Raw genomic sequence first — 72,089 nt, 5'->3', positions numbered from 1 at the left:
CAAAGCGAATAAAAACTTTGTTTCAACTCTGAGCTTGACCTTGACATTTTTTATCAATGCCAAATATTGTTCAGATCAGGAGAGCGTTATCAATACTTACATCCCCGCAATGTCACAAATGTAGTTAACCTTGGTTTTATTGTTCCTCAAGGTTAATATTTCGAGGTTAATATCTTTCATTTCTAAATGTACATATTGTGAAGCTGTCGCACTTTCTGCCTGCATAGAGTTAGTACAAGTGTCTGTGTCAATAGGTATTTAGTACGAGATAGTATTGCATTACTAGACAGCATGATGGGATATTACATCATCTGCACGGCGAGGAATGCAGCTGAAACGTGACGACAAATGATGGTGCAGAGATCCTGTTTTCAATAAAGCGAGTTAAGGGAGCCTTCATTAATTACAGGGGGAAGGCCGTGAGAAATAAACCTCAGTCTCCCCTAGTCGGTTGTGCTAAAAAGTGACCCTCCCACTATTTCCTTTCTCTAAAATATGACACTCTCCCTGTTCAAATATTTCAATGAAAAAAAATCTTATTTAATGCCTCCCTGTGGCGTAGCTGTTAGAGCTCAAGATGATTTGTACTCAGGAAGTCCTGGGTTCAAATCTCACTATAGACAGGGCAGAAAAGATCCCACCATATTGATACCTTTTAATGTATATACATTTGCGGTTTCCCACGATTACCACCACTGTGACAGTGCAGTGGGTTTGTGTTTGTATAGATCTAATTGACTGAGCTGAAGGCGAGAACCCCAAAGACTAGATGAACACACCACTGACAACCTCAGGACTGAGGTCAACATCTCCACTCCACCACATTTGTCCCCAATATCATGCCATACTGTTCTCCCTTTGCTACTGTGAGACCCGCTTCTCTCCTCACACCACAACTAATTAATTCACTGTATTTCGCTATGTTTGATATTTACTTTACAATGGTGGAAGTGGTGGGATGTGGTAGCAGTAGGATTTGGAACTGATGGCAGTTGGTGAGATCGTACCAAAATCAAATATGCCCCCCCCCCCGCCCATTCCCCCGACCCACCCCGTGTAATTACTACAGGCTCCCTAAAGGTCCTGCCACTGGCCACTAGTTTATGGAAATTGCTATAGTACGTAGAACAACTTGAAACTTAATAATCTGAAAAAATAACTCTCCAAGCCTATTTCGGAGCAAAGCCACACACTACGCTATTACTTGCACTCCACAAGCGATTAGTATCTTACACCAAAGACAAGAGTGAAAACGTCAAACTTCGCCAATACACGAGTCTTATGTTTCGCAGAGTATTTTCATAAAACATTATTACTCAGACTCGCCCAAGTCACGAGCATCGTAATTTGATTTAATGTTATTGAATTTGATTTGATTTGATTTGATTTGATTTGTTTGACTATTTTAAATGTACCTGTAGGCTTGAAATGCTACAACGCTATTTCAGATTTTTTTAATTTTCGCTTGTCCCCCAAAATCATTTGAAATTATGATAACTGACACTGCATTGTAGTAGCATTGGTCCTTCAAGAAAAGAGGTATTATTTGATATGGGTGAAAGAACGGTCAAAATATGTATAAACTTGTGACATCACAGGGAGCAGTGAGCATGTGATGTTGAATTTGATTTTTCTGCTGTGTTGTTTCTTTCCCTCTTTATTGACTAACGACTGAATAAAGAGGGGAAAGAAGCAACAGCAGAAAAATCAGTCAAATTCAATATCACATGCTCACTGCTCCCTGCTCCCTGTGATGTCACACGTTCACTACTGAAATTGGGGTTTCCTGTCGAACACCGCCATTGCTGGCACCACCACTGCGACTGTACTCAACAAATCAACAAATTAACAATTATAATAGGCGGGGGGGGGAATAATTGTGTGTTTTTCGATAACATGGCATCACAAAATAGGGTACTTAGGTCGCGATCTTATTTTTATCTTTTTAATTTTGATGTAACAATATAGCTTCGACCCTAAATCATACAAAATGTCGATCAGAATATCCCTTCTGTGATAGTTTGAATAAATATGTACAGACATCATTGGGGGAAGAAAACAGACTTGCATGAAGGTTAAGAAGACAAAGAATTTATCTTTTTTTTGTTTTTTAATATTTAAAAAAAAATATGCGGTGAGAGGCTTAAACTATGGTAGGTCTGGTTATTGGAAACACACATTCTTTTTATTTGGCCTGATACAAGCATTTCGATTTGTTAAACATTTGTTAGAAAACAATTATTCAAAGTCACTTTCTGACCTTTTATATCGATTAAACGTTCAACTTCAAGGTTATCAGAAACATGTCTTTGTTATTACCTATATGTTTTCGCGAAAAACAACCAGAGCAACAACACCTTTATACTCATAAAGTGTCATGAAAGAATACCCAAATATTTGCCTTTATTAGGTGGCATTATTATATTTCGTATTTTCGTCACCAGCCAAGTTCATGAAATGACACAGTAAACGTTGGCATGGTTCTTCGTCTGCATACTACTTTGAGAACACAACAAGATATTTATCAACCAAATAGGCATGTTCTCTTTCTACTGAGATGGTGTTTAGAGTGAGGCTTTCAGTACTAATAGCCTGAAGGAATAAGAAGAATGAGATATAATCGATACCCTTGAAATCTTCAAAGCGTACAAGACTGCTCTATTAATGGTGATGAATATATACCGAGTCGCGGCCAACATAAAGATATATTCGACGGTTCGTTAACTTCATTTTTAAATTTAGAACAATTTAGGGTGGTGCCATGGCTGGCTGGGTGGTGGTGGTGGTGGTGGTGGTGGTGGTGGTGGTGATGGACGTAGTGGTTGGGTGGTGGTGGTGGTGGTGGTGGTGGTGGTGGTGGTGGTGGTGGTGGTGGACGTAGTGGCTGGGTGGTGGTGGTGGTGGTAGCAATGGGGACGGTGTATTCAGTCTATCAAATTGTAATTCATATTCTGTTCACACTTGTACTATGTTACACTTATGGGGTTAAATATCAACTCCTGGGGTCAAAGGTTATCATTTTTATCATCAATATTATTTATAAATCACCATAGATCACAGAATTGTTGATTTGTACATGGAAGCCTATGGTAGATATGATTATCTGACCTTTGACCTAGCCCTGTGTACCTCTATGCAGCTGTACTGTCGTTATTTACGAGTTGCTGGCTTTTAAAATACGCACTGGATTTTATTTCTCAAATGAATCTATCATTTTCCGTTACGATGATGGATAGCTATGTTTATTACATTCTGATCAAGGAGCCTCGGGGTTTAAATCAACAGAGCAATAAAAACTGACTATTTAAAGGCGTTTATTGTTTTAATGTGATAGTGTGCTAATTTTTTTTTATTCTCTGATCGACTCAACAAAAAACTCATGTAAAGTTGTACATTTAGATGTAGTATATAGAAACACGTGCGAACAGACAAACAAACTCCAAAGTACACACAACGCTATATACCAAAAAAAAAACATGGTACCAATGCAAGCAGCAGGGTAGCGACCCCTCGGTACCAATAGGAGACATTGTACATTTTATGGACCCGGGTGTCTGAATTTACTGACCTGGATGTTCAGTGCAAATAATCTGTCACTCCCCCACGCTACGTTTATTCAAGGGCCTCGTGCTAACATTGACTCAGGTAATTGTTTCATTAGTTTGCAATGTTACTGTGTTCTCTATATGTATTTCATTTATCAAAAGTTTAAATAGATTTGTTTATTCGTTCAACAAATATGCCTGCTCGGTTGTCTACTTGGAGCACGATGGTTTTATTTTCTTTTGACCAAGATACATCTTGTACTGGTACGTAATACGTGACGATTTTCTAAACGCGGCAATTGAGTGTAAAGAGATGTCATCCTACTGGAATCTCAATAATCCATTGTCGAGAACACTTTTAATTTCAATGCGGGCAACGCCCCGTTTACCTCGATTTTCTGCCGACTGGTGAAGAAGTCACGGTTGAGCTGATGCAAGCATCGGTGAATCCCATGTGTCCTATCCTAAAGAGGCGATAGAGAGTACAATTTATGTCCACCTTTTCAAAATGTATTGAAAAGAGAGAGAAAAAAAGAGCACTTTAACTCAGTGCATTTGACTACATTTTTCTTTAAAAATTGGTCATGAAATATTGCTGTACATATATCACAAATTGTAATTTCCTTTGTGTACTTTCAAGGCAGGTGTAATGTCAGAGAGAGAGAGAGTGTGTGTGTAATCCCAGCAAGGTAGACATAGGGGCGTGTATGGATAGATTAATCACCCAGTGAAATAACGTACAAGGTAATTTGCTGACAAGAGCATTGATTCTAAACAAGCATGCGCAATGGTGCGATGGTCATACCATTGATTCTCTTGGTAGTCCCATTGCATTCACGCGGACTAACGCATAAAGTCGTCGCCGTGTAACACTGGCAGGGTTATACTATTCAAAAAATAGTTAGTAATGCTAATGTGCCGTAATGGAAGTCGTCCTCATGGATTGACCTATTGTGGAATTACAGACATAATCCGGTAAGCGTTGTATTTTAAGATTTACTGATAACCATTACCATGTCGCTCTACAAGTGTTGGCCAGTTGCCTTTTGACTTTAGATCATTGAATGGAGTTAGTGTTCAATACCATATTACTTAACTTTGTTTTGAATATGACTGAAGCTCCCTTTGCAGCATTCCTCGTTAGATATTAGGAGACGAGAGCAACTTCTGTCAGGAATGCCACGCGTTGTGTAAAACTGGTGAAATGTCAGTGTTTGTGATCACCAAGTTGTAAATTGTGACAGGTGCATTCAAAAGTCAAAGATCATCGAATCACATCATGTGGCTGACACTGTAACAGTTATACAACAGTAATGGTGTTTAAAATCATCAACACCTTGATCTGTTTTAGAAAAGTATAAAAAAAAATAGCCATTTTTTTTGGAGAAGGGGGTGTCATGAGTACTGGTCGTACTTGTATAGTAAAGGACCATAGTTACATTCCAATAACATAGTGCGAGCATGTCAGCTGCACTCAAGGTCTTTTTAGCTCGATGTTGTATTTTTTATGGTCGCTTGCTGAATAGAACAACGTGATCTAAGAGTAATTGTACGCTACAAAACTTTGCAGGTAATTGCTAACTGCTCAAACAGTGGTTTGGAATTTTGTGACCCGTGTCACACTGTTTTCTCGTATATGAGAAGTAAATAACTTAAAGAGGTGTGTTTTGTGTAAAAACTTTTAACTGATATACTAGTCATTACCTTTCATACAGGACTATCAATACACCTCTTATCTGTCTGCGTTGGTCCAATTTATTTGGGTATTTTATGCGCCTTAAACATGAAAATTTAGGGCCCCTTCAAAGACACTTTACGTCGCTTTAACATACCTTAACCTAATCAGGTGAAAACACGATAAATGTAAACATGCCAACAAACAATATTGCATTTGTTGTCTGCCTGCCTGCCCAACACTTCTAGTCAGACGATCGTATGGAACTCCTCCAGTTTCGTTACCATAGCAGTTGAGCGCATTATTGGGCTATTCATGTCGACTTGTTTGTATCAAAATGTCGTGATTTTTTTTTGTAACACGACTAAAAAATGTCTACATTCTTTATATTTACCACATGCATACCTTTACTTTATATCCAATAATAAACCTCCGGTGCGAGAGAGGTCACGCAGTAACTACCACTTGTACATAACTACGCTCGGTTTATAACAGCAACCACACTTTGTATCGGCGAATACTTTGTTGAGGCTTAGCTTAGCTCTACACAGAGTCAACACTAGTGCATATAGCCAGGGTGTTTGTTGTTTTTTGGAGTGGGATTTGGTATTTAAGCATCCACAAGCTGACACAGACAGCTACTAACACAGCAAAAAAGCTAAAGGAAAACGATCTTAATCTCCCATAGCGAATAAATCGAGTTCAGACAACAATTTTCCGATCCCATTAATTTGTATGTTTATCCAGAACACATTAAGGTAAATGCCTGCGAACTGATATCGACTCAAGCTTTTTTTTTCACTCTATTATTTACTCTGTGTTTGTTCTCTTGTTCATTCAATACGTGTCGGTGAACAATCAGAGATACACGGTCCAATTCAATTGCAGTGTTTGTGTGATATTATGGCGGAGAGTGCAATGTTGTGTCAGAATGGAATAGAAAGGTGAGATAAGTATAAAGCAATGTTACTCTCGACTAATGTACTAAATGCAATGACAAGGAGAGTAGAACGACAGAGTGAAAAAAAAAATCGTAGAAATTCCTTCTCCATTGAAAGCGAACATATGTCTATATAAATGGCAAACTTAAATTGCTCCGGCGATGAATTCACCGGCGAATTCATTTACGCTACTGCATACTGGAAATGTCTATACACGAACTGAGTTGACCAATTCATATACAATGAAGCATGTAAAGCATGTTATGTCTAATATAAACGTCAGCGGACTGCTCGAGTTACACATTTGAATACATGGTCGCCCAGCCAAAAATGACTTTAAAAAAGAAGAAGAGAACAGGATTTGGAAGGTGGCGTTTAGTTGAGAAATTGATACAACATTGATATTAAAGCAGTGTGTATATCTAGTTCAAGTTCACCCAGTATCTGTAGCCCCTAAATATGATACTCGTATTCAATTCGGGTTTTTTAAATTATTTTATTTTATTTTATTTTATTTTAAATTTATGAATTTATTTATTTTTTTACATTATAGTCACCATTACTTCAACGAGTTATTGGATTATATTACTATCACAGTGATACACAGGACCAGGGTCATAAAACTAACATTAATTAGCGATAATGAGGTAAATTGCGTCATTGTTTAAATCCAGTTTCTATTAGTGGAAACTTGACAAATACAATGCTAATTTATCACTGTATGTTTTAAAGTCTCTTGACGATATGTGTGTCCGTGTACACACACACAACGAGACGCACTATCGCACAATCGATCAAATCGAACAGACTGCAAATATTAGAGTTGTGGGGTGGGTTTTTTTTTACTCGGGAGGAAATTGCCATGACATGGATGTTGCTCTGAATGAAGTTAATAATTAAACTTCTATATTCACTTAAAGACCCCCAGTATTTTGAATAATGGTTAAGTTGACAGTACACCGTCTATTTAAGCACGCAACAAATTACATATGAATTGTGAGGGATCTGTGTATGTTACCCATCCATATCAATTTTGTAAGCTGTAACTTTTGACAAATTTGTTTTTACTGATCATATTTTGTTCAATTTATACATGGTTCCGTAACTGAAAGTAAACGTCAAAGTGTCACGTCACATTATGCTACGTCTTAATATTGGTTTTTTAAAAATAGTAGAATAAATATGTTCATAACGGCCGAGATGATTGATTATCTAATAGTGTTAGCATTTCCCATGTAGATTACCTCCGAGATATGTTACAGCTCAACGTTACCGCTCGTTGCAAGTTAGTGTTCACTGTTTGATAAAACCACTTGAAAACAAAAACGATTTGATAAGACCATTGAATAAACCTGCATATTTTGATTGCAATTTCTTGCTACATTTTGACTCAATGAAATAAACCATTTAAAACGTACTGCAACTAGATGCAGACATACAGGCACCAGTGTTTTGATGGGCGCACTGTGGCATGTTATAGTTCATTTCATTTTGACCAAATGTTGCAAGAAACTGTATTCATTCAATCTTGTTGTCTTAAAGTGTGGCATGTGCAGCCTCTTATTGATGTCTGCATGGCTGTACCAAACAGAGCCACTGAATACTAATTTGCAACAGGCTGTATTAGAGTTCTCAGTGACAATTGTTTTGGAATAGCGTCTCGTTTTATAGTCGAAATTAGTATATGGCAATTTTTTAGAACGGTGCAGTGTAATCTAGGCAAAGCACAGTCTGGGAAGACGTGCCAACATACAACCCACATTGTGTGTCTCTTGGAATTGGCCAAACAATGCAATTACTAGGGCTAGGTGTATTATTACAGTACTCTGTATTGTCAGTATTGTTGCGGTCGATGTAATATCATAATGAAGAGAACTATTTTACAGGAGGGCGTGTGAATGTTGTTCCACCCACCATTCTTTGTTGACTATCTGTTAACATGCACTAAATGTCCTGTACTGTACTTTATCGACGGGTAAACTCAAAATAAACATCACTATAACTCTTCAATCGATTTAGAGTTTTGGAAATTCGTTTTATCAAAAGGTACCGCCTTGCCAGGCTATGATGTTATCGAGTAATAGTAGTCTGGAGTAGACTTATGTGTGATATTTTTTCCTATTAAGAAACAATTACGATGATATTTCACGTATTTTGTGAGAAAAAAAATCAATGCATTACTTCGTTTTGCCAAAACATTTACGTTGCCAATCTTTGCAATATAACTTTTTTGTTCCTAAAACGTTACATCCGCAAATGTTAACATCTCTTCTTTTTTTTCCTTTTTTCACATACCCTTTTAGGCTACATGTAATGAATTGTACAATAGGTATATATTGTGCATGTGAGTTCGCTGTACACATGTTTTTTGATGACAGAAGCAGGGATGAAGAATAATATTTAGTGCCCCATGTTTATGCCATTAATACATATGCACAGCTGCGTCCGCCTGCGTGCAAAGTTGACTCATATGGGAGATTCAATATGAAGTGTACTTAAGGATGTACAGTATTATTACAAAGTCACTGTGTGCTACAAAACCAACCAAAAACGTACCAATATAATGCAGCTGCTTTTCACCCTCAACCTAAAACATCACGTTTCCAAAAAAAGTTGTTTATTGGTAGAATGGTGGAATGCATTGAATTGTAACTTTGTGTTCAAACGTATGCATGTACGAAAGAAAGGTTGCGGTTGTGAAAACGTTACTGTGGTTTTTTTTACGTGATATATATGATGATTATTTTCATGAAAACATTATCCGATCTAATTCATGTTTGGCAAACATTTGTTTAAAACATTTGCCCGATGTCTATTTGACTTCGTCCAAATATTAACCCGATTTTCCCCGGCATGTCACGGAAGCGTTGGCCTCAACTGTATCATAATGTTAAAAAAAAAACCATCATCTACTCGTTACGTGCTGCGCAAACCTTCGCCTGGCTAACTGTGTTATTTCTGTGTTACATTTATTAACCACTTTCTTGTGTCTGTTTGTAGAGGCGAAGAATGGACCTGCAGTACGAAGACGACTATCCGAATCTATCATACACGGGTTTCAATACAACAAATACCACCACTCCAAGTGCAAAACCTCTCGGTGTCTTGGCGTCTATTTTCATATGCTCCATAGGCGGCCTTCTGTCATTTGTAACATGCGGTGGAAATATAATGGTATGGTTATCCTTCAAAATCGACAAACAGCTTCAGACTGTCACAAACTATTTCCTGCTGAGCTTGGCTGCAGCTGATATCATCATAGGACTAATATCCATGCCTCTATTCACTGTCTACATTGTACAGGGACAATGGACGTTAGGACCAGTCATCTGTAATATGTGGCTATGTGTCGACTACCTAGCGAGTAACGCCTCAGTTATGAATCTTTGTGTGATTTGCTTCGACCGATATTTTTCTATAACTCGGCCGTTATCTTACAGGACTAACAGAACTGGAAAGAAGGCCATCATAATGATCGCAGCAGCTTGGACGATTTCATTTGTAATATGGCCACCGTTGATTGTCAGTTGGCCGTACATTCGTGGGGAGAATAGCGTACCGGAGACTGACTGTTACGTTCAGTTTATTTACGACGAGGCATCCTTGACAATCATTACCATATGCATTGCTTTCTATTTACCTGTTATAATCATGATTGTACTGTACTACAGGATCTGGCGAGAAACAGAGAAACGCTCGCGAGACTTGAAGAAACTTCAAGGGGGAGGGAGCGAGGAGACAAAGACTAAACGCAAAAATAACAAGAAACCATCTATAGGGGTGGCCGATCGTCATGAAACCGAAAATTTGACTTCGGATTTTGCGGAAAGTACTGTTCCAGGATCGACGTTTAAGCGATTTGTGTGTTGCAGTTGTTGTAGGATCAGTGACTTAGGTGGCGAGTACGAATTTGAAGACAGTAGTGATGGGATGGGGACACCGATTCATTCAGCTTCGTCGTCCTTACGTCAGCAAAATCATGTGATATCGCCTACATGTACACCAAGACCCTACAGGAATGGATCTGCCGATATCATAGCCGAGTCTCCTCAAAACAGGAATGCCAATGGCACTTTCGCAGCATCTTTGTACACGATACTCATCAAGCTGCCCGACTCGGATGATAACTCTTCTGATGAAGAGTGCAGAGCAAAGATAACACTAATAGAGAACGCTCCACAGACACCCACTATTTTTACACAGGATAGCCGTGGTCGACATCACAAACTGCCCGTTGCAAATAATCGACGAAAACCTAGAATAAAATCACCTGTTGCACCCAAAGCTAAATCAAGACAGCAGCGTGTTGAATCAGTTAATCGCTTCGACCCACAAGTCAGCCGCGTGACTGCTGTAGACAAGGCTAAACGTCCCAGTGCCAGCTCTATGTCGAGTACATTCAGTGATACTGCGGACAGCCCTAGTAGAAACATAAGAAACACTCACGTTCAAAACAGCGGCATAAGTACCATTTCAGTTAATAAAGTCCTGACTCATAAGGCCAGGGAAAGCATTACTAAAAAGAAAAAATTGCAAATTGTAAGAGAGAAGAAAGCGGCAAGAACTTTGACAGCGATTTTACTAGCATTTATTTTAACATGGAGCCTTTACAGTGTCATTGTTATCGTTGGTGTTTTCTATAAGTCAATCTTCAATAACACGTTGTTATGGAACACTGCTTATTGGCTCTGTTATATTAATAGTACTATCAACCCATTTTGTTACGCCCTCTGTAATGTCAATTTTAGAACGTCATTTCAGAAGATTTTGACCTGTCAGTGGAGAAGAAAATCAAGGAGAGCAATCTATAGGCCACCTTTTCAGAAATCGATCAGTTCGTCGCCTAGACGTTCAGTCGTTACTAAACAATAATGATACTTAAGATATTGTGGTATGGTTACCGTCGTAAAACCAATCTCAACTCTTTGCGGCGTATATAAAACATGCATAGTCGTAAAAACATCAGGCCCTTTTGCGACATTGGTAACATGTTTGCGAGAATGTGTACAAGATTGGTATGACAATCGTATGTAATCCCACCGAGTTTTAAAAAAACAACGATGTAGGACCTACACTAGAGAGCTCTGCTTTACCAGAATATTGCTTATTCATCCGTCCGTCCCTCCGTTCGTTTTTTTTGTCTGTCACAATCCTTCTATGTCTATTTATCTTATTCTGTGTTTGCCGATCTCAGTGTCTGTCTGTCTGTCTGTCTGTCCCGTTATCTGCGCATGTCAGTAATGACAACTTGGCTATGAAGTAGACAAACTTGATACTGTACACTACAAACACCTTGACAGATTGTCATAGCTAAAAGGGTATTACGGATCAAAAGATGATTCTTGAACTTTTCAAGGATAACTTTTTTGAATACGCATTGCGGTGAACCGAGGTAATACTGTACTATTAAGAGCTTATCAACAAACTTGCTGACATAAGCTACGCTAAATCACATTTGAAACCAACTGGACATGCTTCCACGTTTTAATGCATACTTCTACACATTTGTCACTTTGCCCTTTGAGGACATTGACATTTGCATAAAAGGCGATGGATCGATAGCAATCTCAACCTCGCCTGTTATCCCCACTAAATCGAAATACCAACCACATAAAGTGAAGTAATAAACCACAGCATAAATAGATAAAGTAGAGAAGTTTTTGAACTTACGTGGCAGGGTGCTGTGCCTTGTAATGAGCATAACGTGTCACATACCCTTTTCAGAAATACCACGGTTGACAGGTGTAGGGGTCTTGCATTGAGATGACGAGGCCATCAATATCAGCAACAACAAAACCCACACAAAAGGACAACATATGGCAAGGTCTGAATCATGTATTTACTGATGGTTGTTATACAACCCAATAAACCCGTATTTTTGTGATTTCTTTTCAACATCTAGATTTATTTGAATTGTGATTTTCAATTCTGAGATTTCGAACAGCTCAAATATTGAGTATTTGATTTTTAATATCGAGAAGAAAATATTCCTGTAATTTTCTTGCTTGATTCCACATTTTAATGAAACGGAATTTATCTTAAAATGCTTATATATAGAATCTTGTATAATTTGTACAATGATATTTATTTTACGCAGAAAGTAGTTTTTGAAGTTGCAAGAACATTTCATGAACCCACCAACCCATGTGACTATCATGTGACCAGGCTTTATTCCTTGACCACAAGGTCAAGTTCATTGAACACCGTTATGCATGGTTGAGCGTCATCTATGCAATCTTACTAAAGTTATTCCGCAGAACTAACGAGATATACAACCGAGATTGTTAACTTATACACCAATCACTAGATAACGTGCCTGTTGAACAGGCCATTTTTTTGTAAATAAATCATATTGTGTCATAGAAGCACGTCGACTTGTCTCTCTTATTCTCTCTTATATACAAAAGATTCTCAGCTTAATGCTTTCGGTGGTGAAATGTGTGCATGTAATCTGTGTTTAAGCATTATCCCTAGATGTAACGGTCAGACAATTTTCATGCCTGGTGAGTTGCAGAAAATGGCGAGGTCAAAGTGCAGCAGGGCCGTCTAGCGTACCGAGACAGCCCTAGTAATAAATCCAGCGGCAGCTTGCCACGTGGAATTTTTTTAAATATTTTTTTTTACCTTGAACACTTAATGTTTTATATCATGACAGTCTGACTCACAGCAAAGGCACATGATTAATTTACTCCGGAAAAAGCGTATCAATGCATTGAGGGTTTTGTCGAGCAGAGATGTCAATACTGATAGTTAAAGTACATTGTAAATAGTGTTACTCTGTGGCAGTATATACAACTAGGTGGGCTTGTACATAGAATATGTCAATAAATGTAGAAGATGAACAGTACACTGTATATAGAGGTTGGATAGTAACGAAGGTTCACTCGACACTAAGCATGCTATGGGGATAAGAAAATATAAAGAATTTTTTTATTGATGCGAAAATTGTGTTATTAAACGTTCCATGTTATATAGTGTGGACAGGATGAACAAATCATTTCATGCATCGTGAGTATGTTAGAGTTTATAGTCACCTTGCAACCAATCAATGTATATCAAGTCACATACATAAATAAATACTTGCATGCATACATACATACATACATACATACATACATACATACATACATACATACATACATACATACATACGGTACCTGTACGTGTACACATACCTCAAGCTAGTAACATTAGTCATTACATTCTAACAATGAAGAGAAAATCATCATCCAAACATTGATTGATTTTATGGTGAAAATACGTCTTTGAACTCGGCTTTCCTGTAATTTTTTAAACGTTGAAAGATACACCAAACCTTAACCGGAAAACAGACCAGTCCATCTGAGTAGCGGAATACCTACTTACTAATCGATAATGATATTGTATACGTTGGCCTAAATTTAAGTCCACCATTACACAGCTGTCTGATCCCTTTTTTGATAGTCAAGTTACTATACATGTAGTCGTTCTCTCTCTCTCTCTCTCTCTCTCTCTCTCTCTCTCTCTCTCTCTCTCTCTCTCTCTCTCTCTCTCTCTCTCTCTCTCTCTCTCTCTCTCTCTCTCTCTCTCTCTCTCTCTCTCTCTCTCTCTCTCTCTCTCTCTCTCTCTCTCTCTCTCTCTCTCTCTCTCTCTCTCACTCACTGTTGTAACTGGTCACTTCGTTTCAGTTAACTTCAAACTCGACCTCCAGTTTGAAGGTATAAGCTCCAATAACGCTGCTTCTGGTGGCGGGGTGTTTTGATAGACAAATTCCTGTACCAATACAGTGGAGATGATCTTTGCTCGTATAGTAACTGGACTACTTATTTGATAACAGAGTGTCAAGCAGTGGGGTGTTCATAGATTGTTATCATTAAGCAATTATACATACCTTAGCGAAGCAAATACAACAGATATAAATTTGAAATGCCAAAATTTAAAGTAAAACCCCAACAAATATTATTCAAAATAGAGTTCCATTTTCAGCTAATTTGGATTTAATTATTCTAATTTGTAAATCAAATCAAATTAAAGTCCACGAAGAAATTATATAAACAGGATGTGGAAATGAGGAGGATATCATCTATCCAAATACATTCGTCATTGATCCAAGGTGGACAGGAAACACTTTTTCATGATATTTCAAATAACATTTCTGATTTGTACCTAAGGTAAAGGAATACGTTACACTAAGGTACTACTGCACTATCTTAAAGGGGTATAAACTGAGTTTATACGTTTTTGGCGTAATGTTTGTTACATTTTGAAAGGTACTCACAGTATTGTACTTACTGACTCGCATTCTTACAATTGACTAAACTCAAACCTGGTATTATTAGGATATATATAACTTAAAAATGTCTAGGGAAATGTCTTACTATGCAATCAACTGTTCTAATAATGCCAGATAGACAATTGTCATAGAAGACATGCACTGATATTAACAGTATAATATTAGAATAGTTTAATTGATGTTTTATTGAAGTATATTCATTTTAGAATAAATGCAGAACATTCCGTTCTTACAACCACAACGCAGTTTGTGCCTCTTTAGGTACCTTGTTGAACTGCTTACACCATTTAGACAGGATAATAGTTCTCTGTTTATTGATTGAAGACGTTATATGGTCAATCTTTGAATACACTATCTTGTCTAATATCTTCTCTTTTTTAAATCATCATTTTCGCTGTAAACAATTTGTGCGTATCGCTGTTTGTTCCACCGTCGAGGTAGAGGTGGTCTGAGATTCCATCAACGTCAGGTAAGCTTATTGTGGCACGTGATATTCCAGCTAAAGTCGTCCATGAAAGGCAAATTAACCTTGTGACAAATCCACAAACAGTCTACATAGAGAAGTCACCGGAGGTCAGGGAGGGTACTGCAGTTTTATTTACTGTTTCGATAACATAGGTAGCAACCTAAATATGGTTACTTTAAGATTTATTACCGAATATGCTTTACCAGGGTAACGTATTTCTTATATGGTATTCACATATTTAAACAGGGTAACACAAGCTCTTTTGTTTGATCACAGCAATTCCTGATTATTATACAGCTAAAAGTGAAGTTTGTTTGTACACGGATAAACTAACACGAAATACGAAGTAAACCAACAGCAGAAATCACTACAAAATGGACGAAACAAAACTGCTTGATTATTTAACGAACCTATGTTCGATGTGTAGATGAAACCAGACACCCTAAACACCTGTATAAAAATCACATATCCCTTATCGCCTAGTTGATAGATAAACACACACTCAAACACCTCTATCATCTGTTTAAAACGTATTATCTATTTAAAATGGACTATCTATCTACTATCTATTTTACATACACAATATACTGACCCCCTTTCCATCTATTAAATCGAGTAAATACTCCTAGACAAGTCTAGATATTCTTATCATAGTCGATGCGTAGATACACTATAATACTCACACCTAGTGGCTGATAGATACAAAATGAATACACCTCTACTATATACATTCAGATGAAAACACATTCAAAGTTCATTTTACTCTATCTTTGATGCGTTGGCAAAGTACAAACAAACGTCCACAAACATTTTTTTCTGCATGTACACAGTACATTAGCTTATACATCCTTACCATGGTAAGGGTATCTGTACTTTGTCTAGAGGTATCAAACATGTGGTAAGGATGTTTGAACTTTGTCTAGGTATCAAAAATATGGTAAGGGTGTCCTAAGTATCACACGTTGATACCTAGACAAAGTAAGGACACCCTTACCATATGCTTGATACCTCTAGACAAAGTACAGACACCCTTACCATATGCTTGATACCTCTAGACAAAGTACAGACACCCTTACCATATGTTTGATACCTCTAGACAAAGTACAGACACCCTTACCATATGCTTGATACCTCTAGACAAAGTACAGACACCCTTACCATATGTTTGATACCTCTAGACAAAGTACAGACACCCTTGCCATATGCTTGATACCTCTAGACAAAGTGCAGACACCCTTACCATATGCTTGATACCTCTAGACAAAGTAAGGACACCTTACCATATGCTTGATACCTCTAGACAAAGTAAGGACACCCTTACCATATGCTTGATACCTCTAGACAAAGTACAGACACCCTTACCATATGCTTGATACCTCTAGACAAAGTACAGACACCCTTACCATATGATTGATACCTCTAGACAAAGTACAGACACCCTTACCATATGCTTGATACCTCTAGACAATGTACAAACACCCTTACCATATGTTTGATACCTCTAGACAAAGTACAGACACCCTTACCATATGCTTGATACCTCTAGACAAAGTACGCAAACCCTTACCATGTGTTTGATACCTCTAGACAAAGTACAAACACCCTTACCATATGTTTGATAACTCTAGACAATGTACAAACACCCTTACCATATGTTTGATACCTCTAGACAATGTATAACACCCTTACCATATGCTTGATACCTCTAGACACAGCAGTACAGACACCCTTACCATATGCTTGATACCTCTAGACAAAGTACAGACACCCTTGCTATATGCTTGATACCTAGACAGAATACAGATTACGTTACGATTTACCTGACACATAAACAAATACAGGGGAGCTTTCCCTCCATTTGACGTGGTGACAAAATGCAGACCTCCTCACATGCAGTCAGTTTTATGTGTTGATTTAAAGATTCTTTGGTATCCCTGCAAATATTTTCATCACCAGTAGTTGCTTTTGGTGGGTACATGATAAATGATGCATGCAAGTAAACAACGGTGAGGAGAGTGTCCTCTTTAAAATAAAGGAGCGTGGTCTATAACTTTTGCATTTTTTCGCCATTTTTGGTTCATACATGTATTTGACTACTTACTGTAACTTGTCTGTCACCAGAAATCACTGTCAAAACTATCATACTACAGACTTGTATGATATTTACACAATGCACCAATTCTAGTCTTTTTATTCCGAGAGTTAGACCCCAACTCAACCATAATTTGAGGAAGATACAAACTCGATAAAATGCAGGTCTCCACCAATACTAAGTGGTTGTCAATGTTGAAAACATGGGGTAGGGGTAAAGTTTTGGTAACAAAGTCAACATTTTTTATGGGTGTTACATGTGTATTGGATTCATCACCCTCTAAACGCATGGCTACATGTAATATAGTTGCCAATTTGATAATCTAGATGTGACTATGACACAATTTGGCAGAGAGGTCTGTTTTCATTTTCACAATTTTGGATGACCATGGCATGAGCAAATTCTGTCTTTTGTTATGTACTTGTAATAACGTAGACTCATGGATACGTATCACTTGTAAGCCGTTTTCGCTCATTTTGACAAATTTACAGTATTTGATTCACCAATTTACAGTTAATTTGGGTTGCCAAGGTAACGATGGGTCGCAACCAAAGTCCATAGTCAATCTTTCTACCAAATTTGTTCTCAGTCCATTCATAACTTTTCTGATACTATTATCTTGCTAAACAATCAAACATGAGTGAAAATATATCACTCCGTTGAACCTTCGCGTTGAAGATCATGAGCGGTAATTACATACTTACGTGTAAAAACATAATGGTCGTTTGCACGTCGGATATGAATATTTTAGATAAATCCTTTTACAAGTACTTTTTAACTGGTTAGATACAGAAAAAAAATGAAAAGGTGACCAGGATGTACTACAACCTTCAAATTGCGGTTTCGTGATTATAGGTGTTTTTTTCAAAAAGTTTACGAAAAAATAAACACTGTATTGCGAGACATGAAATACCCCTTGCCCACACTCATCATTGTTCAACAATCGTTAAAATGAATTCATTGCCTACTCGAATATACGGTGATGGGCTGAAAACGATAATTTTGCAATATTTACGTTAACTTTTAATGCGAAAGATAAAATGTAATGTAATGTTGCGTGCTGTTTTGCGTGTTAGAACCTGTTTTTTATCATTTTACAGACCCAGCGTGAACCAAATATTTATGACAATTTTAAAAGCCAACACTGCAAGTGAAACATAAACCACTGTTACCATATGATCCGTCCGACTCAAAAACCAAGATTGTTTACCAGACAATGTATAAATATTCTTACCACTACATTGTTTGCCTTTGGGGTTTGCATTTATGAGTAAGCGATGCATTAATTGTGATTATATAAAGATTTTAATACTAATAGGCTTCTGAGGCACTTGACATCATAGAGCGAGGGCCTCCTTACTAGAGTAACGTTCAATTCAAGTACCAGCTGCACATTTGTGTGTGTGTGTGTTTAGAAAACGAGTTTTGTTGATTATAATCACAAGAGCTTAGATTTAATTGAAAATGCGTTTTAATTAAAAATTTGTTCTTGTGAATTAAAAAGTGTTGTTTAATTAAAATACTGCTATTGGTGTTTACATCGAATAATAATGTGTTCTTTATTTTAATTAAAAACGTGATTTAATTAAACTGTGGCAACTGTTTGCCAAAAGGTCTCTGAAACCAAGCACGAGTTATGTTCAATTTAATTACATTTAAAATGATAGTTTAATTTGATGATGGCTTCACGGAAATCTTGACCGAAATTGAGTTTTGGATCTCCATCAAAATGTAATTAATTCGTACTTAATCTCATAGGCAATTGCTCAACAAAGACTAGCGGCTGGTGCTTCAACAACCCGACAATAGTAAACCTGGGTTTATAAATTTGAAAAAAAAGAAAACATACCAACAATATAAAGTTGCAAAATATTTCAGAGTTTTATTCCCAAAGACAACTTTTATTTTCCCTATACAAATATATTCAGTTATCAAAATAGACACGTCATAGACAATCTGTAGGAAATCAATTATACAATACAAAAATTACAAAAAGTCGATAGATTTGGAAGACAAAATGCTGCTTGTTTCAATGAGGTACATTTTGTATTTCAGTCAAACAAAAACACAATAACAAGAAAAAGTAGAGAAATATACACATACTTGTCATATACAAAGGCAAAGTTATCATCATTGGCAATTTGTAATACTGATTGGTTGATTTGAAATTAGCTTGAGAAAAAAGGTAGCTGATTGGCCGATTTTAAAATTCAATATAAGAAATTGCTTCCGATTGGTTGGCTGGTTTGAAATTTATTCATAGCTTAAGTAACTGATTGGCTAGTTTAAAATTCAATATTTGCATAGGCCACTGATTGGTTGCTTTTGTTAAATTATATATGGGCAGTTGATTGGCTTGTGGAAATCTGTCATGGGTGCTTTAACCTTTATTTGTCATTTCATAATAATTTAAAATTCGATTTTATTTTTATTTAAAATGTTTTCTTGAAACCATGTTTTTACAATAATTTCAACTAAACAAGATAATATTCTGAATTTGGACTCAAAAACTGAATGGTACCTAAAGAAAAGTCTCTTCAATATTTATAAGTATGCCAAATATAATGACAAACATCTAAACATACCTAATTTGAAAATACTATTTTTTTTAAAATTAAATATGGACCTACGAAATAAAAGAATAAAAATGATGCATTTCTAAAAATTCGCAGATTTGGCATGGCAAGGTTTATTGTTTTACATATTGTCTAATTAGCAATTTATCTTAAACTTACAATGTTCTCTCATGTACCAGAACACATATGAGCTTACTTTAAAATTGATGAAAAAGATTGACTTAAAATGGCAATAAAATAGAATTTTAAAAGGTATTTGTAGATTAACAGTAAAAGGTGAGTAAAATAGACGTGATAATATATAGTTACAATTGATGACAGATATAAATAAATGTCAGAAACAGATATTTTATACAGTTATTATAAAACCAAAGAACACCAAAAACAAGTTTATAGACTTTTTTAATGTCAAAATGGCCATATGGATGAGCATTGGGTATTTATTTTGGATTTTATATCGATAAAACAACTTTACTGTGTTTTTCTACTTGAAAAAAACAAAGTGAATTAACATATACCCAGTCCTTGTTTGTTAAGTCAATACACTGCAAAATGTGTGGAGAGTTATTATATGTATAATAACAAACATTTTATACATTTTTTAAAAAACTTTTGCAACTTATTGAGTCAAGGACTTGGTATATGTTATTTCACATTGTTTTTTTCAAGTAAAAAAAAAACATAGTAAAGTTGTTTTATAAATTAAAAGTCCCAAAATAAATACCCAATTCTCATCCATATGGCCCCTTTAAAGGCATGTGTGATTTGAATATTAATGATGCTACATTGTGTAAACCAATGGCACTGTAGATGAGATGTCTATTTGAATATTGACCAACTCAACACCTGTTTGAATTATTTAATGTTAAAAGCACATATACTGTGTGATTTGAATAATAATGATGCTACACTGTATAAACAACCAATGGCACTGTAGAAAACACTCATTTGAATATTGACCACCTCAACACCTGTGTTTAAAAAGCTTACTTCTTTTACTATGTGGAAAATTCTTAAGTATTGCGTAAAATACTTTGGATATACAACAGGTTTTGTTCAGGTTCAAAAAACTTATCAAATATAAATACATGTTTTACATAATGTCTATCAGAGAAGTCATTTTGACTAAATACATGTGATCAATCGATTATCAAATCATTATTGTCTATGCTGCTAATTTTTAATTGTTTTTTATTCTATAACTACTTCACTTTTGTAGGATTATCATCTGTTGAAAATGTGCAGGAACTTTGACAATGGTTGAGTTTTGATACTTCACTTTGCACTACTTGAGTATCTACCATACAAGTATCACCACTGGCATATAGATGTACTGTAAACCTGGAAATTTCAACTCAAGACATATTTCGGTGGAAAACAGAGAAGTGAAATTAAGTACTGGCCTTCTTGTATATAAACACAGTGCACCAGGCTTAGAGATTTGTAAACAGCAGTCTTTGGGAAGACTGTGATATCACAAAATTTTCTAAAATATCTAGGTTTACAGTACAAAGCCAGTTTTAAGAAACATTAAGTGGAAGTGGGTGTGATATTATCAAAACCAGAGGTCTGGTACCATCCAAAGTATACCCACAGGCATCCACACTACCATTCATTGTGTAGATCAGAACTCTAGGATAAAGCTACCAGTTCCCTCTCTGCCTGTAAAATGCAATGGAAAATGTAGACAAGGTTAAATGTGAATAGTGTAATGTAAGTAAAGTAAGTGTATATAGGTAATGTAACTTAAGTGTATATGACTAAATCTGAAGACACACACACACACACACACACACACACACACACACACACACACACACAATTTGTAGGATAGTTACCATCTTATAAATTGTGTATGTATACATATATGTGTCTGTCAGTCTGTGTGTATACATATATCATATATATGCATGTATATATGTCTGTCTGTCTGTCTGTATGTATGTATGTATGTATGTATGTATGTATGTATGTATGTATGTATGTCTGTCTGTCTGTGTGTGTGTGTGTGTGGATGTGTGTGTATGTGTGTGTGTGTCTCTGTGCATGTGTGTGTGCACATCATTATGTATGGGCATGGGTATGTTTGGGTGCACTAGAAGACATAGTCTAATAAGTTTCACAAGTTTAAGTTTCAAGTTTTGGAAATTATGAGGGTAAATATACCATCATATGCACGAACTGGTCACATCAGAAACAGAAATGTTGAAATATTCAAATTCAAAGAAAAAAACGTTTTAAACAAATTTGCTAGTCTCTATCTCTGCCATCTGCATGTACAACCACAACCACAACTTTTTTGGAATATTCATACCCTAGGAAACAGAAACAGAAACTTACCTCAACACTAAAACTAGGCATTGGCGGGAGAAATCTTTGTTTGAATTCTGTATCTGACAAAGAAAGTGGTTCAGGGGACGTTGACCCTGTCATAGGTCGTCTACTCCTACTGTATGACCAATTCATTGGAGAGATATCTAGATTTACACTTGGAAATCTTTGACCATGACCTGTGATGAGTATAATGAATAAATTCTAAATTAATTAACTGGAAATGCAAGCATTACTTCAAAGTACCCTTTTCTTAGCTTAGAGTTTTCACTTAAATATGTAACCCTGAAAAAGTGAAATAGTTTTGACCATAATAATAATAAGATAATTTGTAATGCGCCTCATCTCCGAAGAGCTCGAAGCGCAGAGGAAGAGTGGATACAGAAATAGATAATGGAAATGTGAATTCAAGGTAATGTGTATTAAATAAAATGAGAAAGAAAAAGTTATTAGCAGTTGAAGAGGTGAGTTTTGAGAGAGAATGTCTGAAGGTTGACAAAGATTTGGAATGGCGGAGATCAAAAGGGAGGTGGTTCCATGAAGTAGGGCCAATGTAAGAGAAGGATCTTTCACCAAATATTTTGGTTGACACCCTTGGAACACAGAGAAGACGAGAATCAGAAGACGAGCGAAGTGGTCTTCGAGGAATGTATTGATGTAGAAGATCCGTGAGATATTGTGGGCCAATACCTACAACTGACTTGAAACAAATGGATGAAATTTTGTATTGAATACATGAAGTGATAGGCAGCCAATGAAGTTTTCTAAGAAGAGGTTGTACATGATCAAACTTTTTAGCTTTGCAGACAAGCCAAGCTGCAGCATTTTGTACATGCTGTAGTCTGTCAGTGAGGTGTTTTGGACAACCAGAGAGAAGAGCATTACAATAGTCTAAGCGAGACAGGATGAGTGTGGAGACAAGTGTTTGAGTGGCACTAGAAGTGAGAAAGTGACGAATAGAGCTGATTTGTCTCAATTGAATGTAGGCGGCCTTGCATGTGCGTTGCACATGCTCAGCCATATTGAGATTGCAATCAAGTGTGACTCCAAGATTTTTTACACTTGGACTGAAAAGTATGTCTGAGTTTCCAACATGCATGGAAGGGGGAAGAGCAAGTTTAGTGGAAAGTCTAGGAGATGAGATTAGTATGACTTCTGTCTTACAGTCATTTAATTGAAGCTTATTTGCAGTCATCCACATTTTGACGTCAGTAATGCAGCTTTGCATATCTTCAATAGTTTGGTTTATGTTATGTGGATTAGTGTCTTTATAAAGTTGTCATCAGCAAAAGCATGATGATGAATTAAGTGCTTCTTCACAAGATTGAAAAGAGGCTCGGTGTAAAGAACGAATAAGACAGGACCAAGGACTGAGCCTTGGGGAACACCAAAGGAGAGGGGTGATGCATTTGACTGGAAACCATTTATCGTGACTATTTGAGTTCTTTCAGAAAGATAAGAGTTAAACCAGGATAGGGCAGATTCTGTGATACCAAAAGTGTGTTGAAGTCATTTAAGGAGAATATTATGATCAATGGTGTCAAATGCAGCCGACAGGTCTAAGAGAGTAAGAAGAGTGATTTTACCATTGTCAATGGCAGTTAAAAGATCGTTTATGATTTTGAGAAGGGCAGTTTCAGTGCTGTGGTAAGGCCTGTAAGCAGATTGGAGAGGATTAAGGAGATTATTAGAAAGGAGGTGCTCATTTAACTGTAAGAGAACTATTCGTTCAATTACTTTAGAGAGGAATGGAAGGTTAGAAACAGGGCGATAGTTTTTCAAATCGTTATGATCAAGAGATGGTTTCTTCAACAATGGTTTTACAAGAGCAGTTTTGAAGATAGATGGAAATGTACCAGATGAAAGAGAATGATTGATAACTAATGTAATGTGTCGTAACAGGACATCTAAGCATTCAATTATACAGGTTAGTTGGCATAGGATCAAGATCACATGTCTAAGCAACAGAACCCAAGATGACCTTCTTCACAACTTCACCATGGCAGGTGAGCTGTGTAGTGGACCTATTACAGTTGAGATATGATAAAAACAGATATATATTATATATGATAAGTGACTATAACATGATATATATGATTTGATGTATATGATTTATGATATATAATAATGATATGATGTGATATACATTATGATATAAGATGATTATATGATATATGATGTGATATATGATATGATATGATACATGTGATATATGATATGACATATGATATGATATGATATATATGATATTGTAAAAAGATTTATAAAGTACATAGTGTCTATTAGTAAATACTCTCTGGCATTGTACAAATGTAAGTCATAGGTAAGCTATCTGGAATAGGTAGGTCTTAAAGTCTTGTTTGCTAAGTTACTTGGGGTAGCTAGGCTTTGGTGGGTGATGAAGCAGGTAAGTTGGTTGAGATACTTACCTTGGGTGGGTGGTGAAACAGGTGAACTGTGTATCACAGTCGGTTGCGATTCAGATATCTGTACACGTCGTTTATATTGGGGAGTTGGTGGACTCCATGTTGCATGTTTAGTTCCTCTAAAACTACTCTCTTGTTTATCTTTTCTGCGATCATCAGCTGTCTTTTTAGCTTCCTGTAATTGCTGGTGTAATATACCAATAGTTTCCTTGTATCTGTAAGATAAATTGTACTTGTGAGTGATTACAGAATACACATAGCTAATATACATAGCTAATATAGTGTTTGTGATTGGATACCAAAAATCACTTCTTTTTTTGACCCAAATCACACACCTGAGGTGTGATCATTTTGATGTGAACAATTTCCTAACCAGACACTGCAGGGAATTGTAAATCTTCTAATGTTACCTAGGGTGCAATTGTTGGAACACCATTTTTTATTTGGATGGGGAGGGGGTTACTTTTTCTGAATATTTGTTGCAGGAATCTAATCAACATGGCACAATGCTCTCTTGCAATGTCTGATAAAATGAAAATCATACCAGAAATATTTGTTACTTGGAGAATTTTTTGGAATACTTTGTTTTATGAGATTTTGTTTCATGTATATTATTTTAAAACACTTTGTTTTATGTTTCGTTTCACGTAGATTATTTTGAAACACTTGTTTTAAGAGATTTTGTTTGTAGTAGATTACTTTGGAACACTTTGTTTTATGACATATTGTTTCAATCATGTAGAATTTTTTGAAACACTCTTCACACTTACTTGTTGTACCTCTCATTAATTTTGTCTCTTTCTTTCTGTAGATCCTGAAAAAATAAAAAACAAATACCACATGGATTACATTTGTGTTTGCAGCAGTTTCAAGTTTGGTAGAATTCACTTTTCTTTCTTTTCATAAAGAGAATCAAAAAGGGGGGAAAAAAACTGTAGAATATTTAAATCTTATATTTATGAAGTCCACTACAATAAAAATGAAAAAAAGAAATGAGTTGAGCAAGGGTTATGTTACCTGTAATTGCTGAAAGTCTTTCTGTATTTCTGGAATGACTGATGTATCATTTTCAGGAATGGAGTCCAGACTCCTCTCCAAGGCTTTGGCCCTCTGTCAAAATGAACATACAAATTAGTGAAGTACGTTATGATAAGTACAAGACTTTAGTTTTTTTGAAAGTTCTCCTTCTCACAGATGAGAAGGGCATTTTTTCACTTGGAGAGTATATTTTACCATTTTCGAAATAAATAAGATGCACAAATATTACAAATGTCTATGATATGCAAGAAATGGCTTGATTTTGACATTTGACCTTGAAGATCAAGGTCAAATGTAATAATACCAGTAGAGAGGTCATATCTCATGATTTGAGTGTAGATATTTGACTTAAATCATACTACTATAGGCATAGCAGCTTACATCAAACAGTTACCCTTATATGGTAGTACATGAACTATGGTATGAATTAATTATGGAGAATATATTGCTCATCATTCCAAGAATCAATAGGATAGTACAATATAGTTACTTTGGAACGGTAACTTGCAAATGAATTAATTAAATTATGACAACCACACCTCACTTGAAATTACTAGGCACAAAAATGTATAGAGATGATGGTGTGCATATGAAGCTAACTATGGTTTGTCAGTCACCTTTGTGCTAGGTTTCAATGAAATCAGCTTGTGTGTATGTTAGGGACATGACTCAATACAGACAAACAGACCAATGGGAGGAACCCAGTGCCATAACTCAAATGGGCATTGCTTGCGTGAGCTTAAAAAAACTAGATAACAAAGGCAAGATATAATTTGTAATTCATAACAAGTTGTAACTTGTTCATTTTACTTTAAGCTCCCTCCATAAAACCCACTATAAAATAATATTGTTTTGACATGAAAGTCTATATGGTTTAAATTTTATCGAACAAAGTTTGTCAAAAAACTGTAATTACAGTTTATTTTACTGCTCTAAAAACTGACAATATATAATTTTTTTTTTTTTTAAAAAACCCTTCTTGTTGGTTTCATAGACCTCAGCTGACTACATTATGTAGTACATAGATGTGAGGTAATTCCCATTTTTAACTCAATATTTCAACGTACCAGTTGAATTTGTTGCCCAAGTTCTGCTATTTGATCTTCAAGAGCAACCACTTTCTGACTTGTTTGTTGGTTATTTGCCTCTAACACTATGGAGAGAGAAAAAAGAAATAAACAGTGACATAATATGCATGATATAGGTAAAGGTTTTCCATTGTGTTGTGGACTTCTAGACATTCACTCAAAAACAATCAAGCAGTAAAACAGGCGTCATTCAACAGTGACATAATATGCATATAGGTAAAGGTTTCCATTGTGTTGTCGGACTTCTAGACATTCACTCAAAGACAATCAACCAGTAAAAACAGCCGTCACTCAAAGACATTGCCCAAAGTAACACCGTCACCACTCAATCATGTCATTTCCTTGGGCATGTCAGTTGTTTGTATTAAGCTGTGACCTCTATGGAGTTGGACACAAGTCGCTTGTATGGAAGCATTCATCCATCACTCACAGGCATTGCCACGACAACAAGATAATGATCCTGTAGCATCCCTATTGGTACGATAAGTAGTTTGACTTTTGTAATGATATCGTTAATTGGTATGGATCATTATCTCATCAGTTACCTTAATTCATTCATTGACAAAACGATTACCATTTTAACCTTTTCACTTTCCAGCACTAACAGACTTTATAACCTGTGTGTGAACTTCTATTTCGCTTATAATAGCTATGCACGCATACTAGGGGTATTTTCAATAAGATAACTTACAATCTGATAAAATTTTGTAATATCAAAGTTTAAGCCATGTCCTTTGGGATGAACAAAAATGACTTTGGGTTGTCGTCATATCATTAATCAATCAATCAATAAATCAATCAATCAATCAAAATAATTTATAATGCACCAGACTCCAGAACCATAGCCATGTTTAATGACAGCAAGAGGAAAAGAGTTTAAGAGAGCATAAACACAAAGTTAACAGTTTTTCTTCCAATTGAAAAAAAAAATCATACTAAATTTGAGAAGTTAACAACAGTTTTGAAAAGACCTTGGTTTGCATATTCAAAGTACAAAAAAAAATGATTGTTTTATTTTTTTTAAGGTATACAAGACACTAATCAAAGGGGAATACCAAACCAGAAAATAGATGTATTTTCATAAACTTTGGCTTCTGAAGTTCTGAAGTAATTTCACGATTTCACGGTTTGCCAAAAAAATAACTGAAACTCCATTTTCACTGTACTGTTCTCACACTGGTCCATTATACCCTCATGGGACTTAGTAGACATACATATTCATTGGATGCACACTGGATATTCATGACTATTTGTCTAAAGATAATAAGCACTAAGAAGTAATGAATATTCAGTGTGTATCTAATAAATATGTATGTCTGTTTTAAAGACCCATCAGGCAATGGTGGACAAGTGTGAGAACAGTAGAGATGAAATAGAGTTTCAATTTGGTGTTTTGGGGGCAATCATGCAAGATTTACGTGATGTAAAATCATACAATATGACTCCCCAGAACCTAAAGTAATGAAAATATATCTATTTTCTTGAGTTGTGTTTGTCTGTCATAAACATCCTAGCATGCTATAGAATTCATACAGGAATTTGCAATTGCATGAAAAAACGATTTTATGGATGCATTGTTGTTAATAAATAGATCAAATAAATGAATTAAATAAACAAATAATTTCTCATTTTTTTTTTACCTATTTTCTGTGTATGAACTTCTTGTAATATTTCTTCTTGTCTTTGTAATTCTGTTTGATAAAACTGTCTATCTTTATCGCTTGCTCTGATAGTTTCATGGATGTCGTTTCTACTGCGGTTCAGTTCACTTTTTAACAACCTCTCACTGTCGTGTCTAGACCTGGCTTCTTCTTGTAACCAGTGTAACTTGGACTGAGAGAAAGAAAGAAAACAAAACCAAACAGTCCAATCAATGACGTGTGTACATGTAAGCACACCTATACTTAATTCTAATATGTTTCTTATCATAATAATAACTTAAAATGGTGAGTGGGTCGGTTAACTGGTTAAATACAAAAAAGTAAGTGTATATGTACATGAGATTTCATTCAAAAACCCTACACAACATTCTTAATGACTTAGAAATGATATTAAAAATCAAAAGGAAACTTTGAACCATCTGTTTTATTAAAGGTTGTAAATTTCAGCAGTAAATAATATTCGCTAATATATGCGCTCATTGGGTCACCATTGTACAATCTGTGACATTGCAATCTTTTCTAATCCTGCCATAGAGGGCGTCAATTTAAAAAAAATATATTTTGCCAGAATGAAGAAATATAGGGTCAGACAGATCATCAGAAACATAGAATTACGTTTAAATGCCCCAATAACAGCATTTTCTGTTTGAGTACAATCTGGCATATCTCCAGCTGAGAAACTATCGGGCTTGCTAATGATGTTTGTCACAACAGTGCACCAGTACGTCGAGTCAGATAGCCAAGTTTCTGGCATACCATATCACATGCATTTTGAGATAAGTACACTCATGCCTTGTATACACTGTATTACAGCTGAAAAATGTGAAAACCAGAATTGCCACAGTTCAACCACACACATCCTGGTCACTTCAAATTCAGGATGTCTGTACATGTACCTCAATTTACTACCAATAAAATGTACCATAAATCATGATGGTTAGGTACTGTGTGCCTTGACTAGCATAATGAAAAATTATGTCTAAATGTCCCCTACTTGATTGCGACAGCTTTGGTCTACATCTGTCAATCTTACACTACTAAGTATTTCTAACACATACCTATGTGTCTTGCTACCTTTCAAGCAACACATAAATAGTTTCAACTACTCACGTTTGCTAATATAGCTGTCAAAATACCATAGAAAGGTGTGTCTTTCTGTGGCAGTTAAATGTATTTATTGGCATTAAAACTACTTTGTGTGACAATAATTATAGTCAGACAGACAAAAACACTGACACCAGACGAGGGCTTTCATTGACAGCTGTATAGCGGAATTTTTTCAGCTAACTAAAAAGTAAACAGATCACAGTTAGGATATTGATTTTTAACTCATATTTTGCCCAATGCTGTCAGATGGAATTACCAAAATTGGATCAAGGGTGGCACTTATGTACAAGTATATAGTATAAATCTCACTTTATGAGACAAATGCACTCAATTGAACGAGTTTTTTTTTTTTAATGTGTTCCTGCTTGACATACTTCAGTAAATTTGAATTAAACTTGTGGGTTTTTTAAAAAAAAATTTATGCAAACAGAATAGATACAATGTATGATTTTTTCCCATGTGTTATGCAAATAAAATATGCAACGTAAAAAACTAACTGAAACTCTACAATAGTAAATCAAGGACTGTAGTAAATTGACGAATGTCATTACCATTGGCAGAAAAGCTTTTTGTCGTACAACAAGGGGTTTACTGTGAACTTTGTAATAATTAACCTACATTACAAGATATGGTTATGACCAGTGACATCTGACACACAGTTTATATATCATCCATACAAAATACTGTAAGCAGGCGTTACAAATAATACTCATTATTATGTAGCAGTACTTGCACTGAAAACATTATTACATACCTGTATGCAAATGATATGTAAATGAGAGCACAATCATGTCATGTAGACAAAATTGCAATGATTTTTATAGAATTTTGCTGTTTTTGATAAACATAACATAACAGAATCCCATGCCGTGTGAGTGCCAGTGTGGCGTACTCAGGGATATTTTACACTCGTACCTATAGTGTTTTCTACTGCACTTTCACTGACGCTCGTAAAAGTATGACTGCAGAGAACACTGCAAGCACTCGTGCAAACCCCCCCCCCCCCTCCCAAGTACATGTAGGACACACCAGCACTTAAATATGACGGGGCTCTGTCATATTACATATACTTAACATTTTCAAGAAGTCACTTACACTGCTCTAGTGGGTGGGGAGAGGGCACTTTTTATTTCTACATTTCTGATGACCCAACTAACCCTCTATTTCTTCATTCAAATGATACAATTTCCTTTTACAGCAGATCAGACTAAAATGACATCAGCGATGTTAAGATGGTGACATCATCACCACATATCAGGCTAAAAATTATCATTTATCACTTAACTTCTGGACCTTGAACAAGACAAATGGTTTACTAAATCCTTCTGAATAAGCCATCACTTAGACTCTACAGCATTTTTTAAGTAACACTTCCCTCTCCGAATCCCATTTCTTGTCAAAAAAAGTTCAACAAATACTCGATCATAGCAGCTTTGCCGAGATTCCACTTTGAAACCTCATTTTTTAGAGTACAGAATGTTACATTTTGACAGCTATTTCAACCAGCTGACAACAAAACAGTAAGCCAACATGATCACGTTAGCCCACTTAACTTACATTTTACACATCTATTAGCTTATTCTGCAATGTTTAATTTGTTCTCAAGCTGTGTCACATTTCTACTTACCCATTCAATAACTTTCAAAATGGAACATTGTTACTGGCTAAAAAAAACACAAATTTTGGTTCATTATGCCCTTTAAATGAATCATTTTACCCAATGTTTGAAATTGACGGTTGAAAGAATTTCCCAAAAAAGAAAAAAAGGTCTATTCTAACCATCGGTGAAATAATAACAGTTTATCATCCACACAATGTATTGATATAACTGTATTTGCACAAAGTACCGTTTTGTGGGGTTTAATTTGCGACAGCCGCCTTCTGTACAACTATCACCCTTACCTCTACAGAGCACACGTACTGCATTGTTAATATCTCTCAATTCATATCATTCCATTGTGGTGAGGCTACAAATTTCAAAGAATTATTTCTATCGTTCTATTGTGGTGAAACAACAAAAGGAATATACCCATAAATCAGGTGAACCCGTCAACGCAAAAAAATTATTATTCCAATTTCATGCAGCCCCAATAAAAAAATTTAATCATTCTCATGTGACGACGCTACAATTTACAAAAGGATATTTTCTATAAGGACAGTACAATTATATTGAATTTGAATGGAATTTAGTTCAGGGTCTGATAAGGATGCTACTTTATAAGGCACGTAATTAAATTTATCTCTATTAAAAAGTGCACACAAAAAATGAAATGTTGATATCAGTGTGTCATATCTTTGGTGCTGGTTTGATAATTATGAAATGTGATATGTTTGTGCGGTAACTACACTTTAGTCTAATAGATGTGCTATTCCAGTGAAATGAAGATTAAAGGGGTACAAGCTGAGTTTATTATGTCCGTGGGTGCAGTTTTTTCTGTGTACTCAAGAAGTACCCTACTTACTGAAGCATGCATAACCATCACTTGCAATTCACTGAACTCAAACATGGTATTAAGATAAAACTTATAAATGATCCGATGGCATCATTTTTCAAATGTATAAAAATGTGGAGGAAATCCCTACTTTGTGTGGTTCCGATTATGCTCAATTTCACAATAGGTGGGGATAGGTAGATTTTTTATTTTATTTTATTATATACTTTTTTCATGTGTGAGTGTCTAGTTCAGGTTTTCTATTGGTTTCCAAATGGTCTGTGTGCTGTTTATTTCTTCCTATCAGATGTACAGCCATTATAGGTTGGAAGAACAGTTTTATAATGTCTTTTTAAGTTGATGTCAGTTTTTGTATCAACTATTTGTCGCGAGACTTCACAATTTTTGCGATGTTATTATTTTTTTCTCGAATACGTAAAAAAAAAGCAAAGGGTCAGCAGTGAAAAGCTAGGTGGGGTCAGGCAACTGAAACCAAACAATTATTTTTTTAGGCCTTAGTACTACACGACCAGACAGACAGAGAGACAAACAAACAGACAGATAGACAGACAGACAGACAGACAGACATGAAGTGTTAACTTACTTTTTTATCTGCCAACCATTTCTGAGTATCTGTATAGATGCCACGAGTTGGTGGTGTTAACATCTGGGATTAAAAAAAAAAATTCCAACAAGAACAGTTTAAAATTTAAATGATGTGACAGGGGGGAATACAGTGTTGGCACATAGGACTGATGTTCTGAATCAACACTGTTATCACTTCAGCATTAAGGTGTAGTAAAATATACTAGTATGATGAATGTACATTATGTAGAATGGTGGTGTCACAGTTATTGATGGTATACTAGCAGTGTGGATAGTAGGTTTTTTTTGACAGTTGTATTAGCATCCTGAGAATTGCTGAGCAGCTCATAAATTCTGTAATTTAGATATAGTACTGGGCATTGCTTCACAGAACTGCCTGATTTTACTATGATTATATATTATAACCTAGAAAACCCCATAATTTCCCAAATGTTATCTCTGGTCTCTACATAAAGGTGTTACTATCCATCACACACACACACACACACACACACACACACACACACACACACACACACACACACACACACACACACACACACACACACACACACACACACACACACACACACACACACACACACACACACACACACACACACACACACACACACACACACACACACACACACACACACATTTCCAAGCTATCACATCTAGCCTCTGAATGAAAGCCTTACTATCCATCACACGTTCCCAAGCTGTCACCTCTGGTCTCTGCATGAATGACTTAATAGAAATCAAAGCCATACTTTCCAAGCTATTATTATGAAGGTGTTCATATCTGACATGATAAATGAGGTGCAATCTATATGATATACATGTAGCGAGGTAAAAGTCACAATATGAATATATCTTGATTTCACACCCAGTGATTGCTAAACTTGCAGCTATCTTACACCAATATGAATAACAATTTACGTTATCAGTGTTTGAAATATGTACAACTTTTAAGTCAAGGTGAAAATAAATTCCTGAGGAATAACTGTCATGCTTGATAAATTGATAGTGTTGATATACAGTGTACCAAACACGGCAAGTCAAATAATAACTTACACTGAATTTATCTTCACTAGTCTTAGACGTGATTCGTGCCAACAGGTCGATTTCTGATCCAATAATATGAAGTGTGTTTTCGCAGTCTGCCTGATGGCGGTGCAATTCTCCTTGAGTTTGCTCTAGGAGTTTATCCAGTGCCACAGTCCTGTAATATAATGTTAATAAAATTGGCTTTTTGTGTCATTTATTATCGCATTACTCAATGAAAGTTGATATAAATAGATGGCGATAAACAACTGCTGTATCAATTCCCACATTAATTATGATACAGATTGTCAGATCAAATTCTGTCAAAATTAACACATGTTTATTTCATGAAAGTGACACACATTACGCCAACCCTTTTTTCTGTGTGTACACTGTGGGCTAAACGTATCCATTATTTAGAAAAGTATGAGACTGACCACTTGGAATGAGGCAGAGTTGACACATTTTACTATAATTGTTGTATTAGTTCTCACATTAATTATAAGACGGATTGGATTGTCAGATCAATTTCTGTAAAAATTATTAGATGTTTATTTCATGAAAGTGACACACGTTAAGCTAACCTTTCCCAATTCCTTGTGTACACTGCAGGCTAAACATACCCATGATTTAGAAGGCACAAAACTGAGGAAATGAGACACACCGGACACAATTTACAATAATTGGAGTGCTAACTTTACAATTCTCAATACCCTTGATAGTGTTCTGTTTCATGCTAAAGGCTCAAAATACAACACTGGTTTATTCTCACTCTCAGGGGGTGTTACAGTAGTGTATACAATGTACATGTATATAGCGCATGTCAATGTACAATATTTTACCCACAACTCTCTCTGATTTGTACTCTCACACATAAGATTCTTCACTGGTCAATTCAGACAAATCTCATTGCAGAGTTTTGTGTAAACATTTTTGTCATTTTCAAAATCATACATTTGTCACTGATGAGTTTCTGAATACTCATTTTCATCGGTTAATACATCAGTTGTAAAAGTAAAAATTTTTATAAATTTTTCTTTCTTGACAGACACAAAGAATATTTGCAAAAAAGTAAGGAAAATATGTGCACTTGTTATGACTTCACACACACACACACACACACACACACACACACACACACACACACACACACACACACACACACACAAACTAACATTTCTGACATTTTACCTATTTTCTCCCTCTTCAGCACGTTGAATATTTTCTTCAAATCCTTGCTTGAGACGTTCGTACTTCTTCTTTAATCTATTATTTTCATCTTGAGTTTTGGCTAAGTCTTCTCCCACTTTCTCCATTTCACTTTTCATTTTCTCACCTTGCCTTCTTAAAGCCTTCACTGTACACTTATCATCAGCTCTCTGCATCTACAAGTCACCAAAAAAAAAACACCACAGCACACATACACATTATCGTATATGACCTGATTTTCATGTTTGGAAAAAAGCTTTTGACATGTCACGTCAACTTGTTAGTCAAATATTTTTATTCGTGACTAAAAAGTGAAATAACTACTATGTAGAATCAGATAGCAAGTCTCACTGGGAGGTGAATATCTATCATTTTATATATACAATGGTTTTTTTCCAGGTGCCAGGTCTCTGTGGGAAGAGGATTACTATCTTCTAAGTGATAATATTTGTTTGGTTCAATGTCTTAATGGAGAGGGAATATCGAGTAGGATTCCTGTATTTGTTTTTCAGTTTCTCCTGACCTGACCTGACCTGACTGACTCTATATCAGGATTCATACACTTTTAAAAGTCAGATGAAATTCCAGGAGTTTTTGATCAGTTTCCAAGGATCAACTTCAGTCTTTTCCCCATACAGCAAAATAAAAAAAAGGTTTGTTTCTGATAACATGACTTCAGAAAATAGGGTAGGTAGGTCGGGATTTTATTTTATTTTACTTAACATGTAATTTTTTTTTTTTATTACTTCAACCCCAAGATAAGAGACTCGATGGTCACAATACTTCCGTGAGAGTTTTGTATGCAAAAGAAGTAAATGAAGACAATTTATAAGTAAAGTACACAAAGACATTATGAAGCCTGTACTGTTATAGTCTAAAAAGACCTGGTTTCTCTCGGGAATAAGATTTTTTTAACAAAGTGACTACAGATGAGACAAAGGCATGAAGGTGTACACGGAAATACAAGTAAATTGTTACCATTTTACATTTTTGCATGCAAAAAGAAGCTCAATAAACAAACTTCATTCGTTTAGGCCAAAAACCCCTCCCTCTAAATGAACATTCACAAGTGCGACGTTGACACGTTTATATATGATGTCACGATGTTGAAAATTGTAGTGGTCACATCACTATGATTGATGCCATGTAAAAACATAGTAAAAAACACTAAAATATTAGTGGCAACCATTGCATTAGCAGTAAATTTGAATAAACTTATCAAGATCTCAATAATGAATACAGAACCTGTTATCATTGAAGGTGTTGAAAGTTTTCTAAATTTGGTTCGAACTTTAAGAAGTACGAAAATGAAGTTCAGCAACTGCATTGATGCCAGACCCATGTCCCCCCTAACGAACGAAGTTCATTTTAATATTAAGCTTGTATGATATTGTGTGTTCGTCCCTAAATAGGGTCGGTCACCCTTATCTATGTGTTAGCTTTTCTCTTCAATACCTTAATGGTCTGAATTTCCGCTTCCAATTCGGCATTTTCACGTTTCATTTTGTGAGCGACATCCTGAATACTCTGTTCTTCTCTGGCCTGCAAATCAACACATACAAAATCATTTATCTATCAGACAACAGGTTTCTACAGCATCAGCTATCTATTTGTATGTATTGTATGAGTTACCAGTGTATATTTGAACCCAAAGATTTAGAGAAATATTTTTTATAAAGGCCCATGGTTCAATCCCAAGTTCTTGCATTAAGCTTTATCTTATCAGTGATGTCCTAAGGATTAGGATCATTCTTTTGTTCTGGACTGCCTTTATCCATAGCTCTGCCAAACTACTATTTTTCCTTGTAAATTTTACACCTAATCTACCATGAGACAAGGAAGACAGGCAAGTCAAAGTCAAGATAATGATATAAATATTTACATGACATAATTTTAACTTGAGGGGGGGGGGGGGGGGGCTTGAAAGAAAATAGGGAGCACCAAATTAAATTTGACAACAAATGCTGCAAAATATGACATGTATCCCTTGTACACTTTCTGTAAAATTTGTAAACTGGGTAGGAGAAAAAAAAAATCATTTTCCAAAGAAACATTTTGATCAATCATGAGTGATATGTTTGCTGCACGTGGTAACTAAATCCACAAAATGTCCTCTGTATGTGTTTACACAAGCATTTGATTGTAGAACTAATCAATCCACCAGGGGAAATGTCAAGAGTCTAGTCCATTCATTTCCTTGCAATGACAGCGGTAATTTGCACTTAGATAAAGTTCATGAAATGTAACACTATATTCAATTTGACGATTTGTTATGTGTTACTGACAATGTCAAATAAATATATTGGGGTTCATCACCCTGTTTTAATCCAAGCATAGACTCTTTAAGTTCACATTGAGGTATGTGCTCCATGGCTCAAATCACTCACGTACAAGTATAAGATCTATATGCTAACGCCGTATTTCGTGATAGCGCCCTCAGTGGTGGCTTTAAGAAAGTGTGTCAGTTTTATTTGCTCGCAGTCCAACTTAAACTGTCTAATATCATGGCTGCACTTCACCATTTTGTCTTTTATCCTGATTCTCTTTTAATAAGATGTGTTACAAACATCATCTCTGTGATACAAGGATTTCTCCATTCAACTCAAGGGTAGTTTATATATATTTCATGCTGTATATAAACTTACTTTGACATGTTGTAATTCTCTTCTCAACTCTGATACTGTGTTGCTGTGTATTTCTTGCTCCTGTAAGAATCAGTTGTTTTAAATTAGACAATGGTCGAAATTACATACCAGCTAACACGTACATATGACAGTAAACTATTGGTTATTATGGTATTCTTGTCCTGTATATGTTTTGTACCCCGTACAATTTCAAGCTTGACAACGTGTATTGTGATCATTGAGATATTCCTGCCCTTCATATTATATCACAAGTACAGCACATTGTAGTATTCATCATGTGCAGTACATCGACGTATTCTTACCCCCAAACATAATGTATAAATGTGGTATTCTTACATAGCATACTGTATATTAGAGTATTCCTATCCTGCAGTATTCCTACCCTGTATATCATGGTATTCCTACCATGTATATTTTGGTATTCCTATCTGGCAGATCATGTTATTCCTAGTACCCAGGCAACATACTGTATACTGTGGTATTCTTTACCCAGCATACTGTATATTAGAGTATTCCTATCCTGCAGTATTCCTACCCTGTATATCATGGTATTCCTACCATGTATATTTTGGTCTTCCTATTTTGCAGATCACGGTATTCCTAGTACCCACCCAGCATACTGTATATTAGAGTATTCCTATCCTGCATACTCAATATCATGGTATTCCTACCCAGCATATCATGGTTTTCCTACTGGGTACCCTGTATATTTTGGTATTCCTACAATGTACACCATTCATGGTATTCATACCATGTATATTTTGGTATTCCTACAAGGTACACCATTCGTGTAATCCTACCCAGCATACTCTATATTGTGGTATTCATACCCTGTATATAGTTGTATTCCTACAATGTACACCATTCATGGTATTCCTACCATGTATATTTTGGTATTCCTACAATGTACACCATTCGTGTAATCCTACCCAGCATACTCTATATTGTGGTATTCCTACCCAGCATACTCTATAGTGTGGTATTCATACCCTGTATATAGTTGTATTCCTACAATGTACACCATTCATGGTATTCCTACCATGTATATTTTGGTATTCCTACAATGTACACCATTCATGGTATTCCTACCCAGCATACTCTATATTGTGGTATTCCTACCCAGCATACTCTATAGTGTGGTATTCCTACCTTGCATATAGTTGTATTCCTACTAACATTGTCATACAACCCTTCTCTGTACATAGTTCTGAACTATTCCCATATCCTACCTGTTTAACTTCTCTGACAAGTTTTGTCATTTCATCTCTGGTTACATTTTCCTGTTCCCTCAGTTGCTTCAGTCTGCTTTCCAAGTCTTGCCTTGCAGACATTTCTTCAGCCAGTCGGCTAGTCAGTTCAGCCTTCTGTACACTCACTTCTCTCATTTCAACCTACCAATGTAAAAAAACAAAAAACTACCCCATCAAGATGAAAGTCTTTTTACAGGTAGTGACACTTACTGGCAAACTTCATACAAACTATGAGAGACCACTGCAACTCTAAGATTTTGAACACACAGTAGTAAATATATAACTTCAGATGGCAAGATCTAGCATGACAACAATAAAAAATTGAGTTGAAATGGCAGTATTTTGTCAAATTTCTTGAAATGCAGCCATATGACATATTCAAGTTATCCAAAAGACAAAAGATTATACAGTTTGGCCACTAGGGGTGCTGTGCAGAAGCAACTTTTGAACCAGAACAGTTGTTTTAACCACATTTTGCTGACAGGTTCATGTAATGCCGATTGCCATGCAGGGCTCGAAATTAACTTTTCTCCCTGGTAGCCCCTGTGGGCTACCATTCATAAAGGTCAGTAGCCCCATGACCTTCACTGGTAGCCCCATATATTTGTGTACATAGTTGTCATACAACAGTGGTTTACCAACACTGAATGTGGACTATAATGTCTGTTTAACAATGTAAAAATGGTTGATAATAAAGTTACGAATTTCTGTTGTAATGATAGGACAAACGTCTCAAGTATCTATGATTACTCATATGGCATAAACTATGAACACATCATGACCATTCATCTACTTGACTGCTTGACCATTTTACACCAGTCCATCAAAAGACCTTGTTTCGATGTCATATACCATCAGCCTCATCTATTATGTACTGATTGTCGTCGCATGAAATTCGAGTTTCGTAATTCCCAGTCTGTATATTCGTTCATTTGAAACCATGCATTTCCTAAAATGTTTTACATTAAAATCCGAAATGTGAATGAACGCATCGACTTCGGCTATGATTCCATCACCACTCGAGCCGAGGATTACGGAAATGACAAAATTGACATCGTACCGAAAATGGGTGAACGGGTCCTGCTGTCAGTAACCAACAACTTCGTGTCAAGTACTAACAACGTAAGGAAGTGCTTCACGGTTTAAAACGCATGTTTTTTCATCAATGTTTGCGGAATTGTTATCACGAAATGTACCCTGGAAGTATCTGAATTAGCTGACATCGCAGCACATGGTGCATCCAGGGTGTGACGTCATAACATCGTTGTCAAATATAAATATTCATGAGAGAATAATATGTAGCGATGTAGACGTCAAACACATCGCATCCTGCATACACATTGGTAAGACGCGTTGACGTTCGATGTTCAGCGGGAACGTATTGTGTTGGTTATATTAGCGACACGACGAAGGCCTGACATGTCAGCTTACTGTTTATGTCGGTAGCCCAAGTGGGCTACCAAATACGAAAAGTAGTAGCCCTGTGTCAACATTTGGTAGCCAAATGACACGGGACTACCGTTAATTTCGAGCCCTGCCATGTGGTTTTAGCTCTCAATTTTCCTCGTGTAAACCATTTCCTCTGTGAAATGGGAGATACATACACTATTACAGGGTAGTGGACTCCGGACACTTCAACCTTATAACCATTATTCTTTGCAGTATAAAATATGAATGTACTAGAGATTATTTGCACCGGTGCGCATGCATACTAGAGGTATTTGCACTGCAGTGCAATACCAAAACATAATTGCATACCTGCACGCAAATGATGCAAATGAGGACGATATCGTTCATTCTACATGAAAGCGCATGATCACAGTGTCATTTTTACAGAAATTTGTTGTTTTGGATTGTAATAATAACAGAACCCCATGCCATGTGAGTGCCAGTGTGCATACTCAGGTGTATTTGCACTCATGCTTGCAGTGTTTTCTGCTACACTTTCACTCACAACACTCATGAAAGTACTGCCGCAGAGAACACTGCAAGCACTTGTGCAAATACTGTGAGTATGCCACACTGGCACTTGCTTGTCATGTGGTTCTGTCATATACACAAGCACCACTAGTACACAACTACAAAATTCACTACTACTGGACTGTAAATTCATTAATATCGCATCAGAAATGCACCTCAGATATAAACTGTTAAAAACTTTATCCGTTACTTTGTATAAGAAAACTCCAACCTATTCTCAAGTAAAATCAAGAAAAAAAATCAGGGCTAGCGGTCACTGTACAAATTTTTGAAATGGAGGTCAAAATGTTGACAAATTACAAAGTGTCATTTTTACAGAAATTTGTTTTTTTGGATTGTAATAATAACAGAACCCCATGCCGCGTCAGTGCCAGACATTTTAGGAGAAAGTACAAAAGTTGATTAATACTTACATGTAGTTGATTAACCTGGTCTTGAGATTGTTGAAATGTACTTTTCATACTTGACATTTCTTCTGCTATGTACATTTTTTCCTCTTTTAAAGATGCTTGTCTTGCCATTTGTGTTTGTAATTCATTGTCCAACTAACAAGTTAAATGATGTACAAAAAAGACAAACTATTATGAAATGGCACAAAATGAGTTTATAATCTTTTTACTCAAGTGAAAATACTTAAATAAAAACCACATTCCAGTATAATAATGTTCATGTCAATGCATGTCACCAGTACGTATGTCATAATATCACTAGTGTGTGCACACTCCAGTGCAAGTAATAACCAGTATGTATGGCATAATATCACTAGTGTGTGCACACTCTAGTGCAAGTAATAACCAGTATGTATGGCATAATATCACTAGTGTGTGCACACTCCAGTGCAAGATAACATTACAACTGTCTTCTGGCATTGTTAGAACAGTTGATTGCATAGTACGGATTTCCAGAACATTTTTTGATACTTATAATAAATTATGTCATTGGATCGTTTGTAAATTACATCTCGATACCAGGTTTCAGTTCAGTCAATTTGCATATGGTGGCCAAGTGTGCTCCAGTAAGTAGAATACTGTTAGTACCTTTTAAATATGCTGCAAAAACTATGCCCAAATACGTATAAACTCAGCTTTTTTATGCCCCTTTAACAAACATCCATTGATGAGTAATAAAACACTAGCTAATTATTTATGGGTGGTTTGCTATGGTGTTTACAGTTATTTACAATAAGTTAATCATTCAACATCTGGATGTACTGATGCTAAAACATTCAACATAGTCATACACATGTATGTTTCAACAGTGGCGATTCAGGTTTCGGCTTACTGAGATAGAGTAGACGCAAACTAAAACTACAATGTTGTGACATGTTGATATAAGCTATTGAATGGACATTAGTTTAATTTCATTTACGAGTAGTGTTACGTTTCTGAGAACTTCCATTTCTATAATCTTGCAGTGTACATTTTTGGGGACTACAATATTTACACTATCTTGATTGACAGGGTGATTATATCCACATAACACTGGTACTGCTATCACCAACTTGTTTAATCTACCACATCAAACAACAACTTTTAGTTTGTATCTATATTACTCAGCTAAAACCTTGATGTAATACTTGCAAAACCACCTAAAGCATAGTAGATCAATTGTTTGTTCAGAAGTATGCATACAATAATTCCCTAATACTGTTCTGTTTGGCGACTATTATGTAATTAATATATTTTGTGTATTGTATGGTCATTTACCTTCTCCATGAATGCTCTGGTATCCCTGAGTTCTTTCTCAAGATCCATCTTCATTGATTTCATTTCATTCACTTCAATGTCTTTCATTCTAAGCTGTTCATCTTGCTGTGCTCTTATGGCCTGGTAGAGACAAAACACACACACAAAAAAAAGTTATATTTCTTGGGTGTATCAATATTCACGTTGGAGAACAAAGTTCCTCAAGTTTCAAGAATATTCTACAGAATTGTTTTTATATGAAGCAATTCATCTTTCTGAGTTCTTGTGGCTTAAGTAAGAACAGTTACATTTCTAGCTACACCCCCCCCCCCCCCCCACTTTATCTCAACACTATCAAAGACCACCTTGTCTTGTCAAGTACTAAATTATTGTAAACACAGCTGAGTAACAAACAGGGCTTAACTTGACAAATTGCAGTCTTTCACTCTTTACCTGAATAAATACAATTTTGGGGAAAGGATTTTACAGATTCGGTCAATGAACTGAAGTCTGCTTGAGGCAGGGTGATGCCAGTTGGAGGCGAATATGGGGGGCTGTATGAAGTATGGTCCCCAAGACTGAAAGTTTGAAATACCACGACTAGACCGAAGCACCCACATGAGACAAGAAAGTTTACCTACCAATGCCTCGTTGAGTTCTCTGTGTAGACTCTCTAGTCTCTGTACATTTGTACTTGAACTACTCTTGTTGATTTCATTCTCCCTGGCTAATTTCTCATTTCTTGCCATCAGCTGTTCACCACTGTGTTTATATCGATCAACATCCTTGTCTAACTTTTTGCATTTCTGTTTCCATCTGTGAAAGACACAAGAAAGACATAATGATGAATTATATCTCAGGGGTAATAACAGGCTGTATGATAACATTTACTGCACAACAGGAAAGTTATTTCATGACTTTACATCACATGCATGATTACCGAGAAACACTGAGCTGAAAATTGTTCATGATTCCTAAGTGCTTATTACCTTCAATCATGAATATTCATGTTCTACCTATGACACATGCATGTTTGTTGACTCCTACTAGACGATGTGTCTCCATGACAAGGACCTAAACTATACACTGAATGAGGAAAAAGTTTCAGACTCAATAAGTCGGTATGTAGGCACTACATGAGCGGCGTTTTTAAAGGGAAAAGCTCCAGGTTGTTTCAATTATAACAATGTTGCATAGACTATACTTTTCATACAACCCAGATCTTGGTTGTAAGATAACTGGACACCTTCCACTGTAACTCACAAACTTATCATAATTAACTATGCAAGTGACTTACTGTCTGACTGTTTCCTGGGCCTTCATTTTCATTTCGTCCTTCTTTTTTTCGGCATCCTCTAGAAATCTTTGTGTATCTCTGAGTTTATCTGCTAACATATCGGCTTCTCTGTTGGTTTCACGTAAGCGTTTCTGTGTTTCTTCTAACTGTGCCATGGCAAGCTGTCTTTGTCTGTCACTATCTTCATACTTGTCTGTAACATCTTTGAGTTGGTTTATAAGTTTGGCTTGGTATTTCTCTTTGGACTCTAAATCATGACTCAATGCCTGTTACAGGAATTCAAATAAAATTGTTACAACTTCTCCATTTCAAGAACTTTTCATAGTGCACTTTGACACGTGTACATGTATGCAGTGTTATATTTAGCTAGCTTGAAGACTTAAAGGAAACAGTTGATGAATACTGTTTCTGTTAAAGTGGTCATATGGATAAGAAATGGGTATTTCTCTTGTGTGTGTTAATGTGTCAGTATGTAGTAAAACAAAAAACGACAAAAAAAATCGCACACAAGTTCCACACACTATGTCCCTTTAAATAAAATTTTTTCCAGTTTATGTAAAATATTTTGTGACTTTACCTCCATGTGGTCAGAGAGTTGTACTCTTTGTCTTTCACTCTTTTCAAGTTCACGTTTTGTATCATCCAATTCTCTTATACCACTAGATCTTGTCAGCTGTGATTTCAAATGTTCTATTTCTCGTTCTAATTTCTGTTTCTCCACATCTTGCTTGTGTCTTTCCTCTGAATCAAAGAAGAAAGTAATAGTAATTATAGTAACTGTTAAATTGTAGACACTGTGTGTGTCCTCATCTACATGTAGCAACTCATAGTAACAAGGCCCCGTAGGTCACTCATATTTGCCTTGCCTGAATGAAGAAAAATATTGGGAATACTGTTACCAAAGAGTGATTGATAGGAATATTGTTTCCTTGATACACACATATAGATACATCATTCAGTGATTTCACTGTTCATGAGAGACAGGAAAAGACTTTTACAGCCTGTCTAGCAATAGAATACAAAGCCAAGATGTGGACAAGTGACACTGTACTTAGTCAGTACTCTGACAATACATGTATACTGTCTTATCTATGTGTACATGTAACTGTAATGTTGTATAATATCTGTAACTTGTATCTATAATACTCTAGTCATACATATTTCAACACTGGATTCATTTTAACTGAAAACATGCAAAAAAAACATGTTTTTTTCCCTGCTGGAATAGTCCCACTAACAATTCATGTATATTATATAAATTAACTTGCATTGAAAATAAAGGATACACTGGTATATATACCTTCTTTGTCTGGAAGAAACTGTAGTATTCATGCGTACAGATGAGTCATATTTCTATATTGTGAAAGGTGTCAACAACAGTTGCACTGAATATGACATTATTTACAAGTAGTGTCTACTTTCCCCTTGCATTGCCAACCAAATTAATCCTATTTCGTTCTCTATAGGGAGCATTTGTTTTTACACAAGTAAGTACAAATTGGGAGAAAAAGAGGAATAAAGTATGCCCAACACTTCTTAAATTGCAATTCCACCAAATGTTTTATGTGCCCAAATGATCACAATTACAGCTAGTTTTGTAAATACTTTGAATTGAAGTGTCTAGTCATTCAAGTAAAGCTAAGTAAAAAGTAAACGACGAGTAACTGTACCAGTTTCCTGACAAAATCTTTGTGTAAAGTCAAAACATAAAACAAACCTTGCAGTTTTCTTTCCCTTCTAGCCTGTCTACTCAAGGGCAAGCCTTCTTCTTCTAAGACACTTGCATATTCTGATATTTGGTCCTTCATTTGAGTCTTGGAATGGTCTGATCTTGATAGCTGGTCATGAAGATCTTCAATCTATAAAGAAATCACTTTGACGTGTCACACACAACTACTGGTTTTTGTTGTATTTTTAAAATAGAAATCCTACTTTTTGTCTAAGAATAGACTAAATCTAAACCCAGCTGTCATGTATCCTTCTCTGAATTTTGATAAGTCATGTGATAATATTATATAATACAGATGTCTGAAACAATAATTTCAACTAAAAACCTCATCTTCTATGTTTAAGTTAAAAACACGTCGAAGCTTTTGAACTGGTTTAAACATATAAAGATATACAAGAAATTTGACAATGTAGGGTGCCTTTTGATCATATTTGGTAAAGTAATCACAAAACATATCAAGTTCATATCTTTGCAAGGCATTGCTACATGTTACTGATGCATAGAAAAATAATCAGTGGATACATATATGCAGGCGTACACAGATGAATGGATAGATGGATGGTTGGATGGATGGATGGGAGGGTGGATGGATGGATGGATGGATGGATGGATGTAATTTCACTATTCTAGTAGACTGTAAGATATGCTGTGTCATTCTGCCCTCGTTGGCCTTGTCTTGAAACTGATAGGCCAATAGGGCACCCCGACACACTATCTTACAGACAAACATTCAATAGTGTGCCACTTTGTTAGTACGGGTAAGTGTATTGAACCATTTACAAAGTCATTGACAAATCATAACTTACTTGCTGTTTGAGAGCATTTCTGCTGCCTTCAGACTGATCAAGTTTTCTCTTTGTTGTCTCAAATTCTGTATACATATGTTGTCTGTCAGCTTCACTCTTCATTAACCGGTCTCTCAGCTGCCTTTCTTCATCTGCTGTTTGTGATCTTAATGCCTAGATGAAACACAAAATGAAATCATTCCAACTTGATTCTAATACCTAAATGTCTTACTCAGTTCTAATAAAGTTAGTAAGTTCATCTTACTAATAGTTCATCTTTGACAACACCACTTCTCTATTTACTAGTTCTATAAAATGACATCTACAATTATTTACATGTATTATACCACGCACAAGCCAAGTTGTATGCATTTGAACAGAAAAAAAGAAATTTTTACCCTGGTCACTGTACATGTACATCATGACAATGCATGTCTATGTCATTCATTCTGCAATGCATGAAATATCAGTCAAAATACTCCATCCACTACTATTTTCCTTCTCATTTTTTTCTTAATCTTGCATTAATATAATTGTATCATACCCCAATAGTCTTCTTTGTTCAGCTGGAAAATACTTATGACATGCATGTAACAGTTTTATCACTACTTGTCTTTCACTCGACAAGGCCCCTTATGTCACTCATATATTTCTCAGCTGAACAAAGAAAATATCGAGGAAAAACAAGCTGTGGATGTCATAAAGCAGGAAAACAATCAAAACAGAAGCTAAAACGCTGAAACTTTCTCAAAACAAAACTGCTTTTGTCTTTCATTTCCAAGATTTGTCATCTGAAGAATATGGGGTAAATACAGTATCTGTGTGGTGTGGTGTAGCTAATGGACAGCTTTGTGATGTCAAATTTATTACATAATGTATTCAACTTCATACTTGTCTTAGGAGTATTCCACATAGCACACGTTCTAGTTTTCACTGACCTGTACAACTTCTGTTGATATCATACTTGTAGAATCCACAGGTTCTCTGACTTTCCGTGACATTCTCTGTGTTTTCATTTCCTCTTCTATCTCCTTCAACCTCTTCTCCACCCTACTAGACACCTTTGTGAAAAAGACAAAAATCACATTTGATATTTTTTTGATCAGTTAGGGACAGAGAATCCCAAATCTTGGTGGATCACATGAAATTGGCATGTGTCAGTGGCATACCAAATTTACTGAGAGAACACACTGTTAAAAGACCAAGAGAGATAACGTCACATCGTTAATAAAACAATTTCATGACAGAGTGTGAGATAACAAGGTTGCAAAATTAAGTGACATGCATATGTACCACATAGTGATGTCTGACATTTGTGCCAGGTTTGGTTGAAATTGAATTGTGGGTGTCTAAGACATGGCTGTCTACAGTCAGACAGACATATGCATAATGCACAGACAGACAGACATGGGTCCAATCTATAGCCCTCTCTGAGCTGTGGCTTATAACTCCAGGGATACTTTACTCACCGACTCTTCCGGTACTCTGCTACGTCTCATGCTCTCTGTTATGTCGGTGAATACTCTTCTATTATCATAATCTAACTGTTTCCTTCTGTCTATTTCTCGCTCTAAGTCTTCTCCAATTCTTATTTGGTCGCTGCTTAGATCTCGCAAAGTTTGGTGAATATCATGCAACTAGAGAAAATTCAACAAATGGTTTCCGTTAAAATTTTGTAAAGGCTCATGTATATCATGTAACTATAGTTAATTCAAAATATGGTTGCCATTTAAATCTTACAATTTTTGGTAAATATCATGAATGTAATTAGGGAGAATTATTATTCAAATTTCATTTTAATCTCGCAATGTTTCGTGGATATCATGATATGTCACTCAAAAGAAACCCAAATATTAGAAATGATATCAAGACAATATATACAATCTATATAATCTCAGAGAACTGAATCCCCTCACCTCTTCTGGCTCTGCCTCAAATCTAACCGATGAAGATTTCTTTTTTCGTCGTCTTCTTGTATAGTCTCCTACTTCCTGCTGAGTGAACACAGAAAACAACAAAGGTGACTTTTAAAAATGTGACTAAATTCATCTTCCACAAACCACTGAAACATTTGTGCCCTATCCAAGTATATCCATAATGTATAATATATAATATATAACAGAAGTGGATTTATAATGCTTAACTAGGGCCTTCTTTTCACAAGTCAGACAGCATTACTGTACAATGTGTTTGTACCTTAGCCAATCTCAATCAAGCATACATACATCCATACCTTCCAAGCCTACTTCCCCAAACAATACAACAGAAGCCAGTTAAGTTGAAAGACATTGTTGTCTAGCTTGACAAAAATCTTATTAACATTGCCATCATCTGATACAAAAAAAAATGTTGGATTTTCATCCTGCCTGAAAAAGTCTAAACACATGATCTGGCAATCATGTCATGTGATCTGCTAAGATACTGGTAATCCAGACAAAAGGATATGTAGCAATGTCGGTATGATTTTTCTCCAGCCAAACAGTGCAACATTTCATTTGAAGTCAACTGACTTCCATTGTCACAGATTAAAAAGGTACGGATTCCCCAAGTATCAACACTAAATGTAAACCATCTAGTGTCTTACCCCATAGTCTCTGAGTGGAGACGTTGGTCGGTATCTCCTACTCGGACCCTCTTCTTCAAGATCACTAGATCGAAGGGGTCTAGAGTCCCTAAGGACACCTCGTTGTAATCTTTCTTCTCTCAATCTATCACTTGAACGAGCTAGATTTTCCCGGAGCTGGAAAAAGGTTGGAGAGAATTTTATGAGATGATGCATTGGTAAATTGTACACAAAGACTTGAAAGAGAACAATGTTCTGTCTATCAATAATACAAAAAGATAACAGAAAATAAAATCATTTTAGTAAGATTTTACACACACTGCACACAGACACACAGCCACGCACATACATACACACACACACACACACACACACACACACACACACACATATATAGACTGTACACAATGGGCCAAACAACTCCAAATTAAATGTTATCAAATGGTGCACTTTTTAAAATGGGTCAGAGAAGCCAATTCATTAAACAAGTAATATAAACAACCTATACACTACACTAATTAAACGCCTGAAATAAACAAACGTGTATAGTCATACCTATTTCAAGGAATTCACTCATTACTAAATATAGAAGTCACAGTGCAACATTCATTAAAATGCTTTTAATAGAAGTGCCATACTCATTATGCAACCAAGACCATCATTGTGTCTAAAGTGAGTCTACATCATTATACGTGAATCAACTGTTGTTGTTTTGTTCAAAACACCGCTCAGTGAGAGCCTGGGCGCCTATTCATGAGTCTGTAGTAATTGCATGAATGTAACTGCAACATTGTTTAAGTGGTACTAAAGTGATAATCAATCAAGATTACCAGACACAAAACTTTCAATACCAGAAACATTAGGTATTATTATCTAAGACAATGAATGAACACAATGTTTAAAACATCATTCAAAAAAAAATATCTTCATCCAAATAAACCACCACCTGTGAGAGTTACATAGTAATTTTCTGTGCACATCAAGTACAAAAATATGCTGAAAATATTTCAATGGCACTTTCAAAAAACTGACGACTTCATAACGATGTTGTATAGACGATACATTGTACTTTACACAAAACAGTGATTATGGTTGTAATATTTTGATAGATGTGCCACACATATAATAATGATCAGATAGAAATACCACACTTATGATAATAGTAAGTTTAATGAAAATGCCACACTCTTTCATGCTGCTGTGCCTGAGTACAATGTAGAAAGTGATAAAGCCAGTACAGTGCAGCTACAGTGTACAGTTTTGATGATTGATGAACTCAACTGATGCCATGGTGATGATCTCTCAATGGGTAAACTCAGCTTTATAATCTTCCTGGCCTGGACACTTTGTAGTGAGAACAACTTCTAGTTGTGAAATTTGCGATATACTAGTATAGAGATCCTCACCCTGTTTATGGCAGTGCTCTGGGAGTCTGACGCATCACGGTATCGGCCTAACATGCGATCTACTTCACGTATATTACGTTTTGTATCCTAGATGCAAAAGGTGAAAAGAGAAGCGCAAGGTGTTGAAACAAACAAAGATCAATCGTGCTCACTCATTACTGTTACCTTATGAAGGGTGATTTTACATATTCTTGTTAGAAGACATACACACAAACAATTGTACACTATAAATGTTTTATAAATCAAAAATGTTTGGTTTTGCAAATCAGCAGTCATCTACATGTAACTAACAATGAGTAACTTGGCTGACTAATGACTAACTTACACTTCTTTCATCTTTAGCATACTATAATTCTAAAGAGGTTACACAGAGCAAGTGACTGATACATGGGCGTATAGAACTATTGGCATACATGCATTATGGCAATTAAGCTACATGAATGTTCACATTGGAAAAATAACTGCATTGTTGCAGCTACATGTACTATGTAGTATGATTGTAAGATACAGAGTTTCAGGGTGCCCTCATTCGCATACCCATGATCTCACATCTGTAGAGCTGTTAAGGGTGACACCGTGGGAGAACACAACATATCTCAGTGTAGATGTATGTACCTATATGATGGAAATGTAAACCTCTCATTCTCTATGCAATAAATATAAAGTTATTAGCAGTATGAGTCTGTGATATTATATGTTATTTATTGGTGTGGAATTTATATTGCAGTAGTTGTCAATTCACACATGCACACTTCAGAGTCCTACGTAGTCTGAAAGGTCCAGCCATTGGTCCACTTATGTAACCACTCGCTACCCGGCGGTAACCCCATTTCAGGCATGAGAGAGTGTGTTATAGAAGCGGAAGCAACACCTGAATCTTTCAGGCTAGGTCCTACATTATGAAAGCCAAATGTACATAGGGAATATATTTAGTATTGGCATCATGTTTGTAAACACACAACTCACTTGCACATGTGTGTATCAGACAACAAATGAAAGTTGTGATCAGGCAATGTATGCATTATCATTTTGAAAGTAAAACATGAAGTAAGTTGTATTATTTAACCGTTGGGGTCTCGTATCTATTATACAACACATAAGCCAAGTTGTATTGCATTCAAACAAAAACACAGGAATTATCTCCTGGTCTGACAATGCCGAATGTGTTCGACTTGGCTTGTGTGAGGTATAATCCAATTAATGGTGTGGAATTTAGCATACATGGTTGTTATCAGAATTGTGAGTAGGAAACAGGATTATCGGAGAAGAACTTACACGTAAAGTTGTATTCAGTGTGGAGACGGTGTCCTGGGTCAAGGCAGAATCAGACAAGTTCTGTTGACCTCTAGGTGATAATGGTGGTGTTGGAAGTCTTCGTGAAGCTCTACTACGTGATGGAAATGGATGATCATAACCCTCCGAGTCAGAGGACATATCAGATCACTATAGACCCTGGTCTTGTTAGTGTTACTTCATTGAAATGTGGTGTGCAGAATGCAGGTTAATTCTACAAAATAAACAACAACAATCGGGATATAGATTATAGAAAGTTAGCAAGTGAGTACTGCAACCACAGACAGTGTTCTCCACTGTCTATGCTACAACCAACATGGTAACTGTACTTTTGTGCAAATGAAAATCATCATTGTCTGAGCAAGCTGAGGAACTGTAAAGTTATTTCACACCAGCAATAAATGATATAATTTATGTCACGCTGTCGCAACTTTAAAGGTCACGAGATTTATCAAGCTGATAAATATTTTTAATTTTTTGGTCACCATTACACGTAAAACAACTTGATACAACTAATATTAATAACAAATAAGCACACATGATGATTCAAGACAATTTAATTTTGAAATAAAACTATCATACCAGAAAACAACTGATTGTACATGTGTGCCATTGTGTGTATGTGTGTGTGTGTTTTTGTTTGTTTGTTTGTGTGTGTGTGTGTGTGTGTGTGTGTGTGTGACACTGTGTGTGTTGTAACATTGTTTATCATTGAATCAGAAAGCATAGACAGAAAATTTGGTCAGAATGTATTTTCACTAGTTTTGTACATTAGCGAAAAATTAACATTGGCAATATCTACATTAGAAAGAATAGTGAAACTACATGTATTTAGCCAGAGAATCTAAGTTATTTTACACAATAATGAGTGTCTTCCAACTTTTAGAGAGGTTATTCCTACATTTAACCCAACATCTGACACCAAATTGTTTCTCTCTCTATATCAAAAGAATGTTGGACAGGACCCAATATCAAATTGAATACATGTGGGAAATGAAGTAACTATTGTAGTCTTAATACAAGTAAACAAGGTGTGTGAGTAACAATAGAAGTACATCAATACTTCGAAGGACATGGCCACAAGTCGTTTACTGCTGCCAACTTCATAAAATACACAATGTTGACACATAAACTGACAACAGTCATGAATGTAGTACAGATGTGTTACTGACCTGGTGTATCAGTCATTGACTCCATAATTCTGACAAATCCGTGTAGTTATAATCATTAATAGCTAACATAAATATCTATATTATCACCAACTCATCTGAACAGATCTCCTAACTGAGGAATGTTTGGATTTTCAGATAGCATGTTTTATCATGTTTTTTTATCTGTGGTATACATTCAAGTCATCAACACCACAGCTGCAGTTTTATAAGTTAGTTAACAATATATAGTAAGGTTGGTGGCCATTTGGTGGTGGAATGCAGTAAATAAACATTTTTTAAAACAAAACTGGGAAGTTGGGATGTGGATTGTATATAGTTTTAGAGCTCTTTCAATAGTGGTTCACATTGCTACAGTTGACATCATCAATGTCTGTTTATCAACTATTGCCAAAGTGTGAAAACCTCCACTGCCAAGTCATTAGGGATAATACTGTATTCACTCACACAATATAGTAAAAGACAACAAGTTGTTTCTGTTGTTATCACACTGCAGTTGAACATTTATAGTAGTACACCAATGTATCCCCTATGTCAAAGTCCATAATACATTGTAATTTTATGTAAACATTTTTCATATAATTCTCATTACTAACTGATAGTGGTAGTTAGTATACTGGTAGCAGTTATTCAATAACTTGAATAAGACCATTGAGGTTATAGGGGGAGCCTTATACAAATGTACCCCCTGGCTCCATGATACAGACATAACAATGCATAGGAATCTGGCCTTCCACTTCATGCCCTCTGTGCGAATGAAGCTATCAGATTTGGCATTTGATTTACTGTACCCTGAAAAGGTGTGTAAATCGCCCGACAGCAAAGTACACAGAACACCAACGGTTTCTTATTTTCACAATGGTAGTTGCTTGGCAACAGACGCCAACTTGGGACGATGCCAGACTTCTACAAACCGCCACACACTCGTTAAATTAAAACCGTTTTCAAAAACCGTATTAAATTGATTCATAGATAGCACCTAATATATCTTACAGCGAACAAGGTTGATTAAGAAATGACTTTTAACTGAATGCAAAGCATGCTTATACGTGTTGAAAGCTGGTGTAATGATAATGTAAGGCCTAGAGGTACAACCTACAGAGCTCAACTCAACGACTGACATGAACGGAAACTAGGAATGCGTACAAAATAACACATTTGGTGTGTTAGATTTTGTGAATTTTATAGTGTTTGTAGTCAGAACTACCGCTGATAGACAGGGAAAATACTCAAAATAAATTCTGGGTCGAAAATTTGCACACCTCCACAGTAAATTATGAATTGTCACTTGTGGGCTAATATGACTATCGACATTGGTCGTTTCATATTTTGGAAACCCTTGCACTGCATTTGCTATCGAGCTTCTGTTTAGTCCAGTTGTGCAGGAAAATATATAATGAATCGATTGGTACAGTTAGCAGTTTAGGGACAAAGTACATGAAATAAAAGTCACATCTTTATCGTTGACGGTTGTTATTTGTGGCATAGTAAATACCATCATGGCATCATTCACTTACCATAGGTCTGGTGTCAACAATTTTACAACTAATAAAGGGCACCAGCTTGAGTTTATGACATCCACTTTCGGACAATTGGAGTTATTAGTGCGAAGGGAAACGCCAAGTTCCAAATATAATATAATCCGTCGTCTGATTCAGCGCACTCCGAGGAAGTATCAGCTCACATAGTCCTGAAATAAGTACAGTGCAGGTGGAATGGCTTGCTACAATGAGAAATCAAAAAGGCCGCCTTGGCTTCAAAGGCCTTGTAGAACAAGCTCTCTCATTGGCTGCAGATGCATTGGCACGTCCAGCTGTGATCTGTTATTAAAGTGTCGATAAAATATGCATGACAAAAGAATCTTCTGTACTCTGTGACAAAATTGTGAATTCTGTCGGCAGTTTTACTCAGAGTTATGAAGTCCGGGCTAAAAATTACTTCTCCTAGGATTTATTAGGAAGAAAAGTTGTTATGCAGTTACACCAATCAAATAGCCCAATCCAAATCTTGCGGAGTCCCATATTTTACTTCCGTTGGACGACTGAGGGCGTTTGCATTATTTCGTCTGCAATATTTTCTTCCCCAACTGTACATTTGGTCGCGTGCTCCATACCAACATATATATTGTTGTAATTTTCATGCAAACGAAGTGAGAATATAGATCACAGAAATGTAAGTATACCAAATATGTATTTTAATCTTTTATTTTTCTTTTCTCGGGGATTTTTTTTAGCAAATTTATGATTCTGAATATTTTAATCCTACAGTATGCTACGCGGTACACTGTATTTATTTAGTATTAGTATACTTGTATCAATTTCATAATATGATCTGTCATCTGATATCGAAGGAACATCGCGTTTTTACCCGTTTCTAACAGTACGGTCGCGTGTTTTCACAAACCCGTAGTACGCTTGTGTACACATGTAATTTGTAAATTGTATATAATAGAAAACACAAACGTGTCTACTCTGCTTAGTAAGTTTGAGCGCAAATTGCAGAAGATATTTGATTTGCAAAAAAATTTTATAGCAGATCTTTTTTTTTCAATCATGATAACCTGAAAAGACGTAATTCTAACTAACATTATAGCAATTAAAGTGATCAAGTAATATATATATATACGTCCAAATTAGTCGGAAAATGTTTGAGAATTTATGAAAATATAGCCCGGGCTTCTAGCAAAATATGCACGGTGAACACAGCAATTGTACTTTTATGTTGTACTATCTTGTACATGTACTTGCTCTTGACAAGAACGTCAAAACAAAGTGGATCTGACCGTCATCGTAGGAAATGTGTAAATTTAAGTCCAGAAAGGTGTTTTCCAATGTTAAAATGAAGTGTACCGTATTTGAACTCAATATCCGTCATGACATGGGGGGTCTTTATAAACAACAACAAAGTCACATTTTGAACCAATTTACATATACAGTTCTGGTCATCTTTATCATGAGCAAAACCCAACTAATATGCCATAAGAAAACTTTGACAATCAGCCCAGCTGATTTTTACTGAATAAGGCGTTTGACAAAGAATCATACTACTGTTCCTTTTACATCACTTGCATACCAAGAATCAGATCATTTTGCACTGAAGAAGGTTTCATTTGAACATCCCAAGGAACATATCTACCAAATGCATGACTAATCAGTCAAACGTTTGTGGTGTTTTAATAGTTTGTTGACAAAAAAGTCACTGGATTTGCATGTAACTGATCTAATTCTCCACCTAGTTACCAAAACTATATCCCAACCACTGATTTCCAAGTGTTTTTTTACTTTCTCAACAAGAGGTAAATTCTTATTCACTTTCTAACCCATTGTCTATCTTTTTTTTCTCTCTCATCAGAAGCTCAAGTATGACGTCATCATGTCAATGGAACAGATATTTGGGAGCCCACCAGAACCTGTCTTCAATCTGCAAGGTGCTTGCATACCAGCTGAACTTTTGGAAGATATGCTGTATATTTTAGCGTCTGAAAGTGAAGAAAATGCTAAATCATGCTTAGGACAGAATTATGGACGTTTTTGTGGAGGAAAAGTTGCAGACTATATATTCCTTTTGTGTGACTACTTCAAGCAACCACCCGAGACTAGGTTCCTAGCAGTACATATTTTTGATAAGTTTATGGCAAAACATGTGTGTGGACTATATAAACATATATGCACAAGTACAAAATACAGAGACAGAAAGACAGAATGGAAAACTTTAGAGAACAAACTTGGGCGCTTGATGTGCCTACGTATGGTTTCCTCAGTGCAATTAGCAAGTAAGCTGTGTTCTCATTACAAAATTGTAACCCTAAGGAAATGTCAGCGTTTTCTATCAACAGCAGGGCATCAGTACACCATGGATAGTATTATGCTGTCAGAACTTAGTATCCTGAAAACTCTGGACTATCAAGTTCCTTCGACATCACCACTTACGTATGTTGAAGCATTGCTAGAAATACTGGGACACAATGACAATACTACAAATGTGAAAGTATTGCATGCGGCATGTATTGATGTTTTAGATGTGACTTTCCTGAGAAGGCACGTAGTCTATAACAAACTCTGCGCTATAGCCACAGGCTCTATGTCTGTCTCAGAGGAAGACAGAGCAAGATTTACCGCAGTGGAACAGGACAATATGTTCTTAGCTGTAGCCATCATTGGAGCAGCTACCCATGCAGTTGACATGTCTGTGTATGAACGACTTGTAGGTCATCTCAGCAAAATAACAAGGATTCCTCCTGATGATATTGTGGACTTTTCACAGGTACTTGTGCAAGAGTTTGTACAGCAAGATAGTAGAAGTAACTAACAATAAGAATGACTAAACAGATTCAGATAAAGAGAGCCTTACATGTACAATTTAGGTAAAGTGACATGAGCCTTTACATGTACATTTTAGATTTTTTAATATATTTAAGTCTTCAACTTTTACATTACTTTAAGGATACATAGATTACATTCCACATATATTGTGCAATGCATTTTAACATATGCTGGATTCCACATGACTTTATCCCTGAGAACTATTTTGGCTTTGACACTCCTTTTTCAAATTTATTTAAAACAAAATTGATTTATATGTGCAACTTATGCCATTTTTGCTTTTAAATATTATGAACAGAAATTGTTCAAAGAATGTTTTTTTTGTTTTATCAAGCTGGTATAGTTATTAAAAGAGATTTCTAAAACACAAGTTATTTATCAGTTTTGTTGAGATTCTGATTTTCATATACTGATATGTATAAATGATTGTAAATAGAGCGGAGTGGGTTTACTTGCCTTTGGCTCAGGTGCAAAGGGAATTACATTTCAATAATGATAAGCAGATACAACACATACACAATTTTAAAAAATTTAATGATCTTACACCTTATATTGCTTGATTGCTTGTTTGTTTGTTTGTTTGTTTGTTTCTGTCTGTCAGTCTCCCTATGCCCATGATAATAAATATTGGACCTATATCAAGCCAAGTATCTTTTAGGAGGATGGAATTCGAATTTATCACTGATTCTGTCTCTGATTCTTACTTTCACTTCAATCAAATGGTGGCGCTGGTGTAAATTGCGCCACCAGCGGTGTTTACGGTAAGAGGCTACATATGTGAACTTACAATGGCGGCATCTGTGCTCGTAAGCCAGGTAATATTGTAATTTTCTACGTATCTATTCAATGAAAGTCAAGCAATATAGCGTCTCAATTTGTTTGATCTACTTGAATAAGTTTCCTTAATACATGTGCTACCTGTAGTATCGAATAATTATCCGCATGAGTGTAGCAAACCGGTGTATCGAGGTCGTCTCTATTTTCTTTGTTTTCACTGACACTGAAATCCACTATCGAATAGTCAGCTCAGTCACCTTTATATCAGCAGAGATCGAATCACACTGTTACATGCAGAACGATACGATATGTTTTAATGTCTAATTGAAGCTCCACTCGTGCACCCACCAACCCGAATTTCAGTTACACGAAGTCTTTGAGGCGTATAACGTTGCGTTACAATTTTGTATTGTAAATGTAATTGATATAAGATTGGATATTTTGTCCATAAAAATAATAACTGATACGAGATTGTCGATCTGTTCCGACAATATTTTGCAGTAAAAACCGTATTCTATATATATGAATAGAAGGTCAAGTATCGGTATTAAATGTATTGGCCGAATTGTGATATTTTAAAATCCTATTGTTATAAGCATGGTATACTTCCATGTTATAAATATAACTATGTACCCTGTGTAATATCCATATCTTTTGAGTATGTCATATTTTCATCATTGGATATGAGTTATGTTTTAATGTGTATACCCGAGTGTAGTTATAATTTCAGCTTTTTGTTGTATGATGAGTTGTCGATCGACTCAAACAAATTCTTTGATGGTGTAAGTTAAAATGTTTTTAATATACAAAATGTAGATGTTTTTAAAAACAAAACCTCTTCATTTTGTACAGGATTTGTTATATTGTAATGTTCAAATGTTTGTCTTAGTATCAAGGCTAGATGATACTGGATGTTTCACACCCAGACAACTGAGGTCCATTAATCTAATGGTAGTAGTCTGTTCTGTTTAACCACAGACAAGGAAGAGTGAGTGGTGTCAGTATTAGATGATAGCATGCCATTATATCTAAGATCATTACATACATTCCTTTGTACATATGATTATGTTCATCAAGGGCGGCAGTGTGCACAAAAATTTTTTCATAAAAGTATACAAATAAGTGCATAATCATTCAATATACAGTTTGGCATTTTGGAGTAAAAATATAATATCACAACAACTAGGCAAAGCCCATAAGCTCGCACAGGGTCGATTTTGACCGCGACTGGCTGCCTCACAGTGATAGTATAGATGCCCATAGTATAGTACTAGGCATAGTATATATGGAATGCGCATGCATAGTCACTGCGCTGCAATGCATCCTTGGGTAAAACCACCATAAAAACTTTGCTTAGTATATAGGAAGCGCATTCAAACTAGTCATTGAGCCACTACGCAGCCGCTTCACGAGCTACTAATAATTTAATGAACCTGGTCAATGATAAAAGAGTGATAGTGGTAAGTGTGCAGCTGTACAAGTGCAAGTCACAGTACATGTACATGTACATGGCTATACTTGCAATGTTTTCTGCTACACATTCACTCTACGCTCTTGAAAGCACAGCTGCAGAGAACACTGCAATCACCCTTGCAAATTCCACTAGTATCACCACACTGGCACCCATGTGTCTTAATTAATTGGGTCCTGTTTTTAAATTAATGGAAATTTCTAACTTACTACCAACACTGTGGCCAAGTTCAAGACAAGCAATACAGTGTGTAAACAAAGGAGTCTCCCCCTTCATAAGGTGTTAATCAGATTGGTTGACTTCTCTGCACTTTGACGTACATACATACCCTGTCTATCAATTGTGTGATTTTCATCAACAGGAAAAAGACTCCATGGATTCTAGTGATGATGTATCTGCAAGTGCTGCTTCTCGACCAGCAAAGCGTCGCAGAGCAGGGTCACGTGACAGCAACAAAAGTAGTGATGTTGGTGATGAAGTGATCAAGTAAGTACAGCGTTTTCCTGTCAGTGCTGATTACAGTAGTCCTGGTATGGTTGTAGAAAGAGTTATTTTATAGTACATTGCCGGATATTAAGGTACACATACAACTACTTACTACTTACAATGTACTAGGTACTTCAATACAGCACATTTAAAGTCAATAACTCCATCTATAGACAGCAAAAATGTTGATGTTAACTCTGGTGTTCATTTGAGTAAGGAATGCACATTTACATATCAATGACTTCATTTGAATATAGTCAAATAGTCTGACATGGTGTTAACTCTGATGTGGTATTATCACTCCCGATGGCAACCGATCAGTTTGTGTTTGAGTTTGAGCACACTACAATACACACTTTACATTGATAGTATTACAAGCGGTACATGCAGAGCAAAGTAAAATCCCAGAATGCAATATAGTTGGGGTACACTAGTAGCTCCCCGCACTGATTACTTCAACTATTTGTGTTTTCATTTCTGTAGTGAATCCTTCTTCCCAGCTGAAAGCCTGTATGAATATCAATGGCCTTCAAATTGTAAAGATGGTGAAATGTATATGCTGCAAGAACAAGTCAGTGAATTTTTGGTTGTTAAATCTTTCAAGAGGAAATATCCAGGTTTGTTGTTTTTTTTAAATATTTTTGCCACCATCATTCTTCAGACTTTGGCAGTCCGGTGACAAATCAGCCAGAAACTCAGTGTTCTCCATGAGGGATTACAGTAGGGCTCAGTACCCTGCTTTGATATTTTGTACCCTGCTGTTATTGGTCATGCACCCTGTGTTATTTTCACTGTCCCCATTGATTTTTCTTCATTCATACAATTACTCTCTTAGAGTTATATAGCCATGTTATTATTTACCTCCATAGTCATTCTGTTTACCTCACAAATCATAACTGATATCCATACTGTAGTAGTTTATATGCATCTTGTTTCATTATTGTTAAATGTTTCCCTTGGCTTTGACCAAGTAGGTTACCTGCTGTATTGGCTTTGTTATCACATTTTCACACGCTCCTTCAATAGAATCCAATGGTTTTAATCCATGTTACAGAAGTGCAACAGTGAAGCTATATCAAATGTAAATTATAAGCCATATTTCATGTTCATATTTGTATTTGACGGTTGAATGCGCCTCAGGGACCAATTTCTCTTAAAATGACAAACTACTCACATCCCGCCAAACTTTTCTATATGAAAGGTAGTTCCAAGCCCTTTTGAAATATGGTAATAAATGAAATGTTGGGGTTCACTCTCTTGTTTTCAAAGAAATCAACAGTATTTTATTTTCCCCAGAGCATTGTCAAATCGTGATCAACCCTTAATACAATTCTTATGCCCATTTATCTACCTATGTACCATAGATTTAGAAAGAAGAGAACTTGACATGAAAGAAAGGAATTTTCTCAGAGAAAAAGGAGCAGTGACAGAGATGCAGGTCAATTTGGGTAAGACTTTAATAGATATAATAGTAGTGTGGAATTGTGATAAGCGGTTGAGGTAACCATTATACCATTATTGGATGTAGTGGCAAACATTCAAGTTGTGGGATTCTGGTAAAAAATTGTACTTAGAAATAAGTTGTTGGTGTTTGAAGAACATTTTTAGAATTACTGAAGAAAATATGTTCTTAGCATAAAAATGAAACTCAACAATCATTACACTATTAAGCAAGAATGTAACTTTTAGTATAAAAATAGTTACATTGTACAGCTACCTCTGCAGAAATCAGCTTGTGACGTACAAAGATAGATACACACACTAAAATTATTGTTATTGCATGTGGTAGATAACACAAGTTAATGATAGCAATGTGTTTGTTGTGTGGATATGATAACCTTGTAATCAAAATAGTGTAAATAGTGAAAGTCCACAAAAATGTACATTGCAAGATTATGAACATCATCAGAAATGCCACCTGACTGAGAGTAAGAGTATAATTACCATCCATTCAATAGTTTCTGTCAAATGTTACAACAATCGTTTTAGTATTGTCTATCTTTAAAAGTTAGCTGAAAGTTCAGTTTCCAATGTTCAAAGTGATGGCTTTCACATTCAGTATTTTGGAAGTTTATAAATTGGTATTTCATATTATTTTTTTAATGATTTCAGGTCTTACTGCGTTAAAAACGGACGAAGTGTTGGACCTGATGGCCAAGGATTATCCTGATAAATATAAAGAATATGCAGCAGTGTTACATGAGAGGGAAAGACAGAGTATAAAAGATAAACATAAAGAGTATGAAGTGGTGAGTTTTTTACTCTAAACTGTTTTATTTTACAACAATTGTACGGTATTCACTGTGGTCGTAGTAAATATTGGACGCCATCTTGGATGTAAAGGTGACCCAGGTCAGGCACCCCCATTAGTATGGTCATATATGTTTGGAAAGTACATGACAGGGCCCCATGATGTGTGACTGCTAGTGTGGCGTACTCGGGGTATATGTATGTCGGAGTACTTGCAGTGCTGTCTGTGGCCGTACAGTGCAGCAGAAAACATTGTAGCTGTCATTGAATATAACTAATAATAAGAGAATCTGATCCATGACAGCTTGTGTGCAACTGTACTAGGAGTACTCAGGGTGCATCACACTACATCATATTGTCACTGTCATGGTAATAGTCACCATGGTCACCAATTTCATCATTATTATTTGTTTGTTGTCTCTAAGTATTTCATTGTTACTCTCATGATAATAGTCGCAATAGTCACCAATTTCATTATTATTATTTGTTTGTTGTCGTTAATTTCATTGTTACTGTGATGGTGTATTTCAGCCAGCTGTTGATGCGGGTAAAATCAAAGAATACATCAAGAAAGCAGTGAAACAAGCATCAGAATATAATATGTTGTTTAATCGAGATAGGAAAGAAGAAAGACAAGCATACTATGACATGCAGACCTCAGTAAGTCAGTTTTCAATTTTTTTTGCAAAACGTCAGAGACTCTCATTTTGTGTCACTTATTTAGTATGTGTTTTCTTAATATACAGTATCTACCTGTTGCTGGGTTTTCATGACTCACTCTCAAAATCACAGTTTTTATTATATTTTGACAAAATGAGAGTTGTAGCTTGTAGTTTACTGTTTTGTACTGTGTTTCAGACAACTAACTGTGTGATTGTATGATACAGCACCAAAGTGTTAACCTGTGTATTTCTGTCTTCAGATAGCACAAGTTCTAAGGGGTTCAATGTTTACCGTACCAAATTCTAAACCCTTGTATTTCTGTCTTCAGATAGCACAAGTTCCCAGGGGTTCAATGTTTACCTTACCAAAAGAAGCAACTAAAGTTGAGTCTTATCCTGTTGCACTTCTACCTGGCCAATTTCAGAATCACTACAAAAGGTAAGTCAGTACCTCCTCTAAAACATTTTTTTTCCCATGTTTAAGATTAGTGGTAATTTTGACCTTCTTGACCTACTGCAACGTTTATCTCATCTTCCGTATTTCAGATATACTGCAGCTGAACTGAATTATTTTCCACTCAATACCTCTCTCTATGGACCACCTCTGTCACCCAGTCAACTGCCAGCAACTATTGAAGATGACGAATCAGAGCTGTCGTCTCTTGCAGGCAGTCAAAGTGTGAGTATCATTATTCAGGTGACCAATCAGAACAGTTGTCTCTTAGTGGCAATTGAAGTGCAAGTATAAGTAACCTTCTTTAGGTGACGAATCAGAACAGTCATCTCTTGATGGCAATCAAAGCAAAGTTGGTGACAAATTATAAAAGCTTTCTTATGGTAGCAGCAGTTGCAATGCAAGTACCTTACGGTAGGTGACCAATCAGTCACAGCGAAGTAGGCAACCAACGTAAATGCTCGTCTAATGGTGGCAGGCAAAGTGGCAAATCTTGATGACCTGTTCAAGTTGTTAACTCCTATGAGTAGGAGTGAAAACATTGATTGTCACTGATAGTAATCTTCTCATACAGACCACTACTTGATGTTAACAGTATTTTATCTTTCTCGTGTGTTTTTTTTTTTTTTCATTGTTTACAGGTGAGTGAATCAAGTGACTCAGGGTCAGACAGTAGCAGTGAGAGTGAGAGTGGAAGCACCAGTTCAGAATCAAACACCGAAAGAGCAGCTAGTAAGACCAATAATAAAAACAAACACCCAACTAAGGGATACAAGGTAGGCTTATTGTTATTAGACTAATAATAAATACCCAACTAAGGGGTACACGGAAGGCTTGCTGTCTTTAGACCAATAGCAAATACCCTACTAAAAGGGTACCAGGTAGGCGTATTGTCGTCAGCCAATAACAAATACCCTACTAGAGGGTACCAGGTAAACTTATTGTCATCAACCCAATAACAAATACCCTACTAGGGGGTACAAGGTAGGCGTATTGTCGCCAACCAATAACAGACTCCATGCGCAAGGGTACACGATAGGCTCAACACCATTGCAGTTAAAAAAACGATGATGACTGTGCACACTCTATTGAATTGAATGTATTGTTCACATTTATTAATACGGGACAGTGTCCAGTGATAGCAATAAATTGATATTTCATGTCTCTATCACAATGAAGTATATACTAATCTCATTTCATCAACAGATTGAAAATATATACTTGAGTATATATATATATATCTTTGACTTCATAAATAGATCAGGGTTGTATACTGGAGTGTAGACTAACATTGATTTCATCAATAGACAGAGGTATAGACTAACCTTGACTTCATCACTACTAGATAGAGGTATAGACTAACCTTGCCTTTATCAGTACTAGATAGAGGTATAGACTAACCTTGACTTCATCACTACTAGATAGAGGTATAGACTAACCTTGCCTTCATCAGTACTAGATAGAGGTATAGACTAACCTTGACTTCATCACTACTAGATAGAGGTATAGACTAACCTTGCCTTCATCACTACTAGATAGAGGTATAGACTAACCTTGACTTCATCACTACTAGATAGAGGTATAGACTAACCTTGACTTCATCACTACTAGATAGAGGTATAGACTAACCTTGACTTCATCACTACTAGATAGAGGTATAGACTAACCTTGACTTCATCACTACTAGATAGAGGTATAGACTAACCTTGACTTCATCACTACTAGATAGAGGTATAGACTAACCTTGCCTTCATCACTACTAGATAGAGGTATAGACTAACCTTGCCTTCATCACTACTAGATAGAGGTATAGACTAACCTTGACTTCATCACTACTAGATAGAGGTATAGACTAACCTTGCCTTCATCACTACTAGATAGAGGTATAGACTAACCTTGACTTCATCACTACTAGATAGAGGTATAGACTAACCTTGACTTCATCACTACTAGATAGAGGTATAGACTAACCTTGCCTTCATCACTACTAGATAGAGGTATAGACTAACCTTGCCTTCATCAGTAGACCAGGGTTGTGTACTGAAGTATAGACTAACATTGATTTCATCAATAGACAGAGGTATAGACTAACCTTGCCTTCATCAGTAGACCAGGGTTGTGTACTGAAGTATAGACTAACATTGATTTCATCAATAGACAGAGGTATAGACTAACCTTGACTTCATCACTACTAGATAGAGGTATAGACTAACCTTGCCTTCATCAGTAGACCAGGGTTGTGTACTGAAGTATAGACTAACATTGATTTCATCAATAGACAGAGGTATAGACTAACCTTGACTTCATCACTACTAGATAGAGGTATAGACTAACCTTGCCTTCATCAATAGACAGAGGTATAGACTAACCTTGACTTCATCACTACTAGATAGAGGTATAGACTAACCTTGCCTTCATCAGTAGACCAGGGTTGTGTACTGAAGTATAGACTAACCTTGACTTCATCACTACTAGATAGAGGTATAGACTAACCTTGACTTCATCACTACTAGATAGAGGTATAGACTAACCTTGCCTTCATCACTACTAGATAGAGGTATAGACTAACCTTGACTTCATCACTACTAGATAGAGGTATAGACTAACCTTGACTTCATCACTACTAGATAGAGGTATAGACTAACCTTGCCTTCATCACTACTAGATAGAGGTATAGACTAACCTTGCCTTCATCACTACTAGACAGAGGTATAGACTAACCTTGACTTCATCACTACTAGATAGAGGTATAGACTAACCTTGTCTTCATCAGTAGACCAGGGTTGTGTACTGAAGTATAGACTAACATTGATTTCATCAATAGACAGAGGTATAGACTAACCTTAACTTCATCACTACTAGATAGAGGTATTGACTAACCTTGCCTTCATCAGTAGACCAGGGTTGTGTACTGAAGTATAGACTAACATTGATTTCATCAATAGACAGAGGTATAGACTAACCTTGACTTCATCACTACTAGATAGAGGTATTGACTAACCTTGCCTTCATCAGTAGACCAGGGTTGTGTACTGAAGTATAGACTAACATTGATTTCATCAATAGACAGAGGTATAGACTAACCTTGCCTTCATCACTACTAGATAGAGGTATAGACTAACCTTGCCTTCATCACTACTAGATAGAGGTATAGACTAACCTTGACTTCATCACTACTAGATAGAGGTATAGACTAACCTTGTCTTCATCACTACTAGATAGAGGTATAGACTAACCTTGCCTTCATCACTACTAGATAGAGGTATAGACTAACCTTGACTTCATCACTACTAGATAGAGGTATAGACTAACCTTGCCTTCATCACTACTAGATAGAGGTATAGACTAACCTTGACTTCATCACTACTAGATAGAGGTATAGACTAACCTTGACTTCATCACTACTAGATAGAGGTATAGACTAACCTTGCCTTCATCACTACTAGATAGAGGTATAGACTAACATTGATTTCATCACTACTAGATAGAGGTATAGACTAACCTTGCCTTCATCACTACTAGATAGAGGTATAGACTAACCTTGCCTTCATCACTACTAGATAGAGGTATAGACTAACCTTGCCTTCATCACTACTAGATAGAGGTATAGACTAACCTTGCCTTCATCACTACTAGATAGAGGTATAGACTAACCTTGCCTTCATCACTACTAGATAGAGGTATAGACTAACCTTGCCTTCATCACTACTAGATAGAGGTATAGACTAACCTTGCCTTCATCACTACTAGATAGAGGTATAGACTAACCTTGACTTCATCACTACTAGATAGAGGTATAGACTAACCTTGACTTCATCACTACTAGATAGAGGTATAGACTAACCTTGCCTTCATCACTACTAGATAGAGGTATAGACTAACCTTGACTTCATCACTACTAGATAGAGGTATAGACTAACCTTGACTTCATCAGTAGACCAGGGTTATGTACTGACTCTTTCTCTCTTCTATCTCTTTTTAAAACTATTGCTGTTGTAATGTGATGACAGCCTCCTGAGCAGGGTGAGGAGGAGACAGAGGAGAAGGAGGCGGACACATTGAAGAAAGAGGTGTCCTAATCTTTCTCTTTCACACCTCATACTTTTACTGCATAGTCTGTGTTAAGTGTTGTCAACCTCAAAAATCATGACATCCTTCACATAGTCTGTATTTTCAATAATTCTCACCTCCAAACATCTGACACATTTCATATATAGTCTGTATTTGATAAAAGTTCCAACCGTTTTCTACACCTCACACAGTGTGCATAAGTTACGTATAGCCTCCAGACACTTGGCACCTTGGTCAATGCCCAAACACTTGGCACCTTAGTTAGCCTCCACACTTGATAACTTTACACTGTTTGCTCATGCGTGTAACTTACTTAACCTCCAAACACCTGACATGTTGTATGTGAGATGTTTAACCCAAAACGCTCGGCTTGGTAACCTCTAAACATTTGGAACCATGGTTAACCTCCAAACACTTGGCTCCTTTGGTAACCTCCAAACGCTTGACACCTCAAGACAGTGTGCATACAACATGTTTAACCACCTTGCTCTTTGGTTAACTTCCAAACACCTGACTCTTTGGTTAACCTCCAAACACTTGACTCCTTAGTTAACCTCCAAACACTTGACACCTCAAGACAGTGTGCATACAACATGTTTAACCGCCAAATATCTGACTCTTTGGTTAACCTCCAAACACTTGACTCTTTGGTTAACCTCTAAACACCTGACTCTTTGGTTAACCTCCAGACGCTTGACACTTAAAGACAATGTGCATACAACATGGTTAACTCCCATAGACCTGGCATATTTCACATAGTCAGTATTGAGATTAGGTAACTTCCAACACCCTAAACCTTTCACACAGTTTCAGTTTATGCAAAGCTCCAATCATCTGACATGTTTCATAGTCTGTGCAAAGCTCCAATCATCTGACATGTTTCATAGTCTTTACAAAGCTCCAATCATCTGACATGTTTCATAGTCTGTGCAAAGCTCCAATCATCTGACATGTTTCAAAGTCTGTGCAAAGCTCCAATCATCTGACATGTTTCAAAGTCTGTGCAAAGCTCCAATCATCTGACATGTTTCAAAGTCTGTGCAAAGCTCCAATCATCTGACATGTTTCAAAGTCTGTGCAAAGCTCCAATCATCTGACATGTTTCATAGTCTGTGCAAAGCTCCAATCATCTGACATGTTTCACAGTCTGTGCAAAGCTCTAATCATCTGACATGTTTCATAGTCTGTGCAAAGCTCCAATCATCTGACATGTTTCAAAGTCTGTGCAAAGCTCCAATCATCTGACATGTTTCAAAGTCTGTGCAAAGCTCCAATCATCTGACATGTTTCACAGTCTGTACAAAGCTCCAATCATCTGACATGTTTCATAGTCTGTGCAAAGCTCCAATCATCTGACATGTTTCACAGTCTGTGCAAAGCTCCAATCATCTGACATGTTTCATAGTCTGTGCAAAGCTCCAATCATCTGACATGTTTCACAGTCTGTGCAAAGCTCCAATCATCTGACTTGTTTCACAGTCTGTGCAAAGCTCCAATCATCTGACATCTTCCACAGTCTGTATAAAGCTATGATCATCTGACATGTCTCACAGTGACCATGTCTCTGTGAAGTTCCAATCATCTGATATGTTTCAGTCTGCAAAGCTTCAATCATCTGACTTGATTATCTTTAATGCAATTAACCTACACACTTTCCTTTGTTCTCCAATTTAATCATAGACATTTCATCCTGCCACTTTTAACCTTTGAACTTTAACCTCTACACTATAATGTTCAGCCATTCCAGTTCTGTAAACTTAAGTATTTCATGCTGTTCCATAAAACTTTTGTATTATCACTGCACATGTTCCACTTTGTGTCACCAGTGGTTACTGTACATTTACCCTTTGACCTTTGTCATTATCTGTGACCTGTACAACAAAACACTTTCTTGTGTGTCTGTGCTAATACAAATGTACCATCCCCTCACCCTAAAGCTGATGCTTCAAGTTTTTATGTCAACTTTTGTGACCCATAAACCACATTGCTTTGAACTTTAACCTTTGTACAATGTATGTCATTCATCAGTTACTACCTGTCCACCAAACATTTCTGTCACATTTACTTCATACCCTTCCACACTAAAGTTTGTACTTTCACGTCATTATGCCAACTCATGCAACCCTTGAACCACTCTGACTCAGTAACCTTTGAACTTTCACCTTTACACTTCATCAACTTCATGTCATTGTGTCAATGTACCATGACCCTTGAACCATATCATTACAGGACCTCACTATGATGTATTATATGTCACACATACATTGTACATTGCAAGACTATGTATGTAATAAACACATTTTATGTGCGTGAGTTTATGTGTTGCATGAAAGCTACTACTGGCAGCCATGATATGATATCATAGTGGTGTGATGTCATTTGAGTTGGACATATCATAATTATTTGAATATTTGTCAATGACAACGTCTGATGCTTGTGTGCATTTGTTGGACTTTGAATTCACCTCAAGAGTATGATGAATGGCGCATATATCATCTGATTATAATATTAAATGTATTAGTTAATTTTGTTAGTTGATCACCAAAACACTGAGTCGATTTCATTGCAAGTATACATCACACATTCATCCTACATGTTCACAACTAAGCATGCTTTCTTTTTCTTTTTTGTTTTATATTATTTTGTGTTTTGCCTTGTGCAGGTGATAGCTATGGTTGGCTGTGATTTAAACTTTTTTTTTAGTTTTTTGTGTGTATACACTGAAAATGAATAGCTACAACTGCTTGCAGTGTAATTTTTTCTTGTCCTTTTACATCAACAGCCTAAAGATATACCCGATGCGATATGTGGGATCTGTTTGAAAGGCAAGGAATCTAACAAGAAAGGCATGTCTGAAGACCTGGTTCACTGCTCCCAGTGTGATAATAGTGGTATGTATGTCTGTTAACTTTAATTAGTGTGTTGATATTAGGGTGACCCCAAAATTTTTTTATGTTTCCATTACTTTTTCATGGCAACTATGGGTCGGTCGGTCGATTTAAAAAAAAAAAAGTCGAAAAAAAATCTTCTTCATGTTTCTTTGCATCTCCTTTTCCTCCTCGCTATCTTCTTTTTATTGGTTTCCTGGTAACAAGCCCTTTCCCAGCTTCTCTACACAATTGGCATGTTCTCAGCCCTACTACTTGAATAACTTCCTTCATGAAAGAATTGCTCTGTTCGTGAACAAGTGTCATCAGCGCCACCATGACTGTAGATGACATCGACAGTCCAGAGAGGGCGCTGTTCCACAAAATATTAAGGGCAGTCACAAATAAACATATTTGTTTATTTTGATGGTGGAGCTGAAAATTTGGGTCAGTCGGGTATTGAGAAACAGAAAAAAAGAATAGGGTCACCCTTAGCTGTAGACAAGATGTTGTTAATTATGTATTAATGGCGACAGGCAAAAAAATAACAGCTCTGGTTTGCGAGAATGTGATTCTGTATGCCTTGATTCATATTTCAAGCACTGTAGAAGCAAATCACATATTAGATGTGCATTGTCAAGTCATAGAACAAGATAGGTATAAATCCTGTATTTTCTGTTCAAAGTTGTACAACTGTACTTGCATATTATGGTACAATTTATGACAATAAATTACTATGTCATGATAGGGCTTAGATATAAGATACGGCATGTTGCTCCGCCCTCACCGAGCAGCTCTACGGACTTGACTGGTGTGTGAGGGTGCCCCATCAGACTAAATAGTGGTATGTGTAATAACTTCAGTAACTGTTTGATAACAGTTGTATTTACCTGTATTCATTTTGTATAGTGACATAGTAGAGTGACATAGTAGTCAACTTTCATAATCTTCTTACATACACTTTTTCCATTGAAATAATGTGACCAGTCTGAGTAAAATATTTTGTGTTTTGTTTCTATGTTCTAGGTCATCCTTCATGCCTTGAAATGAGTACAGCCCTTGTACATGTTATCCAAACCTATCCTTGGCAGTGTATGGAATGTAAAACTTGTACACATTGTGGTGATCCCACTCATGAGGTAGGTACAAGGTTTAAAGTTCATTGGTCGTCTGGTAACACATGCAAGACAGACAGACAGACACACAGACAGACACACACACACACACACACACACACACACAGACACACACACACAAACAAACACAGACAGACAGACAGACACTTGTGTGCACACACACACAAACACACAGACTCATACATACACCATACACAGACACACAGACTCATACATACATACATACACAGACATGCAGACACACAGACCCATACATACATACATACATACATACATACATACATACATACATGCATACACACACACACACACACACACACACACACACACACACACACACACACACACACACACACACACACACAACATTCTTGTCTGATTAGTATATTATCACTGAAGAGATTGTGATAAGGTCTGCTAGAAAATAGACTAACACTGCAGCGTTCAAAACATTGAAGAACACAAGTTACTAAGAAATAGTTAGAAATATATTGTCCTAATATTATGATGCCATTCCAGTACGTAGATAATATCCATGTGGTGAATGTCTTGACCTTTGAACTGAGTTAAAGAACAAATAGACATTTTTATGAACACATTGAATTCTTTCACTGTATTACGACATTTATAAGTGTGTGGTGTTGACTTCTGTCATAAAGTTGAATTATTTGACAAATGTGCTGTTTTTATTATTTTCTGACAGGATAAAATGATGTTTTGTGATGATTGTGATCGTGGTTATCATACATTCTGTGTTGGACTCAAAAGTATCCCTACAGGTTAGTATATGTCGTCAAAGTTTTGCATCAAACATCTCCATATTATCCTGGCGATGTAGAAGATACTTTAAACCTCATCTGTACATACCTTTGACAAGTACACTGTGGAATGGTGATTATTCAATCTATGTATGGTTTGTAAGATATACTGTGTCGTTCCGTCCTAATCAGCTTTCTCTTTACAGTGAGTGATGGCTAATAGAATGGCACTATACATTGCATCTTAAAGACTAATCTTTGTGTTGATCAGACTTATTTTCACGTTTTCTGTTGAATAACTTCCGTATTTCATGTATAATACATACTGACAGATTTCCTTTCATGAAAGTAACTTCCATACTTTCAACAACAAAAAAATATGTAAGCGAATCCCAAATTTCCGCATGTCGTCAGCATCGTCAGGGTGTACCATAATTGGCTGTTATTATGTGTATTGGAAGAGACATGTGATACAAGCTACAGTGATACAGCTGGGATTTCGATGTCGGCATCTTGATTTAGATTAGACTATCTCTGGTGGA

General features: G+C 36.2%; 4 protein-coding genes across 5 annotated transcripts in view; 3 read left to right on the top strand and 1 right to left on the bottom strand.

Annotated features, from left to right (window-relative positions):
- Nucleotides 1–6,158: 6,158 nt before the first annotated feature.
- On the top strand, nucleotides 6,159–11,033 carry LOC144444290 (muscarinic acetylcholine receptor M1-like). The gene is made up of 2 exons (XM_078133707.1): nucleotides 6,159–6,164; nucleotides 9,162–11,033. Exon 2 carries the CDS (start codon nucleotides 9,171–9,173, stop codon nucleotides 11,031–11,033), a length of 1,863 nt encoding a protein of 620 aa, XP_077989833.1. The 5' UTR covers nucleotides 6,159–6,164; nucleotides 9,162–9,170.
- A 9,806-nt stretch (nucleotides 11,034–20,839) lies between these two features.
- On the bottom strand, nucleotides 20,840–51,265 carry LOC144453511 (uncharacterized). The gene is made up of 26 exons (XM_078144823.1): nucleotides 51,107–51,265; nucleotides 49,832–49,918; nucleotides 48,447–48,602; nucleotides 47,779–47,853; nucleotides 47,332–47,499; nucleotides 46,801–46,923; nucleotides 45,884–46,036; nucleotides 45,066–45,207; nucleotides 43,926–44,089; nucleotides 43,349–43,614; nucleotides 42,693–42,867; nucleotides 42,073–42,192; nucleotides 40,780–40,911; nucleotides 38,366–38,527; nucleotides 37,137–37,196; nucleotides 35,947–36,033; nucleotides 34,474–34,667; nucleotides 33,313–33,460; nucleotides 32,255–32,317; nucleotides 28,091–28,283; nucleotides 26,430–26,515; nucleotides 25,342–25,434; nucleotides 25,095–25,138; nucleotides 24,328–24,539; nucleotides 21,908–22,077; nucleotides 20,840–21,229 (listed from the first exon to the last, which is right to left on the bottom strand). Exons 1-26 carry the CDS (start codon nucleotides 51,263–51,265, stop codon nucleotides 21,200–21,202), a joined length of 3,462 nt encoding a protein of 1,153 aa, XP_078000949.1. The 3' UTR covers nucleotides 20,840–21,199.
- A 4,400-nt stretch (nucleotides 51,266–55,665) lies between these two features.
- On the top strand, nucleotides 55,666–56,601 carry LOC144444279 (cyclin N-terminal domain-containing protein 1-like). Its single transcript, XM_078133696.1, has one exon. It carries the CDS (start codon nucleotides 55,666–55,668, stop codon nucleotides 56,599–56,601), a length of 936 nt encoding a protein of 311 aa, XP_077989822.1.
- Nucleotides 56,602–57,399: 798 nt separating this feature from the next.
- LOC144451903 (PHD finger protein 10-like) overlaps nucleotides 57,400–72,089 on the top strand; it is a 16,099-nt gene continuing 1,409 nt past the window's right edge. Inside the window, exons 1-13 of one of the 2 annotated variants that reach the window (XM_078142818.1) lie at nucleotides 57,411–57,430; nucleotides 58,282–58,380; nucleotides 59,225–59,349; nucleotides 59,833–59,966; nucleotides 60,714–60,797; nucleotides 61,462–61,598; nucleotides 62,131–62,259; nucleotides 62,591–62,700; nucleotides 62,808–62,940; nucleotides 63,357–63,491; nucleotides 69,569–69,677; nucleotides 70,680–70,792; nucleotides 71,493–71,568. In XM_078142818.1, the coding sequence (XP_077998944.1) occupies nucleotides 59,237–59,349; nucleotides 59,833–59,966; nucleotides 60,714–60,797; nucleotides 61,462–61,598; nucleotides 62,131–62,259; nucleotides 62,591–62,700; nucleotides 62,808–62,940; nucleotides 63,357–63,491; nucleotides 69,569–69,677; nucleotides 70,680–70,792; nucleotides 71,493–71,568 (1,273 nt within the window). In that variant the 5' untranslated portion in view covers nucleotides 57,411–57,430; nucleotides 58,282–58,380; nucleotides 59,225–59,236. Of the gene's footprint in view, nucleotides 57,431–58,281; nucleotides 58,381–59,224; nucleotides 59,350–59,832; nucleotides 59,967–60,713; nucleotides 60,798–61,461; nucleotides 61,599–62,130; nucleotides 62,260–62,590; nucleotides 62,701–62,807; nucleotides 62,941–63,356; nucleotides 63,492–69,568; nucleotides 69,678–70,679; nucleotides 70,793–71,492; nucleotides 71,569–72,089 lie in introns of both variants that reach the window. The other variant, XM_078142809.1, reaches the window with a different exon arrangement.

Source organism: Glandiceps talaboti, chromosome 2 (assembly GCF_964340395.1).
Source record: "Glandiceps talaboti chromosome 2, keGlaTala1.1, whole genome shotgun sequence".
NCBI lineage: Eukaryota > Metazoa > Hemichordata > Enteropneusta > Spengelidae > Glandiceps > Glandiceps talaboti.
This window is presented reverse-complemented; position numbering and strand designations above follow the sequence as displayed.

Excerpts from the sequence above, each read along its gene's own strand:
- LOC144453511 (XM_078144823.1), bottom strand. The coding sequence starts at position 51,265 with ATGTCCTCTGACTCGGAGGGTTATGATCATCCATTTCCATCACGTAGT. Across the intron at positions 45,208-45,883 it reads GAAATGCTCTCAAACAGCAA|ATTGAAGATCTTCATGACCA; the intron begins GTAAGTTATGAT and ends ATTTCTTTATAG. Across the intron at positions 33,461-34,473 it reads GCTGAAGAGGGAGAAAATAG|GACTGTGGCACTGGATAAAC; the intron begins GTAAAATGTCAG and ends ATTATATTACAG.
- LOC144444279 (XM_078133696.1), top strand. The coding sequence starts at position 55,666 with ATGTCAATGGAACAGATATTTGGGAGCCCACCAGAACCTGTCTTCAAT.
- LOC144444290 (XM_078133707.1), top strand. The coding sequence starts at position 9,171 with ATGGACCTGCAGTACGAAGACGACTATCCGAATCTATCATACACGGGT.